Source organism: Enhydra lutris, unplaced genomic scaffold (genome assembly GCF_002288905.1).
Source record: "Enhydra lutris kenyoni isolate GAN:26980312 unplaced genomic scaffold, ASM228890v2 scaffoldscaffold21, whole genome shotgun sequence".
NCBI lineage: Eukaryota > Metazoa > Chordata > Mammalia > Carnivora > Mustelidae > Enhydra > Enhydra lutris.
In genome coordinates, this window is record NW_019154105.1 from 47,533,339 (window position 1) to 47,605,427 (window position 72,089).

Below are 72,089 nucleotides of genomic sequence, written 5' to 3' on the forward strand. Positions count from 1 at the left end.
AGAACCAAAGTTCCATTTCAAATTCCAAAGCACGTAGAAGGGTGTTTTATCTTCAGCCCCGTGACAATAAAAAAGCCAGGAACTCACCTGAAAAATGTGCCCGAGATGCAAGGTAGAAAGAAAAAGTTAAAAGTGAAGAAGTGAGGAGTTCCTGGGTGGCTCAGTCAATTAAGTGTCTACCTTCGGCTCAGGTCATGATCCCAGGTGCCTGAGATTGAACCATCATTGGGCTCCTTGCTCAGCAGGGAGCCTGCTTCTCCCTCTCCCTCTGCCTGCTACTCCCCCTGCTTGTGCTCAATCTCTTTCTCTCTTTCTGTCAAATAAATAAATAAAATCATTTTTTAAAGATTTTATTTATTTATTTGACAGAGCGAGATCACAAGCAGGCAGAGAGGCAGGTAGAGAGAGAGGAGGAAGCAGGCTCCCTGCTGAGCAGAGAGCCCGATGCGGGGCTCAATCCCAGGACCCTGAGATCATGACCTGAGCTGAAGGCAGCAGCTTAACCCACTGAGCCACCCAGGCGCCCCAAAATAAAATCATTTTTTAAAAAAGATGAAGTGATAGATAAAACTAGAAAGGATCACAGAGAGTCGGGCACAGAGAACAAGGCAAGATCAGAAAATTACGCAAGCTGAGGAGGCCATCCTGAAGGGACAGACCCCAGGTCTCCGGAGGAAGCTGTTTGGGGAAGGCCCAGGCCCAGACCCTCGCCCAAGGCACGTGCCATCTCTCCAGATTCCTCTGGGGGAGTCTGGTAGGTGGACTGCAGTGGTGTTGTGCTGGGCTGTAGCACAAAGAGAACCAGATTGGGGATTCGAGGGCCAGGCCAACACGTTTCCTAGATGACGGTGACACAGCATTCATTCTCAAATACTTACTGCGTGTCTGCTCTGTGCTGAGCCCTCGGAAGGGCACTAGGGTACAGGCAGGAACAAGGCAGCCCCAGACCTTGCATTAGCAGAATAACTGAAAAGATAGTTTTTAAATACACACACACAACTGTGGAGAGAGTCAGAAACAAGAGGGATCATGTGAAGAAAATGCTTATCACGGAGACTTGATGAGACCTTGGGTTTAAGGAAAACCTCCCTGAGGAAATACAATAAAAAAAGAAAAGGAGGAGCTTTTAGCCTGAACTAACTCATTTCATCCTTACAACCCTACAAAAACATATACTGTTCTTTCTTATTTAAGAATTTTTTTAATTTCTTTTAGGGAGAGAGAAAGAAAAAGTGCACACATGAGCCAGAGAAGGGACAGAGGGAGAGGGAGAGAATCTCAAGCAGATTCCCCAGATGAGTGCAGAGCCCAACATGGGGTTTTGGTCTCATGACCCTGAGATCATGACCTGAGCCAAAACCAAGAGTCAGATGCTTAACCAACTGAGCTCACCCAGGCGCCCCAGGAAGTCTAGAATTCTTAAGCCACAGGAGACCACATTTTACCTAATCCATCAATCACCAACATCAGGTAGAATAGAATAGATCAGGGGTGAGCACTTCAGAATCAGATGTGAGCTTAAACCCCAGTGTACCATCAACCCGCTATGTGAGTTTAAGCAACCTACTTAACCTCTCTGTGTCTCCATTTTAACATCTGTCAGTGGACAACGAAAACAATCCCTACCTGTTAGAGTTGATGTCAGGAACGGATAAATCAGATTATGTTTAAAACAGCGTCTGGTATACAGCAAGTGTTCAATGTTGCTATTATTACCTCGTTAAAGTGTTACGATGTTTACGTGAGAAAACGCATTCAGCGTTGTGCCTTATGCACACAGCAAATGCTCGGTAAGTAGCAGCTGTTTCATTGTCCTTCCCACCCGCCAGCGCGCAAAGTGGCATGAGAATACCGGGGAATCTAAAGCTGTTCTCAGAGAGCCTCGCATCCCGACTGGAGAAGAGCGCTGATAGCAAGACAGACTGGAGAAGAGTCCATGGAGGGGGCGGAATGTTATGCATTCATGGAGTCGTTCAACAGAGATTCATCCAACAGCTGCTACAGGGCTGGATATTGAGCATCTAACAAGCTAGAGAGCACCTAGTAAGCAACTGCTTCCCAGGAACCCAGCCAAGTGTCCCCGCCACCCCTGCTCTGGGGCTTCTAAGGAAACCCGGCACATCCCCGCCCCCATCTGGCCGCTAAAGGGGCTTCATCTGGCAGAGCAGGAGTCTCCAGGGCAGCAGGACCCACTCCAGGGCTCCCGTTCTGAAGGACTGGTACCTTTTGCCCTGGAGTTGTTAATGTTTGAAAAACACGCCTGTGCGCACCCTCCACAGTCTAATGGAGAAGATACGAGTTAACAGTGAGTTGTCAAACAGTGTGACAAGAGCCGACATAACAGTACTCAGAGAAATGAGGTGCACGGGGCAGACTCCACCTTGTGCACAGGACATTAAAGCCGGCTTTACCAAAAAGGTGATGGCTGAGACCAGGCATGACAGGGACCAGCAGAGAAAAAGCATCCCGGGCAACGGGGACATCAGCAGGAAGGGGCATCCTCGGAGAAAAATCAAGACCACAGGGCATTTGCTAGAGTTCTGGGCAAGGAGGCTGGAAAGGTGGACAGAGGCTAAGGAAGGGCTTAGCATTGGCTGGCCTGGGATGCAGTGAGGTCTCGCAGACAGACACAAAACTGGGAGTGCCGTTTGGTAACAGCCCCCTCAGAGTGGAGTGGGAAGTGGATCAGCAGGGCACGAGGATGGAAGCAGGGAAGCTGGTGCACAATGAGACGAGTCAAGGCTCCCACGCTACGGAGGGGATGGAGGAGATGAGAGCCAAAGGGAAATTACAGAAGGGGTAGAGATGGTGCACGGGGCAGTTAAATAGATGAGGATACATGAGGTGGGATGGTCAGGTTTCCACCCAATCACACAGTGGATGGTACTGCTCTCCCCATCCAGGACAGCCAGATTGGAAGGATGACAGCCAGTGGCATACTTAGAGGGCAAGATTATGCCGCCATACACCCCTCGTGAGATGTCTGCCAATGGGATTTTTAAATACATGAAAAAGGTGACATCATCCTCCTCTTACAATCCGATGGCAGCCCTTATCCCACTCCAAAAATGATTTAAGGCCCGATTCCTCTACCCACAGAACCAGCACTGCAGCTCTCTGACCCCGGCGCCTACCCCTAGCTCCCTGATCTTAGCCGCACTGGCCTCATTCTCGCTTTATCCAGACCAAGCTCATTCGTGCTCCCAGACCCTTGCCTTTGCTGTCCTCACCACGCTTTTCACCATTTGTCTTGTCATCCAGGGCTGCTGTGACCTGTCATCTCCCCAGAAACACTTTCCCCGACCACGCAAGCTGTTATTGTGTGCCCACCTGTACCCACCCTGCTCCTCTCTGCTTTATTCCTTTCTTCTCTCTCTCTCTCTCTCTCTCTTTTTAATAGTGTGAGATGATCTCAGGTATGTATGCTTGACTTGTCTCTCTTTAGTGTCTCCCATGAATGTAGGAACACTTTAAGGATAAGGGCACGGAGTGTGCCATTCACTATGCCATTAGGTATTCCTAATTCCCAGGGTGACACTGGCTTCTAAAAATATTCAGTAAACACCTCTGAATGAATGAAGGGGCCAGCCTGGATTATCTGCCTACCCAGGGAATTTGGTTTTAATTTTGGAGATAAATTTATTTAATTGAGTGGGAGGGTAGGGATGGGAAGGGGGAGAGGGAGAGAGAATTTCAACCAGACTCCCTGCTAAGCACAGAGCCCAATGTGGGGCTTCACCTCATGACTCTTGAGATCATGACCTGAGCCAAAAATCAAGAGTCGGATGTCTAGCTGACTGAGCCTCCCAGGCACCCTGGTTTTAATTTTGAAGGGATACTGAGGGAGAATAGGATATAGTGTATATGGGTCAAGATGATAAGAGACAGCGCACCCGATGGGACGACTGAAGAGAGTTCAGTAAAAGCGCTGTTTACAAAGGTAGGTCCAGGGATGGGGATGTTGTAGTCACAGTGCCCCCTGGGCAAGAACAGCCAGCAGCTGCTACTTCCCCAGGCACAAAGAGCATAGGGAGACAGTTACCAGAACCCCAGAGGCAGTTGGGAGCCTAGAGCTCTAGTGAGGAATGAATCCAGCCTGCAGGAATCGGGGAGGGAGGGACCCCAGGGAATAACCTCACTCTCCCAGCTCGCCTGTCCTCTCGGTGCATCTTCTGGATGATTCCAACCAGAATCTACAGGGAAGGGAGTCCAGGTGATGAGTGTCCTACGGCTCAGCCTCCCAGGCAGGGAGGGCGGCAGTGGGCAAAGTTACCCCACAGCCTGGTTTCATCCCCACCATCAAAACCACACAGCAGCAGAGAAGGAGTGATTTACCAAAGTGACACTTGACAAACAAAAGCAACCAGCTTCTGCTGTACGTACAGATTGACACAGAAGGGAGTCTCCTTTCCCCATAACCTCCCTCTGTCCCCTTTGGAGCCCTGCCTTCTCTTTCTTCCGGATGCCCCCACCCCAGCTTCTTGCTGCCTTTGGCTTGTCAGACATGGGAAACAGCGTGGTGGCTACAATCTGTAGAATCATCCGTTACATGTCGCTACTGCCTCGGGTTGTGGTGCAGAATAAACTGGAGGCATAAAAAGAACGGTATTCTGAAATTCTCACTGAGCTCAAAAGCAGCAGGAGCCGGTAGAACAAGAGATTTGAATTTCATACCCTCCATCACCTGGCCTGCAAGTTTTGAAAATGAAGAATTCTTAAAATGATGACCTTGGAAATAACAGGACTCAGGCTCAGAATCTTCTAAAGATTTGGGCTGCTCTGTGTTTTCCCCCAAAGATTTGGGTGTCTGGTTTTTTGTTTGTTTGTTTGTTTGTTTGTTTTCAGCACAGTTAAAACCTGCAGACGTGCGGGTGCACCTATTCCAAAGATCCATGCAAGTTTTTCACATATTTGTTTCTTGAGCATCTAATTCAGTGCTTTGCCTCAGGCTTCATATCACAAACGCAATCAAGTATTAGCTGACAAAATCTTTAAATATAGCCAGTGTTTAAAGTACTTTTTCTCAAGGTGATAGAATCTGGGGGTGGGGGGGAGAAAATTTCACATTCAACCTTCCTCTTATCAAAGGAGGCAAATGTCCTGCTAGAATGGACATCCTCTAGCTGAGGAAGGGCTGGTGCAGGAAAATCTTTTGGTTTCCAGGTCCCACGTTCCTGCGGGTGGCAGCACCAAACAAGGGTGGCCCCCAAAGTTCCAGGCACACAGAGATTGTTGCTTGCTGCTGGCTCTCCCCATCATCCGTTAAGACATTTCCCCACCCATGCGGAAGCTCCTACCTCCATTGCAGGATTTCTGTTTTCTGCAATTCGCATCATTAAAATCAAAAATCAGGACTGGGTTCTAGGAGGGGTTTTCAGCTCCACTTCTGTGCCTCTGATAAACTGAGCAATAACACCTTATAATCTGGTTTCTTTTTTGCCGAGTCACCCTCAGCCTTCAGGAATAGCACGGCATACAGATGACCAGAGAGATGTTTGTGAGACAGCCACGTGCTGGGTTTGGTGACAGCCCTGCTCATGGGCAAGAGGCAAAGATGAAGAGAAAGAGAGAAGGGATATGAGGGAGGCAAAGATGGAGAAGAGAGATGGAAATAAGATGAAGCTTTAAATGACTGGTCTGTGGTCACTCATCTAGTAAGCAGGAGAGACAGGACTTAGGTTCAAAACTGGTTTTATTTGGCTACAAATCCAAATTCCTTCCTTTACAGTCAGCTTGGAGAGATGTCACAGGGGGCTCCCCGAAACAGAAGAGCATTCTTGTAGGGAGAGTTGCCAGTTGATCTGTTTAAGCTATATTGATTTTCCCCAAAGCATTTTTAATAGCCCTTAGTGTGTGCCAGAAAATGAGCCAGGTGTTTGAGATCTAAGAATAAACAAGACATATTTCTCACTCTTGAGGAGTCCACAGTCTAGTAGGGGGATAAATGTGTAAACAAATAACTATACCCCAAAAAAAAATTAATAAGAGTGAGAACATAAGCAAGTATAAGATGTCAAAAGGTCAAAAACAGGGGAGTAGCAATTGATCTAGAGAATCTGACGAAGATACATAAATATAGGGATATTCAGTCTGGGTTTTGAGGGATGATTAGGAGTTCATACAGGAGAAAATGGCAAGAAAAGGTATTGCAGGCAAAAAAATAATTTTTCCAAGAGACAAATGTTCAACTATACATGGACATAATGAGATTGCAGATTTGACTCAATAAAAGTATAAATGCCCCAAAATAAAACACTGCCCCCGAAAGCAAGGAATTCTCCATTGCTAGAAAGGTCTGAGCAGAATGCCGATAATCCTTCATTGACAAGAGAACAGTCATGGTGAATTCTGGCTATATTCCTTGGAGGTCCCTAAGGTGTTCCTAACTCAAGCTCAGCTCACACGGGAGATGGACTGTGGATCAGTGTGAAGAGTAAGGCCTTGGAATCACATAGGAAGGGGCTGGAACCCTGGCTCTTCCTTGACTGTAAGCTGCTGTTTCATTTCCTAAATTCCACATATGAGTGAAATTATATGGTGTTTATCTTTTTCTGACTTATTTCACTTAGAATAATACCCTCTAGTTTCATCCATGTCATTGCAAATGGCAAGATCTCATTCTTTTTGAAGGCTGAGTAATATTTCATTGTATATCTATACCAGCTCTGCCTTATCCATTCATCTGTCCAAGGACATCTGGGGCTCTTTCCATATTTTGGCTATTATTATTGTGCGGCTACAAACATCGGGGTGCATGTGTCCATTTGAATCCGTATTTTTGTATCCTTTGGATAAATACCTAGCAATGCAATTGCTGGGTCATAGGGTGGTTCTATTTTTAATTTTTCGAGGAACCTCCATACCGTTCTCCAGAATGGCTGCACCAGTTTGCATTCCCTCCAACACTGTAAGAGGGTTTCCCTCTCACCACATCCTCACCAACAACTGTTCCTTCCTGAGTTGCTAGCTTTAGCCATCCCGACCAGCGTGAGGTGGTATCTCATTGTGTTTTTTATTTGTATTTCCTGGATGCCAAGTGCTATTGAGAATTTTTTCATGTGTCTGTTGGCCATCTGTATGTCTTCTTTGGAGAAATGTCTGTTCATGTCTTCTGCCCATTTCTTGACTGAACTTTTTGGGGTGTTGAGTTTGATAAGTTCTTTATAGATTATTTCATTAATGTATTATGTATCTTGATTCCTGAGCTTTTGAGCACCTCCTTAAATTTGGTGCTGAAGGCAAATGCCTCATTCCTGTCATCCTATCCCCTCCCCACACTCCTCCCTGTGTGCTGATCACCCACTTCAGCGGGGCCCCAACCTTTAACTTTCACGTGTTTCTTTCCAAGATGCCTTCACCTGAGCAGAGGGCCCATGAGACCCCCCCACAACCAAAGCAAATGACTCCTGGATTGGTTATATGTGCTTCCTTCAGTCTGTCTTCTTTCTTTTTTTTTTTCCTTTTCCTTTCTGCCCGCCCTATGACGAATTTTATAAAATAAAAGAATTTTTTTAAAAACTTCAGAATTGGACAGCTAAGAGCTCTCCATGAGAAAATCAGCCTGAATTGTGTCATTACCCTGAGGAACCAGAGAAGTGAATTAAAGCGAATACATAAAATTCACATCACCGCCAAGTGAGTAGTATTAATGCAATTTTTGCCAAGAGCTTGTGCTCAAAGGGCCTGTTTTCCAGGTGTAAAGTGCAGCAGCCTTCCACTAAGCCATGGCCAGGTATGTTTTGCAAAGTGTGGAAGCCTTAATCAGCCTCGGTGTTAGCAACTTTCTGAAGTCCTCGCCCTGCTGACTTTTCTCCCTTGGCAGCAACCCTAAACGATGCCGTTAAGTAATTCAACTTGAAGAACTCTTATGGAGATCAATTTTACTAATGCACACACAGCATAATAGAGGCTGGGCTACTGTAGAGACGGGAATCACTCTCTCTCTCCCTCTTTCTCTTTTTTTTTTTTAATTAGAGAACAAGAATGGGAATTACCAATCTGGTTGGAGCCAAGGCCTAGGCATGGCTTCCTGATGGATTAACATTTCCTGACTTGGCACTTTGCAGAAAGGTGACAACTTTTTATGTTACGTGCAAGCCATGCAGAGTGGATCTGCTATGCAGTTTAACCCAGGATATTTGTTGGGATTTCAATGCAGACATCAGAGTTCTTGAATCTGATGACATTTGTCACTCAGAATCAATAGCAAGGGCCTAGCTTTTGCATTTTGCATATATATAGAGAGAAAGACACATGCATATATATTCTTTCATGTTATTTCTTACTGCACAATCAAGTATTTTAGACTCCTCTACCGATTAACCCTTCTGTTATAAATTTTGATGTTCCTGTTGTAAACAATTACATGGTGAAGTCTGTAACTTAGCAGCTATCCAGCAAGATGGAGTTCTAGCTCAAAGACAAACCTTGGTCATATGTAAAGACTTATTCAAAATATGCAGCGTTAGTAGGAGTCAGGAAGCAACAGACGGCAAACCATATAGGAACAAAGAAAGCCTTTTTAAAAGGTTGGAGGCTAAGATATCTTGGAAACTGGCCAGGGAATGGGGCTTTGAATAAGGTACCATGAAGTTCACGCCTGTTAAATCCAGCAGTTGCTGATTGAGCAATCAAATAAGACACATATAAGACATACCCCAGAACCAGGATCCTCCATAAAAGCTGTTCTTATACAAAGCTTTGATTCCCCAGTAATGGGGCTCCCCATTTCTATGCCTCTGTGATTCAGATTTTTTTAACATATTTTTGGCTATAGATTAAGTACACATTCGGCTTGAGCCCATGGAAAAGTAGGCCATCAGAGAAGCATTAGATCACCCCAGCTCCTTCCTACCACTTAGAAGATTAGTAATCTAAAAAGACACACAAAACCTGCTTTAAAATGTCTTTTGCTTTCCAGCATCTAACTTGAAATAGGCTTCCAGGAAGAGAAGATAAGGGGATGGGAGGGAAGGAGAAAATTAACATCAGTGAGGGTCTGCTGTGTGTCAGACGCTATACCGGGCACTTCGCAAAACTGCTTGTTCAATCTAGGTCATAATGATTTGAAATCATCAAGCCTCTTGCCTTCTTTATTTTCAGAGCAGCCCATTCACTGCCAAGTACCTTATGTATCCAATTTTAATTACTCTTTTATTAGTTTGCATGCAAGGGATGGAATCTCAATTCAAGCCAGTTTGGGTAAAATCTGAGATTTATTAGCTCAACTCCAAAGAGAAACTGAGAAGCCAGAGGGTATGAAGGGCAGGGAGGCAGCCAGTTTTACAACAACCGGAGACCGGAGGTTGAATAGCTTCAGAATGACCTTCCTGAAACGTATCTCTATTTTTCTCCAGGTGGTGCACGCTTCTTCAGCACAACCTGCTTTTCTCCACATTGGTGGGGGAGGGGGACATGACCCTCCCTGAAGCACTGGACCTTGACATTATATAGCTTCTAGTTCAGAAGAGGGGCTAACCAATGTTTCTTAAGATCAAAAATCCCAGTGAGAAGCCAACTCATGGTGGACACTGCATGCCAGTAGCAGCCAGAGACGTGGAAGGTGAGCAGCCTCTGGGAGAGAGGGGACAACAGGCAGCAGTGCCTTTAAAGTTTTCTACACCCATCTAGAAAATATTTCCTTAGCAAATGCCTAGTTTAATTCCTAGCACATAGCAGGCCTTCAGTAAATAGTTATTGAATGTCACCGATATAAAAAGGGAAGTAAAAGACAGGGAAGTGAGTAGAATAGATGAAGGTGGCCATGACGGTGGGTCCAGAGTGTTATCTCTTCCCTGCAGGTGAGCTCCCCATCCAAAAGGGATTATTGGGAGCCCAAGGGAGAGTCACTCCTGTGTTGTTTAAAAGTAAGGACACTTTCACTGTAAAAATATATATAGGGTAAAATATATATACATATTTTATATATTTTTATAGAGAGAGAGAACATGTATTTTACATATATATAATATCTATTTTTCTATATATATTTTATAAATATATACACATGTGTGTATATTTTTTTTTCTTTTTTTTCCCCCCTTTAACAATGAAATGGAAATCCCTCCTCCTGAGAGAGACCCACTTTCAAAGCCCTTGATAAACCCACTCAGGGTCTCAGGGCAGCTGCGGCTGAGATTAGAGAAGCAGGTAGGGCTGCTCTGCATGAGATAAGAAAACTGACTGCTCCTGGGAGGGAGGGTAGGGAAGGGAGGAAGGAGGAGAGAAGACAGGAAGTGAGAGAGGGAAGTAGGAAAGGAGGGCGAGAAGAAGAACAAGAAAAAGAAGAAGAGGAGGAGGAGGAGGAGGAGGGAGAGGAAGAAGGAGGAGGAGAAGAAGAGGAGGAGGAGGAAAGAAGAGGAGAAGGAGAAGAAGGAGAGGAAGAGGGAGAAGAGGAGGGCAGGGAGGACCGAGAACAAGAGGGAGGGGAGGAGGGAAAAGGAGTGGGAAGGGGAGGGGAGATGGGAAGAGAGTTGGAAGGAGGGACCTGAAAGAGCAGAAAGAAAAGACTCCAAGTCAACGAGACACCCAAAGAAGCCTGGGAGGAGAACAGACCCGTGTTTATAGGGTGAAGTGCTCTGAGCTGGCTGTGTGAGCCCTCCCCATCATAAAACAATAGCCATACCCATTCACTCACGGGGTGGCCTTTTTGGAGAAGCCTGAGGAGGGCAGAGATTTTTTTTTTTTTTAAAGATTTTATTTATTTTATTTGACAGATAGAGATCACAAGTAGGCAGAGAGGCAGGCAGAGAGAGAGAGAGGAGGAAGCAGGCTCCCTGCCGAGCAGAGAGCCTGATGCGGGGCTCGATCCCAGGGTCCTGGGATCATGACCTGAGCCGAAGGCAGAGGCTTTAATACACTGAGCCACCCAGGCGGAGGGCAGAGATTTTGGTCAAAGTCAGAGAGGAAGGTTCTGACCAAGTGAGCAAAGGCGAAATACCAGGGTTAGGTTCCCACTGTGCGAACGTGAAAATGACCCCCGGGTCACGCCTGAGTCCATACCTGCTGGGAGCCAAGATGAAGACAGCTAGCCTACCCTCCCTGCTCCCTGGGGGAACAAGCCAAAGTTCTAACAACAATTCCATCTGCTAAATCTAGCCCTTGTGAACAGGTCCCTATTTCCTGTTACTCTGCTGGTTTTTCTGGCCGGAGGTCCTGTCCTCTGTTGTGCAAGGCCTCCCTCCTTCTTCCTTCTTACCCACCTCCCCTCCTCCCCTGGCAGGCTCCTCTCTACCTATTAGATGACACCTTTCATGTTCTGTTTTCTGGGGAGCCTCTCAAGGTGTGACCCTTGTCCCCTTTATGTGATCATGATTTCCCCAGCTGATTTCCCTGATCATGTTGAATTCAAATTGTATACTTGTCACTTCTCTGCCTGTCTTTCCCACTAGACTATACACTCAAGATAAAGCTGCGTCTGTTTCATTCACCCCTGCATCCCTAGCACCATGTGCAGTGCCCATCCCATAGCAGGTGCCCAAGAAATATTTGTTGAATATGTTGAATAAAGGATTGAATGAATAAGGCTCTGTAAAAACCACTCAAAGCCTATTCCTTACCAGTGTATGACTCCGGATGGGTCCTCGCTGTCTCCTCAGTCCCACGCCCTCCCTCGTTTCTCCATCAGAGGCAGGTAGAACCTCCCCTATGGTTCTGCCAGCAAAAATTAACTCTTAACGATGCACCCTCTTGGTGGACTCCAGGTAGCAGAACAGCTGCCCAAAGATTTCAAAGATCTCGACCTCAGGCAAGTGAGGCTAGGAGAAGAGGACTCCTGAGAAGAAACCCACCAATTTGCTGACTCCCACTGTCCACCTGGCCACTATTACCATGTCCCAGGAACACACACATGGACATCAATTGTGCCCCTCCCTAGGGCAGTTGAGTGACCACAGAGGCAGCAGCAGGGCCTTCTAGAAGACTCTCAGATATCCTGGCTCTCTAATTACATGGAATGGAATGCAGCACAGTCCTTATTCTCCATGAGTTTGAACTCCAGCTGAGGAGACCGGATACCACAAAATGGCCAGGATCAGCCCTACAAGACAACAGCAGAGAGAAGGCAGTGAGAGCTTGAAGCCCACAGAAGAGAAGATTCTTCAGAGGCAGGAGCAGGGACGATCCCCCTGAGGACCTAGAAGATAGGTAGCATCTGAGCAGGCTAATAGAATTAGGAAAGTGTTGAAGACATAAAGAACAGAGTGAGCAAAAGGCAGGAAGTGAGAAAGCCAGGGACTGTTTCTCGCAGAAAGGAGATCCTTGTTGCTGGAGAAGAGATTCATGAAGGAAGAAGAACAAAAGTCCTAGGAAGGGCTCAGATTGTGGAAGTTTGAGCTCCAGGTTAGGAAGTTTGAACTCTGGCTGGTGGGTAACAGGAACTCTCTGAAAGCTTTAAGGCAAGTTCCCCTCAAAGCAGAGATTGGGGACAAATACCCTGATAATATGATGGAATGTTCTAGAAGGGGGAAACTGAAGGCAGAGAAGCAAGGAAGCTGCAACATTTGGAGTGGGGGAGAAGGGCCTACCCTCTCCCCCAGATGACTGGGGACACGGAGACAAAGCGAAGCAAAGATGAAGTGAGGATGAAGAGGCCAGTCTTCGGGCTGGAGGATGAACGAAGGAACTGAGCTTTACCTGAAATATTTTCATTTCTCACAAGGAAATGTATTTATGCGGTTCTTGAGTGATTGGAAAGTAATGAAATTATGTGAAGGGAAGGAAAGAAGGAAGAAACAGAGAAAGAGAAAAAAAATAAAAATGAAAGAAATAAAAAAATCAAGGTAGAAAGGGTCAGAGGAAGAGAAGGAAAGAAGCAAATAAGAAAGAATAGAATTTAGTAGATTCAGAAGAATTTAAGAAATACTTATTGGGTGCCTACTAGGTGCTCTTATAGGCACTAAGATTTAAAAAAAAAAAAAAAAAAAAAAAAAAAGCCAGATTAAAAAAGTTCCTTTCCTCATGGAACTCATATTTAATGGAAAAGACAGAAAATAAACAAGTTATTAAATAATTATATTCCAAATAGTGATAATGAAAAAGAAAACTTAAGGACCCCTGGGTGGCTCACTTGGTTAAGCATCCGCCTTCCACTCAGGTCATGATCCCAGGGTCCTGGGATTGAGCCCCACATTGGGCTCCCTGCTCAGTGGGGAGTCTGCTTCTCCCTCTCCATCTGCCCCTCCCCCCTGCTCATGCATTCTCTTTCTCTCTCACAAATGGATAAATAAAATCTTTTTAAAAATAATTTAAAAGCAAGCAGAATAACACATTCCAGTTACTTCGCTGTAAACAACCAACCCCCAAATAGTGGCTTTAAATAATAATAATTTGGTTCTGCTCCTGACTCTCCAGTTCCAGCCGGGCACAATGGGGACAGCCTATATCTGTTCCACCCAGGGTCCCTGGGACAGCTCAGTGTCCCTGGGAGGCTGGAATCATCTGGAGGCTCCACCTGTGACCTATCTGAAGTTGATGCTGGCTGGCAGGTGGGACCCTCACTGGGGCAATTGGCTACAACAGGTTCGTGTGGCCTTACCTTATAACATGGGTTTCCTCACAATAGGATGAGGGAGTTCGGAGAGCAAGTGGTACAGAGAAAGAGAAAAAAGGAGCAAGAGAGGAAGAAAGAGGGTGGCAGAGAGATTCAGGCTGACACGTTAGAAAAGATTCAGCCTTTCTTAATCCAGCCTTGAGAGAGGTCAACCAGCATGTCTTCTACTGCATTCCATTCAGTGAAGTGAGCCACTAAGGGCTGCCCATATGGAGGGCGGGGAGTAGTCTTCACCTTCCTATGAGAGAAATGTCAGAGGATGTGGAAACATCACAGGGAGCAACGTGGGAGGACAGCATTTTATCCCTGATGATTAGTAGAAGGCACGCCAAAACCAGAGTCTTCCAGAGAAACAGAACCGAGATATTACATATTCATATCTACATTTATAGCATCTGCGCATACATGTCTACACACACATATATGTAAAGGGATATTTCTTTCAAGGATTGGCATGTGCCGTTGGGGGAGGTGGCAAGTCTGAAATCCACAGGGCAGCCCGGGGCTGGAAGCTCCAGCAGGAGTTAAAAAGCCTGGAAGCTGCTGGAAGATTCTGAGCAGGGTGGCTTGATCTGACTTGGGCCATGTGAAGACCGCACTAGCCGCTGCGGGAGTGAGGACACTGAAGAAGTGTTGCCCTGAGTGAGCAGCTCCCAGGATCAGAAAAGTCAGGTCTAGAAGGACAACCGTTCAGCGCCCTTGAATCCAAGCCGTGGGAAAGTCAGGGCCAGAGCTGGAGGCGCGCGGGGGTCTGCGCGCCCTTCTGGAAGGCGGGCTCAGCGGCACACACCTAGGCGGGGAGGTCTCTCTCTGAGATCCCAGTACAGTCCGGCGGCCAGCCCCTCGCGGAGAGGAGATCAGGTAGCCGCAGAAAGGAAAAGAAAACAGTTCGAAAAGAAAACGTCTTTGCTCTCTGCCTCGTGAAAAGGCCACGTCTGTGATGAGATGTGCCAGGCAGTCGGGGAGCCTGCGGAGAGGCGAGCGGCATGCATTACTTATAAGACTCCACTGAAATGTAAATTGGAGTGAGTTTATTGGCTCCCTTGGTCTTAAATGGAATCATAAAGTATTCATTGCGCCCAGCCAAGGCCTTTCAGATCAGGAGCTCCGCAAGAAATACGTGGCATGCTAAGGTTACATTAATAAAAAATAAATAAATCCGTGTCCAGGAAGCTCGGGCCTGTGCACTATGAAACTGTCCATTCTGTAGATATTGTTTAATGTGTTTGTAAAAAGCGGTCGGCTTTGCCGAGCACAGCAACAAAAATATCCTGCCACCCTCAGTACTTAACATCTCAGCGCAGCCTGAGCCGGGCGGGCGGGGAGGGGACCCGCGGGGCGCGAGAGAGGTGGGGCCTCTGAGCGGCGCTCAGAGTCGCTTCCCTAGGAGGAGCGGGGCTCAGAGTCGCTTCCCTAGGAGGAGCGGGGCTCAGAGTCGCTTCCCTAGGAGGAGCAGGGCTCGCGGGCTGCTGGGGCCAGTGAGAGTCAAAGTTTCCCCACCCACCGCCTACGCCTTCACCTTGCAGGGGCTCGCTGGGCTCAGGAGCCCAGCCCCGAGGAGCCGCTGATGTTTGCAGAACTGAATGCAGAACGACTTGGGGCGGCGTGATCTGATAAACACTCAAAGAAGCAAAAGTACTTTTTTTTTTTTTTTTGCTCCAGACCTCTCATACACCCCCAGCCTTCTCCTAGACATTTCTAGAAGGAGCGCACCCATCAGTGTGAGTCAGGGCTTTCCTAGACCTCGGGACAGCGGGCAGTGAGTCGGAGAGGCTGTCCTCTTGAGCTGTTGGGTTTGCTTTGGGTCGCCAAGTCAGTGCAGAGAACTCTGGGTTTTCCCTTGGCTGATCTGCAGTCCGTCCCAGCAGACATTCCCACCTTACCCTGGGCCTCTTGCTCACTTTTCATCCTGCGGAGCCACTTGAAAACAAAGTGGGGGCGGGGGTTGGGTTCGGTGCAGCAAGCACAGCCCCCTCTCAGGAAGGATCGCGAAGTTGTACTTAAACCCAGCACCGGGCAGCCCACCTCACCCACTAGCTGCCCAGCAGACTTAGCAGAGAGGCCTACACAAGGAGCGTGAGCAGCATCAAGAGACAGACCCATCCTCCCCCACTAGCCATCTCCTGGGGTTCTGCAGCCTTCTCTGTCTCCGTTCCTGCCTAGACTCCTGCCCTCTGAGAGAACTCCCTGCTGATCGAAGCATGGAGGAGACATCTGAAGTCTGAAGTTCTGCTTATGTTCTCTCTCGTGCTCTCGCTGACCCTCACACCCAGGCTTAGAGGTTGACTTGGGTCAACACGTTGGAGTCTTAACCCCTGGTACTTGTGAATGGGACCTAATCTGCAAGTAGAATCTCTGCAGATGTCATCTGCTTTAATCCAATGATCCATGTCCTTATAAGGACAGAAAGATTTGTTGCTGCGCGGACACATGGGGGAAGAGGCCATGTGAAGAGCGAAGCAGAGTTGTCATGATGCTGCCCCCAGCCAAAGAACGCCAGGATGGTGGGAGCTACCAGAAGCCAGAAGAGAAAAGAATGATTTTCCCATGGAGCCTTAGAGAAATCAAGGTCCTGCCCACATCTTGATGCCAGACTTCTAGCCTCCAGAACTAAGAGAAAATATATTTCTGTTTTTTTTTTTTTTAATTCACCTAGTTCATGGCAATTTCCACAGCAGCCCCTGGAAACGAATACACCTAAGGATACAAGGGGGTGGCTCAGGAATGAGAGAGAGAAATCCCATGGTACCGGCCCCTTTGCAAGAACAGAGATATTCACAGCTGGTCCCAAAGAGACTTCCAGACATGGAAGCACTGAAGTGAGCAAAATCCCACCTGGACAGGATGTGGCCAGGGCACACCTGTCCCTCTGAAATGTCTGGGCAGTGTCACCTATAACAAGGCATGTGCAAGAGCATCATCAAGGTAACAGAGAGAGTAAGACAAGAAGAGGGAGTCACTGTCCATGGAGGGAGCAGAACTATTAGATGCCTGGACAGCCATATTACATCGTGGTTGGCTCCAAGGGGAAGGATGGCTCACTGTCCCCAACCCGTCCCCCTCTGACCTACCAAAATCCTTGCTTATTTTTTCAATGCCTCACCTAAGAAGAAGGAGGTCATAAAGCACTCCCCATTGCTGGCCTGATTGTTTACAACTGGATCCTGGCAGCTGGAGTGGGACCCAGTAGAGAGTAGGAAAGCCTTAGATATTTGTTGATGGACTGAACAACCGAGACAGTGCATGCTTCAGTAGCAGCGGAGGGAAGAGAGGAGCCCACCTGGACCCCAGAGAGTGAACCTGAGGGGAGCCAGGGGGCGATGGGGAGCATGATTGAGGAAACTTCTGGAATTGGCCTTCTAGAAATGATGAGCTGAATGAGAACCTGTTAGGATAGCTCTGAAACGCCAGGAGGACTTGGTGACCTGGCCCCTGCCAGCCCTCCAGCGTCTTCTCACTCCCCTCTCTCCCCACATAGGACCAATCATCCCAAATCATTTCCAGTTGTCTCCACTTGCCTTGCTAATTCAGGACTCCAGACTTCTGCACATGATTTCCCTGAGCCTGAGACCCCTGCCCTTTCATCGCTCTCCAAGAACGCTGCTTGTCATCTCCTCTAGGAAGCTTTCCTGAACAGCCACCATCCGAGTGTCTTGCTTCACACCCTTTGTCATCTTGGGCCTATTCCCGACATCGCAACAAATAGCATAGCTGTGAGCCCCCTCTCCAGCCACTTTTATGTGCCCAGGGCCTGGCAGAAGATAAATCCCAGGTCAATGTCTAACTGAACAGGGGTAGGGATGGAATGGGTTGGGCAAGGAGAGAAGGATAAGGATTGGAATGTGCAGGACACAGAGGAACTATGAAATCAGGATGGATTTGGGCTCATCAGGGATTTTGTCTGGAGTGAGTCTGATTCTGAGTCATCTGTCAATGCCCTTTAGAACAGCGTGGGCAACTCTATTTAGGGAAGAAGCTGAAGAAATGTGAATATGAGTACTTTACTCCCAGGGACTCATGGTTCAGCTTCTGAGATTTGCTTTTCCCCCTAGACAGCCTCACTCTGGCCTGCTAAAGGGAATAGTCTTCTGGGCAATGAACATCAATCATTCCAGAAAATACATGCCTTCATGGAGCCGAGTCTCACATCGGCTCACTGGAATGGACCCAGCCCTGTCTCTTTCTGTCTCCTAAGCAGAAGAGTGAATGAATGAATGAACGAACGAGTGAATGGGGTTGACCATGCCAGCATCAGTAACACCTGGTCCTAACAATGAGCACAACTGGGCATCAAGAACACAGGTTGTGCTGTCTACCACTTCTGGCGTGCGTCCGTCAGCAAATGACTTCACCTCTAGGAGCCCCCGTTCCCTCAGCGGCAGGATAGTTGTTAGCAAGAACTGAAGAGAAATATATAAAGTTCCCAACACCTAACACATGCTTCACACCAGGAGTTTCCTTCTTCCTCCTGACATCCTTCCCTTCCTCCCTCCTTTATGCCTTCTTTATAATAACTAGTGTCTGAGGAACTCCCAGGAGATGTGAGGCCCTGCATGCTAGAGCCTTTCCCCCCTGTTGTCCCGTTTTGTCTCATCCTTACTGATTACATGTCCTTCTGTATTAATTCGCTAGGGCTGCTGCCATAACAAAGGGTCACAGACTGGCTGGCTTCAGTAGAAATGTATTTACTGTTAAAGTAAACTTTAACAGTATCACAATTAAAAACAGTTCTGCAGGGAGAGGTCGGAGATCAAGGTGGTGGCTGGGTCGGTTCCTTCTGAGGCTGTCAGGGAGGTCTCTCCCCCAGCTTCTGGTGGTTTGCTAGGATTCTCTGATGTTCCCTGTCTGGAAAAAGTGTCACCCTTTCACTGCCTGCGTCTTCACATGGCATTCTCCTGTCTGTGTCTGCTATGTGTTCAGACTTCCCCTTTTCATAAAGACAACAGTCATGCTGGATTAAAACCCAACCTAAGGACCCCATCTTTACTTGATCCCCTGCATAGACCCTATTTCCAAATAGGGTCACGTTCCCAGGTGCTGGGGGTTAGGACTTCAACCACCTCTTTTGGAGAAATGCTGTTTAACCCATTCTCCTCCCAAAGGTGGCCAGCAAGTGCAGAACCAGGACTCACACTCACATCCTCTTTCTGTCTTTCTCCCCCCAGTAGCCTTGGGTGTAACTCTTCATGCCAAAATCCCAGAGGGATGTGATGTGGACAAGTCAACCACAAGGAGACAGCTGGAGAAATTCTTATCGCCTGTTAGGTTGGAAGAAGGTCATAAATGTCTCCTAGTCCATACTATCATTTTACAAGTGAGAATACTGAGGTCCAAAGAGAGACAGTGACTTGCCCGTGGTCATGCCACTAGATAAAAAGAGACCAGATCTAGAACTTGGGTCCCGGATGCACCCACAGAGCCTCTCCTCGCCTCCCTAGAAAATCCTCCATTAATCGTGCAGCTGGGACTTGCTAGCAATCACATTAATGCTATCATCGGGGTTGAGAAAAAAGACGCTTCTTCAACATAAATTTTAGTAAAAGCTTCAAACACCCACTTGCACTAAAGCACTGAAGTAAGCAAAGTGTCCATCTTAAATCAGATGAAAAGACAGCTATTGTTACCATTATCATCATTATTATTAAATCTCAAGTCAAAATTGCCAGTAAATCCAAGGATGCGACTTTCCTCCCGTGTCCAGTTTCAAGAAAACCACCCTCAGAAATTGAATCACAGTTTCAGCTAAATACATATTTAATTCCTTATGTATTTTTTATATTTTGTTTTGTGCAGAACTGTTTACCTAGTTAATGATGAAGTGCAGCCTATTGTTACCGAATTGCTGGGTTTTTTTTTTTTTCCTTACTCAGTCTTCAAGTGCCCCCTAGTGACATGTTTTTATATTGAAGCTGAGAAGAGCGGAAAACAAGATTTTTTGAGAGCTGAAGAGATTTTTAGAAAGAAATGGGGACAAATTAGGGGTGGAGGGGATTGTTCCTTGGTTTCGAGGGGATTTGAACTTGATTCTTTTCAAATCTCTTTGTAAACCCTTCTCTTTATGCTCACTCACACGAGTGCCTTGCAGACTACTCCCCAAGGCGGGACAGTTTCACCCACAGGGAAATCCTGCCAGCCTGCTCGCAGCCAGGCCCCAGGAGCGGCCAGCGTGGCCAGGACCTGGGGCCACAGAGAAGGTAGGGTTCAGCCAGTGACTCACGAGGTGCCGGGAAACCTGCCAACACTAGGTTTGTGCATGAGCAACTGTACGGAGAATCTTTCCAGGAGCGGAAATCTGAGAGTCCTCCTTTGGTCATTTCAAGTCACGCAAATTGGTATGAAAACAGCATTTGATGGGGGACGCTGTAAATGCGTGGAGGAAGGAGGAGCTCTCTGTACCAAAACATGAGGTTTATTAATAAAATCATTTTCATTAATTAATTTGTTAATTTAATTATTGTATTAATTAATACCACAGCATCTGGTAAATCAAAGAAAACCCAAAGGAACTATAAATAGCAGGAGAGGCAAGTAAACCTCAGCCTCCCGCAGTTTGCCGCCCAGCAGCCCCTGCATCAGAATCCCCGCCTACGGAGCTTGTCTTCAGCGGCCATTTCCCATCTGCCTCCCGAGGGCCCCGACTGATTGATTTGGGATGGAGCAGGCATTAGTCTTCCTTCAAAAGTCACCCCGAAACAACCTAATGTGCAGCCGCCGTTGAGGAACGCTGACCGAGAGAGCTGTCCTTGCCCAGACTCCAGCTCCGACGAGGCCCCCTCTGCCTGGTGACAGGTTCCCTTGGGGTCCTCCAGGCAGGTGGACAGCAGATGCTGGCCATCCAGAAGGGATGAGAGTACAGGTGTCAAGGAGGCCCTGTCCCCGGGCCCCTGTGGTAAGTCAATAAATGGCTTCTGATTCTGGATTGGCTTCCCATGTAAGTGATTCACCAAGGGATTCAGACCTCCAGGTCGACTCGTATTATCGGGGTAATCTCATAATCTGAAATGGGCCACAAAGCAATAGTACAGAGTGGCCTGCGCCCCAGCCCAGAGCACGATGCTACTGAGGACGTCCACCCTCCACCACCACCAGAGGATTGCACTTGACGACCCGAGTTGTGGCCAAGGACAGCCGGAGGGGGGTAGAGGGGTGGGTTGCAATGCATCCTGAGGCCTGTATAAAATGCACATTCCCAGGCCTGCCCCAAGCTTCTGAGTCTGTCTCCAGGAGTGGGGCTCAGGAATCGGTATTTTATAAATGCTCCTCCGGGTTATTCAGGTGTGCCTTCAGGTAGGAAAGCCCCCAGCACATGAGGAGAAGTTCATGCTGCCCACTCAGACCGATCTGGGCTCCCGCCCCAGCTCTGCCATCGTTAGATGCGGCCCACGCATTAGCTGTCTGACCTCCTGAGCCTCCCGTTCTTCATCAGTCTTCCCTCCCACAGGTAGGGAGACACTCACCTTTCAGAGTGTTCGCAGGTGTCTGCCACAGAGCCCCGTGTTCACCAGGGCCCGATCAACATTAACTTGTGTTGTTAAAACTTCAGTACAGACCAGACTTCTAGGAGCTTAGCATCGGGCTCTCTGCTCACGTGGGCAAGCTACTTAACTTCCCTGGAGCTCAGTTATTTCACCTTACAATAGGGATAATAATCATAGCAATATAGTCATTTCTGAGGATTCAATGAGTCATTTAGGGATGCCTGGGTGGCTCAGTTGGTCAAGCAGCTGCCTTCAGCTCAGGCCACGTTCCCAGGCTCCTGGGATGGAGTTCCCGCATCCAGCTCCCTGCTCGGTGGGGGGCCTGCTGCTCCCCCTGCTTGTGCTCTCTGTATCTCTCTCGCAAATAAATAAATAAAATCTTTAATAAATAAATAAGTCAATCCAGGGAGAGCGCTTCTCCTGGAACTCTCCTAGCACATAATACGTGCTCAGTCAATACTGGCTCTTCAACTATGTCCAGCCTGGGTATCTTGGCTCATTTGATTAACCCCTTTTTTAAAACCTGAGGAGCACCCAGCCTCCTCTGCCAGCCAGCCACAAGAAGCCGTCACAATGCGGTGGAATCACCGGAGGCTTGGGAGTCCGCAGACCTGGGTTCAGATCCCAGTCCCTGGTGTGAGTAGTATGTGTCTTTACTTGTTTTCTTAGAATCTCTGAAGCCCAGTTTTCCCATCAGGGAAGTGGGCACGTACGTGCTCTGCAGGCTTCAGGGATCACACTTTGATTCGCATCTAAAGCAGTCTCGGAGCCCCTAAGCTGGGACTTTATGGGCTTCTCGCCTCTTCATGTTTCCAAGAGCTGTTTGGAGCTTTACAAGGGCTGCCTGTTGGCACTCCTGACTTCTGGGTCGGCATCTCTTCTGTTCACCTCTTGCTGTCCTGTTGGAACTTTCTTCAAACCACTTTCCTCTGTTCTTTCTGTGGCACTCCAAGCAGCGGAATCAACCCTTCCTACTTTTCCACCAGGCCCAGGTAACATACAGGCCATGATGTCTGGTGAGTCTTGACCGAAGGCCTGAACTAAACATCAAGAAGTCTCGGTATTAAGAAGGACGACTTCAAATGGGACTATCAAATGTTTTCACTCCCAAAGTCCACTGGCCTTCTTGGGGTCTCTGCTGAGATAGCAAATAAAGGGGATAGAGCTTCTGGAAGGACAAAGGGACAAGGAGGTTGCAGGGACAGGCTCCCCGAGAGCTCTAAGAGATGTGGCAGTGATCCAGCCGACAGCACACTTCGGCAGCTGATGCTGAGAACGTTGCCCAAGAACAAAGAGGGGCCTCCGACAGAGTGAAGGGACCCAAGAAGAACCACAGCAGAGGAAGGCTCAGTGTCAAAGGCCCAGGGGCCACATGGAATGTCCATCCTCACCACTCACAATGACTACTGTGTCTACAGGACCTATGCAGGAGAGGGCCGGTGACTCTGCCACCGACTGCCCAGCCAGTGTGACACCTAGCCTCACCCCAGGATGTCTGACATCCTCCACCTTCCCCCATGTGAATACATACACCCCTCCCAGTAGCCCAAGAAAACATGAACCCAAAGGCTGAAGGGCAGTAACATCTACCTGAGAGATGGGGGTGCAGGAAGCCTCCTCCCCTGCTTCAGAAGGAACCTGACACCTCTCTGAGTAATCTGTCTCAGGTCACTTAGTGTCTTAGTGACACCCCTCTTTCTAAGACCAGCTCTTTCTCCGTTGAACAGGCAGCAATGACACTATTCTCAGACAGCTTGGCACTCTGTCCCCTTCGCCCAGACTACAAGGGCTCCTGCCAGAGCCTGCGCACTGCTTGGAGGAGGTGCTGGACACCCCAGGAGGGCACAACCACACTGAAAAAAGGGGCTCACACCCCTATGATACGCTGATGGTGGATAAAGGACATGATGCCTTTGACCAAACCTACAGAATGGACAACACAGTGAACCCCAAAGTAGACTATGAACTTTAGTTATTAACAACATACCAATATCGGTTTATCAACAAATGTACCACTCTAATGTGAGATGTTAATCGTAGGGGAAATGTTAGGGGGTGTGGTAAGCCTATGAGAACTCTCTGTACTTTCTTTGCAATTTTTCTATAAACGTAACACTACTCTGAGAAATAAGTCTATTAATTAAAAAAAAAAAAAAAAGGCACTTGCCCTGAAATTCCCTTGGAATGAAAACAGTGGCTTTACCCATTAGAATAAGAATCAGTTAAAATGTCAGGCAGGCAAATACAATAATCCCTGCACAGAAGAATAAAAAGCTCCCCCAAGCAAACACACACACACACACACACACACACACACACACACACACACGTGTCCCTCCCCAAACCCTCCCAGGCCCTAGCATGACAGCCAACAGCCAGGCCACCAGCCCAGCCTGCAAAATCTCTAGCGCAGCGTCACCTGAGACCCCAACCTGGGGCCTCTCCTTCATCATAATGAGAGGTGCTATTTCCCCAAAACGCCCATACTCCAGTGTAAGTAAAGCAGCCGTGGAGATCACTGGAGGGGACTTTGGCATTACATCCCACCTGTTCCCGAGCTGGGAATTGTTTCCTCACGAAGGTGAATGCCTTCTCCTGAGCTGCTTCCCACCAGCCACATTCCCCACGCCTGCTTCCTGATAAATGTGACCAGAAGACCACAGCCAGAGATTGTGCACGCCCCATTGGGCGAGCCCCCGTGAAATCTATCCAGGGCTGATGAAAGCTATGTCTGCCCACCCCAACTTCGCCAATTTGTCTGCCTGGGGGAGAAAAATTACAGTGAAAACAATGGCCATTTTAAGACAGAGGTTGCTTTTTCATTATTGTGAAACATTGGTATAAAAGGAGATTCATCACCCTTTGCTTACTGCATTCCGCTCTGGTTGCTAAAAATAAGGAGTCCAGTGTTCCCATTTTCTAGAAGGTGGTTAGGCTTGTGTTGGTAAAGCTGCTCGGGAACCGAGTCCCATCCTAGGGTGTCTCCAGGAGCACCCCCAGGAGAAGTGTGGCTTTGGGGCCTCCCAAAAGCACCTTAACAAGGGCAAAGCAACCACAGATCCTGAAAATGAAGGAGGAATTAAGATACCGATGGTTTTTAAAAAAAATAAAAGCATTCCTCATGTCAAACTGTCCCTCTGGGTAGGACACCAAAAGGAATATTTCCAGGAGGTTGATTCTCCTCTTTTAACCTTCTGATGATTCCCTCACCTACTCCATTCCCTCTGCCTATCAGACAGTCTGGGAGGTTATAGGATTCTCCACTTCCTCTGCTGGAAGGCACGTCCTTACAAGAGAATTCAGCCTGGCGTGAATACGACTTTCTCTCCACATTCATGTTCAGGAGTACCGCCCCTAGCACAAAGCCCGGCCTCTAGGAGATACTCAGTGAAGATGTGTTGACTGAGCGAAGAAAGATGCATATCACGGCCCCATTCACAGAGAGGAGAAAGCAGCCCACTCCCACTCTGCAACTTTGGGGTGAAATCTGAAACTGGCCCTGTACATGGGGGGGTGGGGGGTGGGGGGAGAGACCAAAGAAAGAAGCAGGCCACCCCAGAGTGGTCAGTGGCAGGTGTAAGGAGCAAGGGAAGTTACCTATGAGCTTGTCTTGGGGGCTACAAGATGGGTGGATCTCCACACCAGCTTGCCTGCATTGGCCAATGCATTCATTCCTCTTTGATCTCCACTTATAATTTTAATCATTGGCTCAGAGGCATTTACAGACACTGTTCCAGGACTTGGACATGAAACCAGGGCGTGGGTAAGGAAGGTAAACCTGATATTTAATCAAAGAAAAAGAGGAGAGATACCTGAGCAGGGACTCCCTTGGTAGGCCGGACAGTGTTTTCCTCTGCCATAAATTCATCTAGAATCTCGAGCCATTTCTAAAGCGCTTTCTCTTTTGAAAAGAAAACGGCAAGGGGCGTGTGTTTTATGCCATGAGATCACTGCAGAAGGTTTGTGTTTCCTTCGCGTTCTCCGTATTAATCTTCACATTCGAGTTGACGAGGCTTTCGCTGACTCAGCGCCCTTTCCTTTAAGTGACCTGATTTTGTAGTTCCATTATTAATATTATGAAAATGGCTTTCCTCTACACTACTTTGTGCTATCAATGGAAAACCACAGTTCCAAAATGCATTAGCCGTTGCCGGCTCCGGCAGGATTATTTCCATCAATAATAAAAACGGGGTTAACCACTGGCCCATTTGAATAATCAGTCACGTGGTGCCCAGCGCCCGCCAGTGGCTCAGCCGCACCCGCACCCCCAGAGCTGGGGGATTTCATCTGGGTCCCCGCATTCTCCTGAACCCTGCAGATTTCCCCGCTCGCTATCACAGCCATATCTTGCCATTTACTTTGCAATTTTTCCTCTCCTTCTCTGACAGTGATGTAAGCCTGTGCCCGGCCCCCTAATCAGCAGGTCGGAGGTGGTAAATGGCATGTGTTAAAACCGATAAGCGGAAGGAGAGAAAGAAACGTTCATTAAGAAAAGTAACGAGCCCGGCAAGAATAAATGTCAGAACAGCAAAGACGCCTCTTATTTTTCACAATATTAAATTGCCTTTGGTATCTTAAGGCCTTAAGGTAGTATTTTACTGATATACATTTTGCAAAAGCAAAATGAAGGCATATGTGGATGGAGTGTGGGGCTAGTGTGAATTAGATGCTAATAAGGGGGCTTTTGACACGTTCCACCCTAAGTATCCTCCCTCACCTAAGCCTCCAAGGATTGTCAGGGATTTCCCACTGACAATATTGTTGGCAAACACCAGAAAATTATAGAGTTCTAGGCTTGAGGGGAGAAAAGGACAGCTGAAGAGATCTTTTCAAAATGCAAATCAGATCACTGTAGGCCACCTAAGAGCAGAAGGCAGCATGGATGTGCCTGGGGAACCCACCTGTCTCACCAGACCATTGCTCCATGCTCTGCCCCTCCCCTTGCTTCCACACATGGACTGTCCCAGCCCTGCTTGCCTCTTCTTTCCCTGGTGGGTGCCTCCTCTCTTAAATCTTGGTCTTCTTTCCTTTATAATATCCCCACCTCTGTAATGCTCTTCCTCCTGGTTTCAGATAATGTGACTTCCTCCAACAAGCCCTCCCTAACTCCCAAAAAGAGGTTGTTGTACCATTTTCTTAAGTACCTCACCCTAACTCTCAAAAAGAGGTTGTTGTAACATTTTCTTAAGCACCCCACCCGTCCCCTTTGTAACTCCTCTCCACATTTCTTATAATTGCTCACCGTCTATAATAGGTTGAATGGTGGTCCCTAAGAAGATATGACCATGTCCCAACCTCTGGAATCTATGAATGTGACCTTATTTGGAAGAAGGATCCTTGCAGATATAATTAACTTAAGGAACTTGAGATGAGGTTCTGGATCACCTAGGTGGACCCTAAACTCTATGACAAGTGTCCTTATAAGAGACATCCAGAGAAGAGACACAGGGAGAAGAAGAAAAAGCCATGGTAAAGTCAGAGGCAGAGATGTGAGTGACACAGCCATAAGTCAAGGAACATCTAGAGACTCCACAAGCTGTAAGAAGCAAAAAAGGATTTCCCGTAGAGCCTTTGGAGAGAGTACAACCTGCTGACACCTTGATTTCAAATGTAAAGCCTCCAGAATTGTGAAAGAATAAATTTCTGTTGTTTTAAGCCAGCAAGTTTATGGTAATTTGTTATGGCAGCCACAGGAACAGACTGTAAGCTCCAGGAGACCAGGCACTGCATCTGTATTACTCCACAGTCTTACCAGAGAGTAGACCACAGTGCCCAGCAAATGGCAAAGTTCAATATATGCTTATTGAATGAATGAACAAACGAGTGAATGAATGCATGAATGAATGGGTAAACAAATGAACAGACAAGTGGTGAGGTGCACAATAACGTAGGAAGAAATGTTATTTTTCAGCATAGGCCTTCAGCCTGTACCTAAGTAGTCTCCTGGAAATGGCCCTTTTGTTTGAATGTGATGCAAACTTACCAGAGCTTTAGGACAGTGTCTGGAGGACAGGAATATGACCAGGCTTCAGAGGGTTCAGGAAGAGGAACTGGGAAGTCATCAGCATCATTGCTCCACCTCTCATCTCAGGGACACACATGCAGCTGCTCCCACAGCTGCTTCATCCTTCTCTCGTGTGGTGTTTTCCCTGCTTCTGCCTGGACAAATCCAGGAGGCGAAAAGACATCCTTATCACAGGAGACAGGGAATTCAGAGCTGAGAAGGCTATAGAACAAATCTTGTTACTTTGACTAATGTACTACACCAGCCCAAATTCTATTTAGAATTCCTTACTAATTAAAGCTCCTAGACATAAGTTTTCTTGTCCTGTCAATTCCTCACATATTTATGTCTCTTTGTGTAAAACATATAAAAGATGCATGACTTGGTCATTTCTTTAGGTCTCAATTTTATTTTAAGGCCTCTATGTGCAAAAAATTAAACTGGGTTTTTCCCCTTTAATCTGTCTCATGTCAATCTAACTCTTAGAGTAGCTAGAAGAATCTCTAAGAGTAGGCTAAAAATTTTTCCTCCCCATAATCTAAGTCAATGGGCTCACTGGCCTGATGATAAGCCAAGCCTCCAGGGGAATGCCCATCTCACTATTAGCCAGGAAAAAAATCCAGGTAGGAAGTTAGCTCTCCCAAGTCCCGGTAGTGTTGTGGGGAAAGAAAAATAAATTTCCCTCCATCTTGCTAGATTCATGTCTGAGATCCCCTTGTAATAAAAGACAGATTGACAGGAGAACAACAAAACGAAGTTTAATAACATGTATACCTCCTGTATACATGGGGGGAAAAAAAAAAAAACAGAAAAAACTGAATAACTCTCCAAAAACGATCTAAACTACCACCTTAAATAATAACTCCAGCTAAAGACAAAAGATGTTGGGGGAATGGAGAGGCCAATTATGGGAGGTTACAGGGGAAAGCACAGTAAACAAGGGTGAGGTTGTTATGCAGATTTAAGTCCTTGCTTTCTCCATTGATAAGAGTCTCTAAAGATTTGTAATTACCTTTGTCTTCCTGATAAAAGCAGGAAACATTCTTACAAATGGAGGTTTCCCTTATACATGGAAAGATCTCTTACAAAAGGATAACTTAAACTCAGTTTTCAGAGTTTTTTTCTATGTCTGCTATTTCTTAAAAATAATCAGCCTAAAATAATCCATATGTCAAAGAGGCATGTTTGAGGTAGCAAATTCTGCTCTCCTTCAGTGCTCTTATTTGCCCCCTCTCCTCACCCACCAGTAAGTAAAACCAAGAGAGGGGGCAATTACAGAGAGTCAAGGCAGAGGTCCAGGGAAAGGCAAACAAACTCATCCAAACAAACCAGAATGTAGTAGTGAAAAAAATCACATAGTCATTCCCTCTGAAATCAGCCTGGGATATAGTAAGTGCTCAAGGAATAGCATTTCAACAATTGCTAATTGATGGTATAAAGTAAGACTCATTATTTACAAATGGTAATGTATCTTTTGACAGAACAAAAGCCAGTTAAAAGAATATTTCATGAGACTATTTTCTCATTACTTCTTTCATAGAACAGTTGTGTTCTTTTGTGTACAAAGACAAAGATGAACAAGCCCTTCAGGGGGAACAGGATGAGACTTCTAATCCTAATCCCCATACAGTTCTGGAATGCCCAGTGATTTAGCAAAACTGCTTGGGAAGTTTATGATCTCTTTGCCAACATCTCCAGTCTTCCAGTCCTAGTGGTAGTGGAGAAGAATGCCCAAGTCCTCCTCCTGGGACCCTGAATCTTGAGTCTTGGTGACTGCAATATTGTGATTTATAAGAGATATTTATTTGGCCTTTGTCTCATTCCTGGTACAGAGTACCTAGAACTGGCAACAGGAGTGCTGAGAACCATGAAGGTGTTTTTGTTATAATCATGAGGTGACTTTAGAAAGAACAGCAGTGGGGGCTGGTTGCCAGGAGAGCCAACCATGTGATTAGACGGTTGGAATTTTCAGTCCCACTCCTGACCTCCAGTAAGGAGACAGGATTGAAAGTTGAATCAGTTGCCAATAGCCAATGATTTCATCAATCGTGCATTGGTACTAAAGCTTCCATAAAAACACAAAAAGATGGAGTTCAAAAAGCTTCTGGGGAAGTGAACACATGGAAATTGGGGAGAGTAGCACGCCTGAGAAGGCACAGAAGCTCTACACCCTTCCCCCATATCTATCCTGTGCAGCTCTTCCATTGGCTATTCCTGAGTTACACCCTTTTATAATGATCTGATGACCTGGTAATCTGCTAAGCAAACTGTTTTCTAAATTCTGTAGCAAATTAATTGCTCTAGCAAATTAATTGAACCCTAGGAGGGGTCATTGGCACCTCCAATCTCCAGCTGATGGGTGAGAAGCAGGGGTGACAACCTGGACTTGAGACTGGCATCTGAATTTGGGGGGTAGTGGGAGAGGGGAGGCAGTCTTGTTGGACTGAGCCCTTAACCTATGGGATCTGGACAGCATCTCTGTCACAAAGAAACATGGCAGTAGCTGACACTGCTTGCTGACTTTGTATATCTCCTCATTCGGTTCTCCCTGAAAGCCAGTGAGTGGGGCTAGTGCTGCCCCCACTCTAGAGAAAGAAGATGGTGTCAGAAGAGCTTTATAGTTTGCAATCTCCTTGATTATATGTGGCCAAGTTTCTGTTTTTAGAGGGGGAAAATTTACTCTCTTGCCATTTCAGTGAGAAAATAGAAGATGCTTGGAAGTGCCATAAAAATTCTAGGCCATGTTCCAAGAGCCACAATCCAGGACCATGAAACAAACATCTTCCTTTCTGACCATGTACCAGGTCAGTCCATTTGTCCCATAACTCCAGTCTGATGGTAAATCTTCCAAGGACTCATTGCCCCGGGCATTCACTGGAATCACCCTGCCCTGATGTCAACTTTTGTTCTTCATAAATTGAGGTGTAGGGTCTTTATTCCCTAAATGCTCCTGGGCTCCTAATCCAGATAGGTCCCTACCCTCCAAGAACTCGAAGGCAGAGACAGCATTTACCAAATCCACAAAACAACAGCTATACCCTATTCCCAGGAAAATGGGAACTTCTTTGCCTTACAGGTTCTGTGATCCCTAGACAAGTTTTCTAGGTCTATTTTCTGCAAAATAAAAATAGCAATAGTATGACCTCATAGGACTTTGTGAATATAAACAAGATAACACATGTAAAGTATCATTCATCTACATTTGCATAAACAAGGGTTTTCAAAGGACTTTCTGCTAATTGAAGATCTGCTTCAAATTCTCTATCTCAGTCTACTCCTGTTGCAGCTGGAATCTTCTCTCAACTAAAGCCTGCTCTCCTCTACATATGCACCAATTCATGATCCAGCACTCTGACTACATAAAGAGCTGCTGGTAATATTTCAATGAATTTCCGTCTCAACGTTAATCTACATATTGATGTTCCTTTCATTTATCTCTGACTCCCCTCCACATTCACACACACACACACACACACACACACGACATAAAAAAATATTTAATGTAAACCCTGTTCTATTCTCATGATTACTGATACAGAGAAGTGCACTGGAGCAAACGTTCAAGCCCATTAAAATTAAATAATGCACTACTCATGTCTCTGTATTCCCAAGCACACAGGGCTCTCTGTCTGATAATAAAGGTTGCCCACACTTTTCGTAGTTCAAGTTCTGGGAAAAGTAATCACTTTGTAAGTGCCCAGCATCACCTGTGCATTCATTTATCTCCTAGAAAATAAGAGCTTAAGCAATCATCACTTAAACCTGATTATGATGGGAAAATGAAAGGAAACCAGGATTTAAATAGGCTGGTGAGCTTAAACATGATTCTGTCCAAAACACAAACATTAGCCAATGTGAAGTGACTGATGGAGTATTGCATCTGGAGCTCTTAAGAAAAGGGTTGACTTTGCAGTGTGACTGTATGGTCACCCAAATTTCTCTTCCTCCACACCTCTCCTCCTCAGTTAGCCAGTTTGGTACTTGACTTGCTTTCTGCCTGAGGTATAGATATGAGGCAGGCATCTTTCATTCTGCCCAGTTTCTCTTGGGTCCCTATGATGTAACTGGAGCTGTATCAACCACAGGAGACACAGAAATGAAGATGCCATGGTCCTGCCTCAAAAGGACTCATGGTGGAACATGCTGTTAACGTGGAAAGGGCTGTAATGGAGAGAGAGAGGGTATTGGGAGCCCCAGAGAAAAAGGAGTGCTGGTAACTTGGGATCTCTGGGAAAGTGTTACAGAGAACCTATTTCAGAAGAGCTTTTATCGCTGAGGTGTTCACCAAGAAAGAAGGGGCCCTATACATGGAGGAAAGAGTAGAAATTTAAAGGAGAGAAAGTGCTTAGGGTTTTCATGGAATGGCAAGACCAACTATAAGGTTAAAAGGAAAATGATTTGTTGAATTCTGTATCAAGAAGGTTTTTCCACAAGTAACAGAAAGGTAGACCACCTGTATCTTGAGCCATTAAGATAATTACTGTTTATTTAATAAAATAAACAAACTGTGGGCTCTCAATGGTTCCAGAGTTCATTCTGCAGCTCGGTTGTGTCCACATCTGACCATGTCCCTTCTCTACCATCCTTGGAGTGTTGGCCTTCTACTCTGCTTTTTGTCAGCTGGTGATGGTGGCTGCCAAAGATACAGGCATCATATTGCCATCTACAGTCTCAAGAAGGAAAAGAGTTAGGGGTCAATGGGATTCTTTATCAGAAAATAAAAGTTTTCCAGAACCATACACCTCCACCACCACCAGCTAACTTCCTCTTCCAGCTAACCCCTTAGAAAAATAGGTTATATAGCCAAAGTGATCATATGGCAAAAGGAAATGGGACCTCCATTCCTGGATTGGAGCAATCTTGATCCATCCCCGGAGGAAAGACACATGGTTGGGTCTGTAACTAAAAGTGCTGCAACTTCTTTTTATTAATATTTGAGACACGTAAAACAGCGTGAAGAATGGCGACTCTCACCAGCTCTAAAAATAATTCACTTTCAACATAGTGAAATTCCCCGTATAGGACCTCCTTGTTCCTTCTTTCAACCCAGGCGGAACCTCTGTCCTGATTTTAGAGGTTTATCCCTTTATTTGCATTTCTTTTTCCTCTCCACATCTACATCCCTATTCAATTTATAGAACTGTTGCATGTAGATACCATACTGCAAATATTCATTAGCAAATTGCTTTCTTTTGATCAATATTATATTTGCAGAATTAATCCATATTGATTCATGTATTTCTAGTTGATTTCTTTTCACTGCTATGTGGAATTCCATTACAGATACAACAATTCATTTCTCCTCCAAATGGAGTTTGGGATGTTTCCAATATTTTACCTACAAATGATACTTCTGTGATTGCTATTGTTCACAGTTCCTGATATACACGTGTGTGCATATAGAGATGCAAATGTGTATATACATATGGATGTATATATATGTATATATGAATTCATCTAGGAGATATATCTAGAAGTACAATTCTGAGTAATAGTGAGTCTGTATTTTCATCTTACTGGAAGGTACCAAATTTTTCTCCTAAGTGGTTGTGCCTATTTTTATTTCCAATCTCACTGGATTAAAAAATCCCATTATTCCACATCCTAAATAAAACGGATGGAGTGGCCCAATTTCTCAATCCTTTTCCAGGAATCTATTTGCCTGTGTCAGTACCATATTGTCTTTCCTAGAGCTTCACAGTCTGTCTTGGGAGCTGGTAGGGAGAGTCCCCAGCCTTGTATTTCCTCTTCCGAGTTGTCTATCAGTAAGTGGAGACACCCTTCCCATGTGGTTCCTTCCACCCGGTCCACGCAACACTGGCTGCCTGTTTTATTCTAACCAAAAAAGGCCGTCCTTCACCTTTTTGTTTGCACATTCAGCAAAGGGTGGGATGTTTGGTACTTCCTCAGGCTGAAAGATTTGCTATCCCTTCGAAGCCTCATCGGAAATCAGACACCTATTAGCAGAATTGCATTCCCAGGACAATTGCGTTGTTGTAATTAAACATCGCCTGACCACATTAGTGAGCACAAGGGTGTGAAAGGGAGGAACGGTTTTGTAACTGCTGCATGCCCCCCAATAAACATAAGCTGCATGAAGCCAAGGAAAACCACAGAGCAGGTGACTCCAGGCAACCTCAGATGTCAGGTGAACTGCCAGCCAGGATGGGGACTGGAGAGGAGGAGTTGTCACTTGGCTCCTGCTTCCTTGTCTCACGGGCAAACCCAAGCCCTGCCTGCCCACCCCATGCCCCCGCCCGTGCCATCCACTTCCTTCTTTTACTTGATAAGTCAAGAAAAACTTTCGACCCTCCCTCTTCCATGCCTCCCTTGGCTTTCCAAGCCCTCAGAATCTAATTTAATGTTCAGATTCTCAGATTCTAGCTTCCACTAATCTCTTCAATCCTCCTATGGAATTCCTAATTTCTGTTTATGTCTTACTATTGTTTTGCATGCATTCATAAGTACCTTCAAGAATGTTTTAGGGGAAGGGAAATCATCTCAAGACATGTGCCATTTATACATAAGGAGCTGAGCCTCAGGGAGATGGAGCAATGGGTCCAAGAATTTGTGGTGTACCCAAAGCTAGAATGCCGGACTTGTGACACTCAGGCCAATGTCCTCTCGCTTTTTCAGTCTCCTTCTTTGCTCAGGAGACTTCTGGCCCAAGGAACTTAATCTCCTGGGGCCAGTGTGGCTGAGGAGGACTTACACACTCCTTCTTGCCCAGTGTTGTCCAGGCAACCACAGGAAAAACACAACATGACTTCTAGGTACTTAGTCCCCGGCCGCTGTGTGTGTGTGTGTGTGTGTGTGTGTGTGTGTGTGTGTGTCCACGCATGCTCTGGGTATACCCACTTTAATAATTAAGTGTGCAGCTGAAACTCTGCAGGAATGGTGGACCCCCCTCATGCCAGTTCCTGTTTAATTCTTAAATCCTCAGTTCTCCACCTCAGGCACAGGGTTTTAAAAGCCACTCAGGAAAGGGGGAAAGATCTTGACACCAATTTAAAAGCTTGATTCACCCAGCAGGAACCATCATTTTGTTATCAACCCAGAAACCTTGCCAGTCCAAAATGCAGAAGAAAGAATTGCAGCAAATGGCAAGTGTGTTAGTCCTGGCAAGGAGAGACCACAGAGGAGCGTGCTCAGAGAGCTAGGAGCCCCAGGAGGACCCTGCCAGAGGGCATGGGGTTTGAGGCTGATTGGGACACAGTCACGCCCCCGGGTCCTCTGGTGGTCCCACCTCACTCACATGGGCTGCTGCTCAGGAGCTCCTCCTCCCAGGTGTGCCTAGCCCTGACCCAGTGGTTCTCACACGTGAGCAGGCATCAGACTCACCTGGAAGGCTCATTAAAGTAGACTGTGGGCCCCCACCCCAGAGTCTGGTTTAGACAGGCTTGGAATGGGGCCCAGAAATTTGCATTCCTCACATGGTCCCAAGAAAGAGATGCTGGTAGAACACAAACCACACAAGAGCAACATGGCCCCACTCAACTCCATTAAACATGGCAAGAATCTCAAATACCTGTGGGCACCAGTCGCAGTGGGCACAGGGAAAGAAAGGAGACACAGTCTATCCCTCCAGGAGCCCACGAGTCAAACACCTTTCCTGCCTCCCCCTGCCTTCCCTGCATCCTCCGCCAAGATGCTCCTTACGCTTTTAAGATACGGTTGTGGTGTCCACATCCAGTTAATCAAAAGTACCAGCCGGGAAGCTTGATGATGCACAGATACCCAGGCTCCTCCCAGAAAACACAGAACTAGTACCTCCATCACGGATTCAGGAATCTGTAGTATCAACAAACTCCCCTGATAATCCTTCCGGTCATGAAAGTTTAGACAGACCTGATTTAAGGCATGGCTTTTTCCCAAAGCCCAGAACTTCTACTACCCGGAAGCTCCCAGAGTGACCCATGAGTACTGCCTATTGTTACAATGTCTCCCCACGTTCTCTTATCTGTCATCTGGCACAAATTATCCTAAAATAAACTGGCTCCTTCTCATAAAGGATCCTGAAAAGACAGCCCTGGAATAACAAGGGGGAAGATGGAAAAGCTCTGACACTAGGACAGGAAAGTTTCAGGAGCACTGGATGGAAGGCATGAGATGCTGAGCTGTGCCCAAAGGTAATGTCATAGATTGCAAAATGGCCACAGTGCTTTGTAGCTCTTCCCCGAAGGAGTGGCATATCTTTACCCACCTCTTGAAGCTGAGCTGGTCTGTGACCTGTGGTGATCTGTAGACTGTAGTCAAAGAGACAGTGTGCAAGTTCTAATCCTAGGTCTCCACAGGCCTGACAGCTTCCCTTTTTGCTGTTCTTGGAACCCTGCTGTCACCCTGAGAAGGAGTCCAGCTAGCCTGCTGGCAGATGAGGGACCACAGGAAGAAGCCCCAGTCGAGAGCTACTCGAATCTTCCCTAAGCCAGCCAGCTGCAGCCTTTTTCAGGGCTGAAAAAGATGGGCCAGGGCAGAACTGTCCTGCTGAGCCCACTCCTCATTACCCACAGAATCATGAGCTACATTGGGGGGAAGGCGTGAGGCGAGGGCAGAGGATGGACTATTATTTGAAACCACTATGTTTAGGGGGGGTTGTTACATAACAAAAGTTAGCTGAGACAGGAAGGAGACCAGAAATGCCAGGAGAACCCTGAAAGTCAACCCACGCTTGGGACATTTTGCCTCAAGTCAGATCTAGGTATCGTGGCCCTACTGTGTGACAAGGCTCCCTCTGGCTTTTCCAACCCTTTTCCTGCCCCCACCCTCATCTTTTCACAGAGCTGAGAACAGGAAAGCTCTGATCCTTTCAACATCACAGCCCTGCTCCCTGTCCCATCACCCTGAACTTAATCCTAAGATTCAGTTGAGAAGGGAAACCGCTTGCCTCAGGTGCCACTGAGAAGGCAAGGCAGGTCCGTCCCCTACACACACACACATCTAAGGAGTGTCCCCCAACACCTCGTGATAACTGACCATAAAGAAGTGTCTGTGCAGTGGGCATTCACACTGAGCCAACTCTTAGCAGATGGGGCAGTTGAGGGAGCCAGTGGCAAGGTGATGGGGTATAGTAAGCCATGGCTGGACCAGGGCTCTGGGCACCAGGCCTCCAGTCCTGTCTCTTCCCACTGGGAATCTTGGGATAGGCCTTTCATCTCCCTGGACCCCTGGTCTACAGTGGTTGGACTGGATCACCAGTAGGTCACTAGGAATCTGTAGCACAGGGTACAAAGCTCAGGTACGAGAGGTGGGCTGCAGTTCTGGAGAGACCCCACCTTGTGGGTGGGTGACCCAGGCCACCGCACAGGGCTCCAGGCTCAGAAGAGTCCCACGTGTGCTCTAATGCTCAACTATTGCCATCTTGACATTCTTAGTAATTTTATCTTTTTTTTTAAAGATTTATTTATTTATTTTTAGAGAGAGCACAGTCATGAGGGGCAGAGGGAGAGTGAAAGAGAGAATCCCAAGCAGACTCCCCACTGACTGAGGAACCTGACTTGGGGCTCGATCCCACGACCCTGAGATCACGACCTGAGCTGAAATAGAGTCGGACACTCAACCAACTGAACCACCCAGGCGCCCTAATAATTTTATCTTTGAACTTGGGTTTTGTGAGTGAAGTCCAATGGGACAATGGTGCACGCATGTGAGCAGAGGAGATATACAGGACACCTCTGCTCCCTCTGTTCCTGGCTGCCATGTTCACATATAGTGTTCCTGGTTCCCCATGAGCACACAATGCCAGTGGACCCACGATGTGGGTCCCCAGATCCACAACTGGGTAGGGGGACACTGACAACCCCAAGGGGTCGTGCTTTCTGTTCAAACCAGAACCTGTTTCAACTATAGAAAGAAAGCAATGAGCTCTAAGCAACACAATCAAGGAATCTGGTATGGGTTCAGTTGTGCTCCCCCTGCCCCCAATTCACTCCCAGCACCTCAGACTGTGGCCTTATTTGGAAATAGGGTTGTCACAGTTGTAATTAGTTAAAATGAGGTCCTGCTGGAGTAGGATGGGCCCCTCATCCAATAGGACTGGTATCTTTATGAACAGGGGACATTTGGACACCAAGTGTACACACAGGAAACAGAATGTGGAAACTGCAGGCCGGCTGCCTCAAGCCACAGAAGGCCAAGAACCCAGGTGAAAGGCCTGGAAGATCTTGCCCCAGAGCCTTCATCAGAGCCCCAGTGGTCCTGCCAACACCATGATCTCAGACTTCTCCTTCCACAGCTGTAAGGCGATCCCTTTCCGCTGTTTCAGCCTCTGGGCAGGCAGTACTGTGTCCCGGTGCCCCCAGCAAGTCAATCCAGGGCCCCCCTCTGGCCCCCAACCTGCCTGCCTTTGCTGCTCAACAGTGCATGCAGAATGAGGACAGAGGAGGGAAGGAACAGAAAGATAGTGCAACTCATACTCCCTTTCCCTTTCTGTCTTACTGCGCTCAGCAAAAGCCAAAGAGACATGTCCGTAGGATGCGCACACCTTGGGAGGTGAAATTTAAAACAGTCTAGTTAGTTTTCATGCCACCTCCTGCAGTTCCACTGGGAGCAAAGTGTACACGTGTGTACGAGCTACAAAACAGGAGTGAGGTGATTCTGCGGATTGCATGAGTTAAATGCTTTTATATTTGCATTCAAAAGAGGCCTTGCACAATATAAAGATGAACAGGGGCACCTGGGCGGCTCAGTCCTTAAACGTCCGCCTTCAGGTCCTGGTATCAGGTCCCGGATGGGGCTCCCTGCTCAGCTCCCTCTCCCCTGCTTGTGTTCCCTCTAATTGCTGTGTGTCTCTCTGTCAAATAAATAAATAAAATCTTTAATATACATATAGATATTTATATAAAGATGAACAGTAAAATTCATATTAATAATTATATTTTTAATTTTTCTGTACTTAAAACATTAGAGAGCAAAGAGGAAATTCCATGACAAGTCAAAAAAGAGACAATGGAAGAAAGGAAAAAGCCTTGTACTATACTACCTTTAACAGCACTTTTTTCCTGCTCTTTCAAAAGGAAAGATCAGCATTTGCATTTTGCACTGGGCCTTGCAAATCATGTAGTTGGCCCAGTTCTAGAATCAGCCAAGAGCCGCAGGAAATGATATTTCTACTCATGTGCTCTGAACTTTTGGCTTTTTCCCAGCTCCAAAATCTGGATCTCCCTGATATTATTTCTTATTTATATGCATATACCAAACACAAATGTTACATAATCACAGTGCCCAGGTCTACAAAAATGTCACCTTCTTCATTACTCCAGAACTGATACAAACTTAGTTCTCAACAGTCCATTTACCACTGATGGAGGATAAAAATTTTGCCAATTCAAAAAAAAAAAAATTGCCAATTCAAGAAAACCCTGTGACTTTGCTTTTGAGCTCAGTTAATTCAGGATACTGTCACTGCTAACTCCCTTACCACCAGCTCCCCCCTCCCCCGCCCCAGAACCACAGTCTCCACACACACACACACACACACACACGCTTCCCCCAGGAGACATTAAAATCCAGGAAGCAATGCCAACTCCTTGACACATAAAATCTCCTATATTCTTCAGTCTTCTGTCCTTAAGCCCAGACAGACGGAGCTGAAATGTCCCAGTCCACATTGCTCCTTCTGCAACTTCTTCATACCCCCCAGGAAGGCCTTCCAGGTCCGGAAGCCGGCCTCAGCCTCTTCAGCTCTCCTGGAACTGCTGGAGACCCAGGGGTTCGACTTGAATCCTCTGGGTCTACACCAGGGAAGGATAGACTACCTCCCAGGAATCTGGGATGCTGCCTGTTTTTATAAATCAAGTTTTGTTGGAACATGTTCATGCCCTTTCATTTACATTTTGTCCATAGTTGTTTTCACTCCACAATGGCAGAGTTAGTAGCTGTGACAGACACTGTAGGGCCCACAAGCAAGAGTACTTATTATCCGACTCTTCACAGAAGGTTGCCAGCCTCTGGCCTAGACGAGTTGGCTGTTACCTCTACTTCCTGTGATCTCAGTACAGTCAATAGTCTCTTCCACAGGAAGTTTGCTTCCTCCTCAGGATGGACATCAACACGACTTTGCAGAAGCCCCCAAACTTACCCAGGGTGCCCATCCCCTCTAGGAAGGTGGGACATTTGTTCATGTCCCAAGATGGAGATCCATCACTGTCCTGACCCTGGTGACCTTCTCTCTGCTTGTCCTCCACATCCAACAGGCCATCAGACCCTTATCACCTCCTCAGACTGATTTGATATCATCATGCCCCAGCCTCGTACCTTAGTTATCTCCTGGTGAATAACAGATTACCCCAACACCTAGCAGCTCAGCAAACCAAACATTTATTATTTCAGTTTTGATGGGGCAGGAACCGGCTGTCACTAGCTGGGTGGCTCTGCCTCAAGGCCTTTCCTGAGATTCAGGCCACCAAGTGACGCCCGGTCTGCGGTCATCTCAAGGCTGGACATGGGCAGATCTGCTTCTAAGCTCCCCCACGTGATTGTGGCAGACCAGCTTCCCAACTCCAATGCATGGGCCTCTCCACAGGGCCACCTCATGGCATGGCAGCTGGCATCTCCAGAGCCCACAGTCCAAGACAGAGTGAGAGACGGCTCCCATGAGGAAAACCACTGTTTCTATTCTCTGTTCTCAGAGTGACGTGTCATCATTTCTGCCCCATTCTATTCTACTGTCTCTAATTTGCCATATTCCCATTTAAGGATGTGGTCTTAAAACCACCACGTCCCTCTAAGGCAAATTCTGTCCTCAAAATACCTTTTGTCAAAAACAAAAAACAAAAAGCAAAGCTTTTGCAGGAAAAAGCCTGGGCTCTTGAGACAAGAGTGTCTACTCTTTCAAATTCCATTCCGAAAATGGTTTGAAAACTGTTCAGAGATGCCTTCAATGCTCCCCTTCATCTGTCTCCTCCCTGGGAGGCCATGACTGCTCTGGGGCAAAAAACACAACAGAAACAAAAAAACAGAAGAAGTAGAAAGAAAAACCTTGGTTATTACCTTCTAATTTTATCCTACCATATGTACTCAACAAAGCATTTTGGATGTCTGAAATCCATCTGTTCGGGCAAAGGAATCAAGCAGACAAGATGAGCCAGAATAAATGAGGAGAGCCAGAGCCCTGTGCCCTCCACACGCCTCAGCTCTAAGCACAGGACCATCTGAGCAAACATTTGGACCCAATAAACGTATAAGGGAGCAAGTCTTTTGGGAACAACTCACTGGAAGACCCTGGCTGAAGAAAACCAGAGGGTCTGCTTGCCTGGAGCCCGTTCTTTGTACACGTGTGTCTTCTCATTCCGGCTATTTCAGGCTCCTCACCCAATCCCACATCAGCACAAGTCTCACAGGGGCCAACTGGAAGTCTCAACGTGGGTGAGGACCGAATAAAGAGGAGTAGTCTTCCAGCATCAGGAAGGTCAAAACATCCCTTCACTTTCCACCTTCTCAGAATAAGGGACAATATAAAAAACAGCGACAGTTTCCTGGGAACACATTACCACTCTGCTAAGCACGTCACATACATTATCTCACGGAATTATCATCTTCACAACAACCCTGCTGGAAAAATATTATCTTTTTTTTTTTTCAAATGAGATAACGGGCTCAGAGAAATTAATTCATGTCCCAAGGTCACACAGCTACCGAATGGGGAAGTCAGAATTCGACTCCTGAGCCCCTTCCCTTTCTAATATTACCTTCAAGGAATAAAGCTGTGCACCCGTCCTCTTAGAGCACCTGTAATCTAGAAAGAGCCAGGGGAACTATCATTTCCATATTAAAATAAACATGAAGAAGGAGAGGAAAAATGAATATGCATTGTTATGATCAAGTGAAGGCCATATTTTTGGTCTTGGAAGATCTCTGGGAAGATGGGTTTTCTCTTGGTGACAGTGGAAGAGTCCCCCGTTATAACCCCTGGAGAAGCCTGACATTCACCTGCCGCCTCCCCACAAATAAGCAAACAAGCTAAGAACAGCGAGATATTAGATAAAGCTTTTTGATTTTTTTGTTTTTAATACACTCTTGATTCCTTGTGGGACTCTCTCAACACCGCAACTACTGTGGAAATGAAGGTAGATGATTGGGTTTTTTCATCCCTGTCTTTCCCTCCCCCCCCACCTTTGAATTCTGATATAATCCTACTGAGATCCTTACAGGGCAATGAGATGTTTTGATTTGTTTGTTGATTTCCAAGGCAATCCCTGGGAAATACCACTGAAATTGTGTTCACATTCGCCTGAGTAAAATGTTTTTGCTTATTAGAAAGCAGCCTTTGCAACAGGAGCAAGGTGCGCACGAGATGTGGAGATCCGGGATGAAAGGAACCAAACAGGGAAGCTCTGAAAGCTACTGATCATTTCTGGAGATACGCTAATGTGTCAAATTTGAAAGAAAGCGAAGGGAGCAAAGCACAGCCATTTGGGAGAGTGCGACCCAATCATCCAGATGCCAGTCTCTGGAAATTTGCACACAGCCTGAACTCCTAGATGTCATATACAGGACAATGCGGGACAAACCCAGTACTTACAGTGCTCACCGTTCCTCCCAACAACCGGTTGGGGTGAGAATTGTTATTCCCATTTTACACACGAGCAAACTGAGGCAAGGAACCTCCCTAAGTCTCGGAGCTAAAAGGTAGTCAGGCAGGGCTTGCAGGTGGCTGGGCACATCTGGGTGCTAAGAGGCTGCTCCACTCAAGGAAGGCAGAAGCCCGGCACCTGCTCCCATACCTATCTTTACGCATCTCTCCCTGCGTTTGGCTGGTGCTGGAGAGTAGCCCCTACAATTCGTCAGAAAACATTCCAAAAAAATGTAGCAAAGTGAAGATCCCAACTGGGAGTCTGGCGCTGAGAGTCAGCAGCCACATTCTCTTATTATCAGGCATCACGGTCTGGTTTCTGATGTAATTGGAAATCTCACCAGAGGTTTGCACACCCTTGGAAGGCCTAGGAAGGCAAAGTTTCAGAAACCCAGGAGGCGCCAAGGCTGTGGTGAAGCTACGGGCAGCCCCATGGAGGGTGATTTCTAAGAGCTCGCCCAGAAGCTGCTGCAGACCTCATGCCCGCGTCTGTCCATGCTTCCAGCCGCAGTTACCCTGAAGGATGGTAATTTCACCTTCTCGTCTGCCTTCCAAATCTTACTCCCATGCCTCTAGCTGAAGAGAAGCCAGAACTGTATGAGAACAGGAACTGTGGGACATGTAAATTTGTTCCTGCTTCTTCCCGCGGTGCAGAAGAGAATGCACCAAGACACAGCAGAGAGGCTGAGCTGACCACAGCCAGTCCAGCCAAAATGCTGAACAGTCGGTGCATGGCCAAATTTCTAAGCCCAATTTATATACCTATGACTATTAAAAAGAATTGTTTAAATTAATGTCATCATTGTACTATTCATCTATTGCTGCATAACAAACCACCCAAGACTTAGCAGTTTAAAACAATAACCACTTATGTGGCTCATAATTCTCTGGGTCAACAATGTGGGGTACACACATGTCTGATCTCTTGCATATGTCTGTGGTCGACTTCCTTCCAAGTCAGGTGGCGATGCTGGGGAGCGGGAGGTTGGCTGATTGTTGGCTGGGGAGTGGGGCACCTGGAGCCATGTCTTTCCCTCCAGCAGATTAGCCCAGGCGTGCTCCTACAGAGGCTGGCTGGGTTCCCAGAGGGTGAGGAGAAGCTGCAAACTTTTTGATGCCCAGGCTCAGAACTGGTACAAGGTCATCCCAGCCACTTTCTGTTGGCCAAGGCAAGTCACAAGGCCTGTCCAGATTTAATGTGTCAAGAAAGAGACCCATCTGTGAGGAGAGGAGCAAATGAATTCACATTCCAGTGGGGGACAGGGGTCCACCCACAGAGCACAATGTGTAATTCCTACAAATATCACAAGACATCAAGTAATTTGGGGAAGGAGGGATGCAAATAAAATTTAAACGTGTTCTTGCAATCCCCTTGTAGGACTTTAATATACTCAAGCGAATTGTCCATCTCCAGACAGAGCGTAACATGCGGTGTTCCCCCACAAAGCCCTTCAGGGTTCGTGCAACACGCTGGGCAGGTGCTCTGGGAATCATCCTTGGGAAACACCACTCGGCCTCATTGTGATTTCCCGGCCAGGATCAAGGGAGATGGGTGCTTTCATCATGTAAGGCACGAAATGCCACCAATGGGGTATTCATCATGGTGGGGGAGAGTGCCCTGTGTTGGAGGGGGGCTGACAGGGGAAACGAAGTGCTCCACAGCCCCTCCACCTTTGGCTTCCCACCCGGAGGGGCCACCGCAGGTAACCCAGCAGCCTCCCTAAGGCCATTCGGGCTTTGGAGCTCTCGGATTGCTTGATAATTACCATGCCTGGCGCTTCCCAGTGCCTTTCCTCAGAGGAGCACCAAGTAATTTACAATCGCTTATTAATTAATCCTCAGCCCCCACATGAGATGAGGCCAGGTTATTACGCGTCTTTGACAGATGTGTGAAGTAGACGAAGGGGGACAAAGTGACATTAAGCTTCTGCCCAAGGTCACCACGTTGTCAAACTCACTGGACACATTCCCAGCTCCTCTGCTCTCCCGGTCCAGCGTGCCTACCTCTCCCACAGCCCTTTGGGGGCTCCTCTGGCCGGGGCTCTGGCCATTTCAGAAAGGGCTGAGTTTTTCAGATCAAATGCAAGGATCTTGCTGTTCTGTTGCACGTCATGGGGGTTTCCGTTCTTACTGTCCTATTTTCGGTCTGGATGTTGAGGGGCACTGTTTTAGCATCTGCGATGTAGGTGTCCCAGAACGGTGGTTCTAAGTGCATGACTTCTGCACTCAATTCAGACACGGGGCTGACTCTGGGAGGGCATGTGCTCCCCCAGCCCAAAGAGGATGCCAGATCGGCTCCCGCAGTGTGAACGGTGCCAGGGCTGGGGCAGAGGGAGTAGAGCGGCCGCTGCCTCTCCCAGCACTTGTATTTTCCCAGCAATATCCAATTAGGAGATCAATGCTGATTCGCTTTTCTAGACAGAAGGCACTTACAGCAACACTCAGTAAACCGGAGTCCACTTTCCTTAGCAGCCGAGCAAATTCTCGGAAAAACTTACAAACGACCAAAGAGTCTTTGCAATTCCTTTCAGGCATTCTTTCTAGTTTATTGTCTAAAGGGTGTCTTCCCTAAGTATGTATGTTTGCACATATCCAGCTCACCACAGCAGAGTGGGTTTGGCTTTGTATGGGGAAGCCACAACCTAATAAATCAAAAGAAGAGCTACATTGAACATTAAAAACTCCCCGGAAACTGTAAAATAAATATCCCAGTGATGAGGCAGCAAGAGTCAAGGCCAGCCTTTGAAGCCAGACCACCCAGCTGCGGGCGCTGCTGGGGAGGGAGAAGAGACACTTTGGAAGACATAAAGAACTAGAGCCACTAAGGGGTGCTGAAGTGTGGTCACTTCCAAGGTCACTGTAGTGGAAGAAAGCTTTGTCTTGTTTGGAACTTTAAGAAATACTCTTTGGGTATCATACAGTGAACGTCATACTAACTGATAGAATTCTTCTCCCTTCCCTCCCTTCCTTCATTCCTTCCTTCGTTCCTTCCTTCCTTCCCTCCCTTTCTCTCTACCCCTTCCTCCCTTCCTCTCTTCCTTCCCTCCTTTCCTTCCTTCCTTCCTTTTCTCCTTTCCTTCTTTCTTTCTTTCTTACCTTCCTTCCTTCCTTCCATCCTTCCTTCTGTCTTTCATCAAATGTTTATTAATCACTTACTTCATGGAAGTCCCCATTCTGAGGCTCTGGAGGGAGGTACCCAGAGCAGGAAGCCTCCAACAGAACATCCAACGAATTAATTTTCCTGGACCCTCTCCTCTCCCTTCAGGCCTGTGCGCCATGTTGGCTCTGCCTGGTATGGTATTAGTCCTCCTGCTGACAGATAAAGCTGCAAAGCAGAACTCTGTCCTAGGGAACAATCTATTAAGACTTCCCCGTAGACTCAGATACCCCAGGTCTCCAAGAAAAGAGGCCATGGTGGCGAAGTTGCCTTTTGCGGGACAGAAGTGGCCTCACCCACGTATCCAGATCATGGCACGCTGGGGGAGTGCCTCGGCCGCCTGGGAGAGAGTGTGGAATCGTGCTTGGGGAGTGCAGGCTACTGGCTCCAACCAAGTGGTTCCTGGGGAAGCACACCAGCATACCTTCATACCTTCTCCCACCGTGGGCTACAGTACTTCCTTTTTTGTTCCAGGGTGCCCCCTGGGATTGATCTTGCATGTCTGTGTGTGATAAGTGAATATATTCCCGTACATGGGTTTTAACTAACTGCTCATTACTGAGTGGAATTTATCATCCTCCACCCATCCTTCTCCCTCCCATCTGTCCCCACCTACTAAATCCTCTTCATTACATTCCAAAGCCCTATTTGGCTGGTTCACATCTCCTCTCTACTCCCGCGTGGCCCCGACTGAGAAATTTCACTTCTTGAGTGCCAGAGCTGGCATCTGTTATCTGTGTTACAGGGTTATCATGAGAAAGAAATGAAATGACCTCCATAACACACGCAGCACAGTGTCCACTGTCAGTACATGTTAACTCTTTTTGTTTGTTTGTTTTTGTTTTGTTTTCTTTTTATTATTTTTTTATAAACATATAATGTATTATTAGCCCCAGGGATACAAGTCTGTGAATCGCCAGGTTTACACACTTCACAACACTCATCATAGCACATACCCTCCCCAATATCTATAACCTAACCATCTTCTCCCTCCCCCCTCCCCCCGGCCACCCTCAGTTTGTTTTGTGATATTAAGACTCTCTTTTGGTTTGTCTCCCTCCCGATCCCATCTTGTTTCATTTATTCTTTTCCTATCCCCTTAACCCCCCCTCATTGCGTCTCCATTTCCTCATATCAGGGAGATCATATGATAGTTGTCTTTCTCCGACTGACTTATTTCACTAAGCATAATACCCTCTAGTTCCATCCACGTCATCGCAAATGGCAAGATTTCATTTCTTTTGATGGCTACATAGTATTCCATTGTGTGTGTGTGTGTGTGTGTGTGTGTGTGTGTGTGTGTGTATACCACATCTTCTTTATCCATTCATCTGTTGATGGACATCTAGGTTCTTTTCATAGTTTGGCTATTGTGAACATTGCTGCTATAAATATTCGGGTGAACATGCCCCTTCGGATCACTACATTACGTGTTAACTCTTTTATCCCCTGTCCGACGTTCTCCCCCGTGTTCCCATCTTGCTCAGACAAATACATCTGATGCAGGTGATAGGCTGCTTCGTCTAAAAATTAGGGACAACAAGCCCTTTAAATTGACAATGAACAATTTTTTAAAAACAGAGAAGGAGACTCTATATTGACTGACAAAGGTAACAAAGATAGAAATAAGAGGCACAGCCTTGGGGGACCAGGGAAGTGGGCGATAAGACAGGAATCATAATTTATTTTCATATGCACACTCACCAGGGAGTCAGAGACCAGTGGTTTGTTATCAAGTCCTATCATTTCAAATATTTACAAAGCATTTATCAAATCAGCACAACCGTATTTTAGAGGGCAGTCTTTCAGAGGTTTACCACACAAGAAGCTCACTCCATGTTTAAAAAGATCAGAGGATGATAAATGGCAATGAAACGAGCCCCTACCAAAGGGGATAGAAATACGATAAGAAAGTACCTCAGAGAGAGTAAACATGTAATGTTGGTGAAGGATTTGCCTGCTTTGGGTAGATTGCTGAGTGACTGCCAACATCAGTCTACATGTTAAGTTAATAAAACCCATGCCACGTAAAGTGCCAAGTTTGGCAGAACGCTGAGAAATTGCAACTGGCAGATAACAGGTTAACACGTACACCGGGGACAGCCCCATTTCTCCTGACCTATTTGGAAATAATGGATAAAAGAGAAGATTCTACAAGAAGCAAACAGAAATTCTAGCTCTTTACCAAAATAGTCTATTACCAGGTCTGTGTCACCACCACGCACCTCATCCACAGACGTGCCACGGGAAGGACGAGCCGGGCAACTAAATCATCCATCACCCCCTCACTGTGACCGGCTGGAGCAAAACCAGAAACAAGTTTTCAAACATCCCCCTGCTGTGAGTCCTGCTCAGCAGAATATTTCCATAATGTCATGCTCTTGGAGAAAGACAATGCCCCTTCAACCGCATTTTATTGTGAGTCAAGTACACTTTGGGCAAATCAAAGATCATTATTCGCAGTCTCCCCTCCCTCACCAATGTGGTATGGCTTAATTAAAGACAGTCCTGACTCTGGGGATGGAAAGCATGTTAGAATTCTGAGCCAGCCCCCGCCTAGCACGTTTCCTCACCAAGCTGGAGTCAGTAGGGAAGGGGGGATGGTGGGGGGCAAGACCAGCCAGAAGGTCATCACGCCAGAGGAAGGTGACTCCTCTCCAGTGTAAGAAAGAGAGGTGGAATGAACAGGAAGCAGCAGCTGTCCATCTGCAGAGCTCTGCTCATATTTGACCAGGGAGACAGAGCTAAACAGACTGAAGATGTACTCCCATGAGCAACACGCATGGGAACACTGTGAACCACAATGAGGGCACCCACAGTGGTAAGGCGACAGAAAGGGCTTCACACACACACACACACACACACACACACACCAGAAATATTTTCTTTAAAGAATTATCCACAGGAGATGCCTGGGTGGCTCAGTGGGTTAAGTGTCTGCCTTAGGCTCAGGTCATGATCCCAGGGTCCTGGGATGGAGCCCCGCATGGGGCTCCCTGCTCAGTGGGGAGCCTGCTTCTCCCTCTGCCTGTTGCTCCCTCTGCTTGTGCGCTCTCTCCATCTGAGTCTTAAATAAATAAAAAAAATCTAAAAAAAAAAAAAAGAATTGTCCACAAATGAAAAACCATGATTTTTCTCAGCAAGTTCAGACCTCTCCTGCCTTCTGCACTGAAGGCATCATGAGATACGCCTGAGTCAACCTTGTCCCGTCGTTAAGCAGCGGCCAGGTTGGTGGACCTTCACAGTTCCCAAAACGACAGGCGGTGGCATGGTCGCAGCCCTCCTTAGCACGCCCGGGCTCGACATCCCCAGACAGGGTCCCCCACCGCCCCCCTTGCCATCCACCACTGATCACGATGGAGTAAGACACACAGCCGCAGCAGCTACGCGGTGGGGAGACTGTTTCAGGTTTTATTCAGGAACAAGGATGGCTTTACTGTTGTTGCTCCTGGAGGAATACAAACTGGCCTGATTTCTGGTGTGTAAAAGGCCAGCATGAGGGCCTGAGAGAATGTGGAGAGAGAAGAAGAGCTCTTCTGAAGAATGACGTGTAAATCGTGGAAACGCACCAATTGGGAAATTGGGTGATTTCAGGGGGCTCTCTCTTAGAAATATTTCTACAAGCCTTTGAATTGAGCCCCAAATCTGGAGTTGCTACCAGGCGGGGCTCTCAAAAACTTACCAGATGTTAAAAACTTCACCTGGCAGAGAAACTACACTTTACATGCTGTCAAGGCAGAGAGAGTCTCATCTCCACACGGCCCTGCGGTTTCCACCAAGAGAAACCCCCGTGTTCTTTGTACCTTTCACATTCCCTACAGGAGGATCTCCTCCTTGGTTGTGGGATCAGTGAGAGGCTGGCAACCTGGAAATTCTTATTTCGTCCACCCCGGACTCCCCTGGCATGATGTAGGTCCCTGGGCAGTGACGGAGCACAGTCCTGGGGACTGGGCGGGTGTAGAAAAGGATGGAATCAGTCACCTGGGGCTCCCAGTCTCGTTCTGTAAGGATGAGACAGGCAACGACAGGGACCGACACTGTGGCCTGAGGTCATCCTTTCTGAAGAAGGCAGCAAGTTAGCCGAGCCTCAGAGCGAAGGGTATGCAAGAGCTCTTTCAGGTGTCCAGGCCCCTGTTGACCCCACCTCTCTACCTGGAATGCCGCTCTTCACATCATCCACTCAGAAAACACCTGTTCTTCCTTCAAGACTCTCTGAGTCAGGAGTCCGGGTGCCTGCCCGCTGGAGCCGCCCCTTGGCTCAGCCCTGTGCTTCCTGCTCCTTCAAGCTGTTCAGCCTCTGCCGAAGCTATCAAGTACACCGTGAGCATTTTGACAGGAGAGCTGGGTGTCGCACAGGACTTCCAGACCCGAGGCGAGACGAGTCAGTCCCAAGGTGGCAATGCAGACCTCCCGCTTCCTATAACAAGGTCCCCTTAGCCGAAGGCTATCGCGTTGAAAATACATGCTGTCCATAAAAGGCGACTTGTCTTGAAAGTTTTCCTGAAACTAGAAAGATTGTTAGATTTTGAGACGCTCCGGAGAAGGTGGCTATTTATTCTCCCTCATTCAGATTTCATTTACCTGGGGATTAGAGCCGCTGAAAACCAGGACATAGAGATAGCCAGGCCCCAACCTGTCTGGGGGAATCTTTGCAACTACCTCAGAGTGGGAGGATTGAGGATCTGGAGGCATGTAGAGAGGGAAGATTCTGGAGTGCGGACAGAGGTGAGTCTGGGAAGGCAAGGGATGTGTAGTCCTCACGTCAGGACCTCCTGACCCACACAGAAGGAACAGGTGGAGAGGAGGCAGGGAGGGTGTTTAGGAGGACATGGAATGGCATTGATCAGGACTGATCCCTGGTCAGGCAGGGGTAAGAGCTGCACGAGAGGTGGTTGGGCTGATGCTCTGATTTTACAGGGTAACACCCACCTCCTGTGAACGAACAGGAGAGACGCCTGAGAGCAAAGGCTAATGATGACATTTTTCTAGACATCTTACTTGGTGCAGCAAAGCTGGACCCAAAGGCCAGACTCCAAGCAGGATGTGGAAAAGGGGCGTGCCGGTAGCAGAACAATGGTAAAAACCATTGTAAAATCCATCACTTTGATCTAAGATTGAAGGCATTTGGTTCAAGGGTGGGAAAAAGTCTGGACCATAGAAGTCAGGCTGTCTCTTTCATCAGAGCTGGGCTGGGTCACGGAGGATGCTCCCTTCTGCGGTTTGGATAAGCCTAGAAAGGCAGACGTGTTCCGCGGCACTGCCTAGAGGGCTGTGTCGGGGACCCCAGGTCCTCGCGGTCACCTCCAGATCTCTCCAGGCAGGAATCCTCTCACCTGTCTGCCTGCACTTTTCCTCCCGGCCCCAGCTCTCCTCTTGGCTTGGTGAGAGGAGACATGTATGGTCAGCTCTGTCCCTTACAGGAGCCACTACTGAGGCAATGCCACCCCTGACATTCCAGCCCCAAGGCGCTCAGACAGGGACTGGAGGAGCAATCTGTCAAGGAAATTGTACCCTTGAACCCTGGGCAACAGGGGTCCTCATGGAGTTGCTCCAAACCTAACATTTTAGGACCTAATCAAGGTGATAACAAGGAAGCTTCCATCCTACTTACCTTGGTCCAAGATGCCGACCAAGATTGTAGGAGAGGGAAATGCAGAGTCCCTGTCTCAGACTCAGCTGTCAAGTGGATTAACCAGGACTAAAAAGATAGCACTTTCAAAACCCGAAGCACCCAAACCAAGGAATTAAGTCAATGAAATATTAGTGGGTTGTGCCTGAAGGTAAAACTGAATGCTTCATACTGGTCTGCCACATACCAAAGCAAATTACACAAAATAACTCAAAATGAAATATTTAATTAGCTGCTTGGAAATGGATTTGTTCTCCAACCATTAATCTAATTAGCACACACAACTTCTCCTTCACAGCACTTGCCTTGTTTATGTATGAGGCCAGCACACAGCTCACATTTGTCTACTTATGTGTATCTCTAAGAGCATCCCCTTATAGTACAGGCCATTTTCTGCTTCCTTGCCTCCCACATTTGTGGGTAACACTCATTATCCACAAAACAAAATAAAGAAATTGCTCCAAATGGGAAACATTTGCTGTTTCAAAGTGTACAGGGAGAGGGCTATTTTTCTGGCACGCACTGCAGATGTGGCCGTTGAATGTGTGTGCACACGCAAACTCGAAATGAACAGCCCTCATAATCGTGACAATTATCCATTGCAATATGTTCTGTTTCAAATAATTAAGTCAGGAAGCTCTGGGAAGGGGGAAGGAAAAAAAAAAGGATGTTCGTTTTGTTCTTTTAAACTAATGCAGCTTCTGGACTCTACCTGCTTCCTGATAAATTTCACATTGTTGAAAAAATACTGTAATAAATTTAGAAACAGGAATTATTCCCACTGAAAAATTATATAACTAACATTTTGATGGCTGCGAGAATGAGGTGCGGTAACACCGGTACAATACTGCCCTCTTGAGGAAATTATGAGAAGCTGCAGCCCTTTTATTTTTCTGATTGATTTTTTTTTTTTTCCAGGCCTGTAAAATAAACAAAATAAAGGGGTTTGCTGGTCTATCTGGCAATGACAGGAAAAGAAGATTCGGCTTGCTAAATAATGAGATCCCTACTATTCTTACATGGGGGAGGAAAAATGTTTGTCCTTCATAAGTTCTTCCAACTGGTCTAAGAATTAAATTGACATGAGACAGAGTAACAGGAGAAAATCAAATTTAATATTGCATGCACCAGAACCCTACACACAGGAGACCTTCAATGACAGAAAGGTAAAATGACAGATATATGCCATGGGATCGGGGTCTGGGGCTTCAAAGTGGAAGAGAATAATTCACGGGACAATAAGATGAGAAGATGCTTCATAATTACGTATTTGTCCTGCCATATAGATAGGTAGCTCAAATACAATTTATCTCCGCTAATTACTTTCATTCTGGAAAAGACACCCAATTGAGACTCTTCTAGGTAGGTAGTTAAGGGAGGGGCACAGCTTCTCTTTGACACTGTGGGGTCTTTTTTTTTTTTTAAGATTTTATTTATTATTTGACAGAGAGAGAGATCACAAGTAGGCAGAGAGGCAGGCAGAGAGAGAGGGGGAAGCAGGCTCCCTGCTGAGCAGACAGCCTGATGTGGGGCTTGATCTCAGGACCCTGAGATCATGACCTAAGCCAAAGGCAGAGGCTTAACCCACTGAGCCACCCAGGCGCCCCGACACTGTGGGGTCTTAATCACCTTCAGCTCATGCATCGTCACTTGCCAAGGTGGCACATTTTGGGAACATGTACTCTGAACCCCTTCCATCCTGCCTTTGAAGCTTGAAAGAGGTTTCGCGATCCAGAAACTACGGTGGTGGATTGCTCCATTTATCAATGATCTGGTCCCAAGTAGAGGTCAGTTCAGATAAAGAGCTGTCTCATTTCAGGAGGGGATCTTGCAGATAGGCTCCCAAAGTTATGTCTATGTCATGATGGCAACGAGGTCATTAATAAGCGGCATTTTTAGGGAAACTAATGAAAAACAAAGGTCAATAGTTGGAACAAATTCTAAACCCAGTGTCTAAGTTCTGGATACTGCTGACAAGAAGATTTCTAGACACGAGGCTTGAAGTGCCTTCAGACAGAGTGAGGGTAGACAGTAGTGAGTCATGGTTTGCCATGTGAGTATCTGGTGAACCTTCAGAGGGGCCGAGACAGCAATAGGCACAAAGACTGTGTAAAGAGACGGACTATCGGGGCGACTTCTCTGAAGTTTCTATCAAGTTGTCCAGATTTAGCTTACACAGCTTCAGGGAAAAGGACAGCCTTGTTCTCAGTGATTCCCAATCAGAAATATGGGAGAAAATGAGAAACATTAGCTTGGAGAGTCATGTAGTCAAGGTATTTGAAGCAACCAGAATTCAGGATCCAGTCCTGGTTGTAGGTAGATGACAAATTCTCAAGGAAAGTTCATAAGAACTAGAACCCACAAAAGTGTGACTAAAACATAATTTTTCTCTCCAAAATCTACTCTCATCTCCACCAAAGATAGCCAAGGGAAGACTAATTTGTTTGTAAAATAAGCTGTGTTTCAACAAACTTGGCCTGATTATAGAAGTGCCACAAGAAGAGTGATTAAACCCTACAGGCTCCTTTGAATCCGATTTGTTACCATTTCTCATAAGGAATTTGAGATTGAACTTTTAAAGGCCTTTTGGGGCCAGGAAAGCCGAGCCAAGGAGTTGCCATCAGATTTCACCAGCAATAACCTATATTTTGGGTGAATTCCTCTTCTGAAGGACCCAAAATATCCTGAGATTCCTGCCCCTTCCGTACGTAGGCTGCTGGGAACCCAGTACCAGGCTGCTTTTCTAAGGAGATCTATTGGCTCCATAGAGTTGACCTTAGTTCTTTAAAGCTCCCTGGTCTTGGGGCACTGGGGCCTCAGTCAGTTAAGCATCTGCCTTCAGCTCAGGCCATGATCTTGGGATCCTGGGATCGAGTCCTGCAAGGGGCTCCCTGCTCAGTGGGGAGTCTGCTTCTCCTCTCTCTGTGCTCTGTCTGCTTCTCTTCCTCTTTTCTCAAATACATAAATCAAATATTTAAAAACAGATAAAGTTCTCTGGTCTTTTTTGAGTAAAGTTCTCTGGTCTGCCAGACTCTGGACTGGCAGAGTCTACGTGTCTCTCAAATAAGAAATATGACATTCCAGTCAAAGCCTTGGTAATATAAACAATGTTTCTAATTATGCCTTGTTACAAGAAAAACAGATTCTTATTGAACTATTGAACTTACTGAAATAACTATACCTCCATGAAAATAAGAATACTCACTGAGAGTTTTTGAATTCCGGAGGGATCAGGTAGGAGAAAAAGATAAATGTCTCATATTTGCTTAAAAGGTATATTTCACCAATTGTCTAAGTCATAGACAACTGAAGAGAAGTTTTCTTAAATCTAGAACATTAGACATTAGAGAACCAGCAATGTTTCATATAAGAGTCATAAAAATAATAATTACCCTCCTCAATTCATTCAGTCCCGTGTTCTTAATTCTTGTTCTGTTTAAATCCAGTTTTCTTACTAATTCAGAAATACTTACCCAGTTCAGTTTTGTGATCTTAAGGTTAACAGAAAGCTGTGTTTGTCAAGAGTCCTTTCCATGAAACTCTCTGAAGATGAAGAATGTCTGCAACGACACTTGTGTAAAAGCACCTCAGTTAAAACAATAATTGTACATGACAAAGACTTTTTAAGAAATGTCCACCATTAGGGACACCTGGGTGGTTCAGTCGGTTAAGTGTCTGCCTTCCGCTCAGGTCATGATCCTGGAGTCCCAGGATCAAACCCCACACGAGTGGGAAGTCTGCTTCTCCCTCTGCCTCTTACCCTATTTTCCTGCGCTCTCTCTCACTCTCTCTCAAATAAATAAATAAATAAATAAATATCTTTTTTTAAATGTCAATTGTTAGAGATCTGATGAGAAGTCATTATAATGGAATTGGCTGGGAAATTTTGTTATGTCTGTGACACACACTTTTTAATAATTTGAATTACAAGTGATAGACAAAATACCAGGACATATCAGAAGTTCAAGAATTTTATACAATTTCTAGAACACTTATACTTACACAAATACAACATAAAGAAGGCTTAGTATTATTTCTTACTTGACAATGTTCCCCATGTAATTTAACATCTCAAATAAACCTAATTAGCTTAACAAAATCTTTGGAGCCTTTCAGGCACCTTTCTGGAAAAATCTCAATTGTTTCTTATAGGTCAAAAGACTTTATTTAGAATTAGATTTGGGAAAATTTGTCAAAAAATTTTTCTTTTTAAAAATTTTAAAGCACTTGGTCAAATAGGATCATAAGTCCTGGTTAATATTTAGTTATCTATTTAACCAAAGTGACCTTAAAAGATTTTAAAAGCAAATAAGCTTACAGAGTTGTTAGCAAAATTTAGCTCTTTTAATATTGAGAGGATTCAGTTTTCTTAAGTAAACAAAAATCTGATAAACACAGGAAATTATTCTAGCAAAACACAGAATCTTTGTTTTTTAGGTGGATAACTTTAAAAGGCAAAAAGTCTTTTACATTCGTATCAAGAGAAGACCAATAGTTCTAGAAAACCTTGTCTTTTTAACAGGTGAAAGAAAATTAACTCCTGGGGGCACCTGGGTGGCTCAGTAGGTTAAGCATCTGCTTTTGGCTCCAGTCATTATCCCAGGGTCCTGGGATCCAGCCCTGTATCAGGCTCCTTGCTCACTGGGGAGCCTGCTTCTCCCTCTGCCTGCTGCTCCCCCTGCTTGTGCTCTGTCTCTCTCTCTGACAAATAAATAAAATCTTAAAAAGAAAGAAAATTAATTCCTGGTTTTACATAAGAACACAACTGATATTAAAGCTTATTTTTAAAACCCTTGTAACAGACTCATTCATTCTTTCCCAGTTTGATCACACATCAAATTCCTTTCCCAAGACTCCTTTTTCATAAGCCTTCTACAACCCTGGTTCATCCCTGCTTCTCTTTGTCATTTTGAAACCATCAACTTTAAGACAAAATTACTTTTGTTTCCCTAAACAAAAATGTATCTCCATTCCTTACCTCCTTTTGTAAACAAACAAACAAACAAAAAACCGCAACTTACTTTTCCACCCTACAGGGTTGTTTCCCTTGTTATTTCTAGTAGCTTTAATAACAAACATTAATTAGAATTCTTAGCTTCTGGGGCGCCTGGATGGTTCAGTGGGTTAAAGCCTCTGCCTTCAGCTTGGGTCATGGCCTGGGGGGGGGGGGGGTTGTGGGATGGAGCCCCGCATTGGGCTCTCTGCTCAGTGGGGAGCCTGCTTCCCCTTCTCTCTCTCTGCCTGCCTTTCTGTCTACTGTGATCTCTCTCTGTCAAATAAATAAATAAAATCTTAAAAAAAAAATAAAAGAGTTCTTAACTTCTGAAAATCTTTATTTCTAGTGGAAACCAACAAGTAAGTAATTGTGAACTGTTACACCAACATTCTTTAGACTGGCAAATTTTTGAATACATTTCATAATTTCTAGAAATGTGTGCTTTCTCACAGTACTTTCAATAAAGCTCAAAACATATTTACCAATAGACCCAAATTTATCTTCATCTTCTCCATAAAAGAAGACAAAATTTGGCAAACTTAGACGCCCTTAGCAATTAATGTTTCAATATTTTTTCTTATTTGGGAATCACCTAGACATACAAAGAATTTTAATCATTTAGGATAGAAGTTACCAAAGAGATTTGAGGAATTATTAAGTAGACATACCATCCATAAAACATAAATATACTGCCCAAAAGTTCACTTACAAATGTTTATCTTATATATCCTAAGTTCATTTGTTTTTAATAATTATGCTTGGATTAGTCACAAAAATTTAATAACAGCTAGCCATCATCTTTAGGTTCTCTTTCTTGCTGGCAAAGTCTGTAACAGAGATAACAGGAGCTTATTTGACTTTTAGTAAGCCTAGGTAGAATCAAGGTATTAGATTTAATGCTGATAACTCTAAAGACATGACTATTTTAATTAAACCAACAAACTTCAATTAGCTTTTATTTATCAAAGATTAATCCTAGATTACATGAACCTGAAAATTGTTTCGGTTAGTTTTCATATTTCTGAGAGTTTTCGAATAGCCAATCCTTATAAGTACTTGCTTTTTCCAACCAACTAAATAGAAGTCTTTACAAATTAATTTTGGCAATACCATCTGGAGGTAGAAAAATATCACACATCTACAACATATATATATAGACATCCATGAGCAGATGCAGAGGTCTTACAGTTCCTAATATTTGTAGAGAAGATTTTTCTTTTGTCCAAATTCCAAATACTTCCTCTCTCCTGTTTTTCTCCTTCTGATAAGAAACATCTCCCTATGGTTTGCATTTCAAATAATGGCTCTTAGGTCCCAGAGAAGATGGGGATAGAAAATCTTTACCACAAAGTCACAGAGAAAGTATGCAGTTTCTCTGAGAAGAACTGTTTCTAAGGACAATACTAGTAAGCCTTTTAAGATAAAAAGGGGAGGTTTGGGGATTGACATTGAATTTTTTCAGGACCATATTTCTAGTTCTCCAAAGATTTGTAAAATAAAGACAGTTATTTTTAATCCCTCAAGGAATTGGGGATGTGTTTCTTTCCCTCTGGGTACATAGTTTTATTCTAACTTGGAATAAGTCTTTTAAAATTTCTGTTATGCTCAGAGTGCATGGTTAGCTCAGTTGGTTAAGTGTCTGACTCTCGATTTCGACTCAGGTCATAATCTCAGGGTCATTGGATCAAGCCCTGTGTCAGGCTCCACTCAGCATGGAGTCTGCTTGAGATTCTCTCTCCCTGTCCCTTTGCTCCCCCAACTCATGCTCTAATAAGTAAGTAAAATCTTCTTTAAAAATTAAGTATTTCTATTATGCTCTAAATATTAGCTTCCAATATGGCCAATTTTTGATTATAGACCTACTCAAAAAAATTTTTTTTCTTTTAAATTTCCTCTCCATTTTCAGCCAGGACAAACATTAAATATTTCTGGCAATATTAAATACCCCCCTTTTTAATAGGGGTCCTCACTGAGGGTACAAAGGATACTACCTTTCCAAGATCCAGTCACTCCCAAAGATAGATCGAAGAAAGAATGAAGAGCCTGCATGTACCAGGTAGGCAAAGTGAGACTAGCAGGAAGGCCATATCTATCCCAGGACAGAACAGATCAGTAACCAATGGGTCTGGATTTGGAAAGGAAAGGGCAACACGAAATTTTATTTTCCTTTTCTATCAGTCCCTGAACAATAATTTTCAACTCATCATTTGGGGGAGGGCGTAGAAGAAATTCTGGTCATCCGTTTCCTCTATGACGTGGGTGGATGGTGTCTGATTTATGAATGGCCAGTAATCTAATTCTTCTCTACATTTGGTAGAATCTTCTGAAAAGTTATGCTGCTGTCCATGGGACATGAATTCCTTTAGAGAGGGTCTAGGATATGTCTGCAAGGGACATTGCATAGGAAGGCTTGTAGCTGGCAGAGCCTGATTACAGAGCCCAGGAAGGCGAGCTCCACTACCTGTCCCAGGTTTCTCTGCAAAATTCACTTTCTGACTTTCAGTATTTATAGGGGAAACCCGTATACCCTGTGCTTAAGATATTAGGCTAGAGTGTTCTCTGTAAATCTTATAGGAAAAACTGGAAGCTAAAATAGGCAAATGGGGCCAGATTTGAGAAGAGGAATTTCCTTTGGATTTAATTTTTATTCTAATTTCTGTTTTTTTCATCTTATGGGCATCCCTCAGGCTAGTCATTATATTTTTTTGTGTCCTCTTTTTAATTTGGTCTCTCCATAGGTACAAATAAATCATTTAGGATGATAATTCTCTAAATTATTTTCTTCTCAAATATAGCCGATTCAAAGGATTGCGCCTGTGGTCATTGACAAGTAAGATCTCTCAACAGTGATTCAAACCAGTAGGCCCTTTTATGGCTTAATCAAAAACACAAGAGACATCCCATAACAGACTGCAAAATACAGAGCCCTCCCTAAATCCAGATAGTTCACTTTCAAGGACAGTCTAAGAAAACCAAGGCCTTCATTGTACAGATGGTAAGGATGGTGAAGTATAGCTTCCCACGACAATAAGAAATGTCACCAGTCATCTCTGCAGGAATGGGAGTTTTCCAGCACTAACAAAGCAAGGAAGGTTGAAACAACAAGAGCCCCTTATGGACTGGAACCCCTCATGACAAACTCCCCAGAGGATAGGCATGGTCAAAGACAATGCTGCTTGGAACTCCAGGGTAATCTGGCCACCAAGCTATCCCTCTGTAAGTACACCTTTTGGATGGTAGAGAACACAGAGAATATTTTCACTGATCACAAAACCAAGCTCTCAGGTCACAGAACGAGATGAAAGAAAAACTCCTTTGGTTTTCTAATACGTATGTAAGAGCTTTGGCTGAGCCTTGAGTGTCTCAGAGCCAAGCTAATATCTCTCAACCTGTGTCCACTGATTTTGCAAAACTTCAAAAAGGAAAAGAGGGACTTTCACTATCTGCTGCCACTGTAATCTGCAGATAGGGATTCTAGAGTCTGACATGGTAAGAGCTCTTACCTCTGGCCAGCTCTTCTCAGAGGTCCCAGGATTGTTCTACTGCAGCAGCTTTGCGGTGAGCAGTACGCATCCAAGTGAGGTCTCCTGGCTGGTTTGCCAAACTGTTGGGGAGGAGAAGTTTTTATTTACCCTTCAAAGGTTCTTCTGTCTGGCCTAAGAATTAAGTTGGCATGAGACAGATGAGCAGAAGAAAATCAAATATATTTTGTATGTACAGGAACCCCACAGACATGAGAGTTTCAAAGCAGAAAGGTAAACTGATGTCTATATGCCATCCTGAGCTAAAGAATGGGATGGGGTTCTGGAGCTTCAACGTGGATGAGGATAATTCATGGGACAATAAGAAAAGGTGCATCATAATTACATATTTGCCTTGCAATATAGACAGGCCACTCAAATAAAATTCATCTCTGCTAATAACGCTAACTCTGGAAAGGACCCCAGTTTAGATTCTTCTAGGTAGATAAAGGAGGGGGGAAAGTTTCTTTTAGTTCACCAGGCCTCAGTTGCCTTCAGTTCAAAATAGTCCATATGCCAAAATGACACACCTTGGGAAGACTTGCTCTGAACTTCACATCCATGCCTTAAATCAGAGCTCTCCAAACTTTTTACTTCTTCAAACCCTGGGATATTGGGGAGGTTGAGGAGGGTTGTGGGACTGCTGACCAGGAAGAACAGTGATGGGCTCAGAGGGCTGCCTGAAGGAGTGAGCAGGCCCAGGCGCAGTCATGCCTGGTCTTCCTTTTTTGTTCTTGTTAGTTTAAGGAAAGCTAAAAATCTGCATTTGTTTGTGAGACCTCCAGATACTTTATTTGGGAAATTTTAGAAAATTATCTCTGCAGTCTGAATAAAACATGTCTGAGGGCCAACTCTGGCTCAAAGGGCAGCCAGTGTGTGGCACTTGGAATGGAAGGAAAAATACTGTTGGTGACTACTGACCCAATGAGGAAGGAAGAGAGAGCCTGCAGGGTTGTTACAAGCTTGGAAATGTATCAAGTGAGGTTTTGCACCATACCTGGAAACGCCAGTCAGGTGGGAAGCCAGGATTCTAACGTAACACTAGCTTTAGCTTTCCAGCTCTGTAATTCATAGACTTCTGTGATATAGAACTTAATGACATATTCACAGTCTTCATGTACAAATGCAATTAGTTACTTTCCCACCTCCTCAGGCAGATAAAAGTGTCCGTAATCCTGACTCATGAGTGCGTTAGGCCACTCCTTTGCCCTAGCCTGGGTTATAGCTGAGAAATCCCTAGGAACTGTGAACAAGGGAATGGAAGACACGATGGGAAAAAAAGGAAGGAGCAGAAAGCTTAGGGGAAAAGTGCCAAAGGCAGAAACTGCCAAAGAAAACAGGAGCTTTTGTTCTGGTATTGTTATATAACTGTAATAAGCAAATAACTGTAATAAGCAAGTTAAAAATAAGCCATATGGCCACAATGTCACATCACAGAAGAGAAAACAAGCAAACCGGAAAACCCCAAAGTGATGGTGAGCTCTGCATGTGTCTCTATTGAGCAAACACAGGTTTGCAGGTAGTGAGCACAATACTGGTGGGTTGGGACACTGCTGTGATTTGCACTCTTCAGCTGAGTTGGACCGAGGTACTGACTGCTGTGCCTCCCCTCTTGATGAAATCATTGCAGACCTACACTATCCCAGAACAAACAGAACCATGACGTATGTTCCAAAATGTATTTAGATGATTTCACATACTTTTGATAAACAGAGAAGTAAAGGATGGACATCTCAAATGTGTGTACAAGAGACCAGAAGCTTAAGTGATGAGTGAAGGTGAAGGGGTGCACCCCTCTCCAACTTTTTTTTCTACTGATCTGTTTTTGTCTTTTTGTTCCACCAACTTGTGAAAACAAGACATTAAAACCAATTGTAATTGTGGATTTTTTTAGTTCTTAGTTGTGTGAGTTTTTGTTTCATGTACTGCAGGTGTGTATAGATATGTTATTTTTTTACTTTATTCAAAAAAATTAGAATTCTTTTGAATAAAAATAATATTACAAATAAAATTACTTTTTTTGGTAAGTCTACACCCAACATGGGACTTGAACTCATGACCCTGAAACCAGGAGTCACATGCTCCTATGACTGAGCCAGCCAGCTGCCCTGTGTTTCATGTACTTTAAAGCTCTATTATTATGTGCATTCATACATAATTGGGGTTTCTGAAGCTTCTTGGTGAATTAACTCATCATTATGAAATGTCCCTATTTATATGTAATAACCTTCATCTTAAAGTCTACTTTGTGTGAAATTGATAGAGGCACAGAGGCTTTCTTATGCTTACTATTTCATTGTATATCATTTTCCTTCCTTTCGTTCAAAATACATGTATACTTATATTTACATGCACTTAAATTGCATCATTTATAAATAGCTTATTGTTGGGCTGTACATTTTTATCCAGATGATCTCTGCCTCTTAAATGAAGAGATTAGTCAATTCACATTAAGTAATTAATATGATTGTGTTTAATTCTGTTATCTTAGTATTTGTTCTCTACTTTCCCCATCTTTCTTGTTTTCATTATTCCTCCATTTCTCTTTATTTTATTATATAATTATATAATATTTTATATATATAATATATATTATATATTATATATTATATATTATTTGAATTAATCAAACTCCATGTATAATATTTATCACTTCCATTGAGGTTTTAGCTATATCTTATTCCTTGTAATGGTTGCTCTAGGGATTACAATATTCATCCTTACTTATCACATACCACATAGAGTTAATAACCAGCCATTTCACATGACATGTAAGGTGTTTTCAGAAGTATAATTCCATTCTTGTGCTCTGTGCTACTAGTGTCATGTATTTTATTTCACATGTTATCAATTCCAAAACATAATGTTACCTTTCCTTTAAAGCATTGTGTGCTTTTTAAAGAAAGTAGTTTATATTTTCCCATTTATTAACCATTTCTAGTGTTTTCATTTCTTTCTGTATGTTGAGTTTCCACCCATATCATCATTTGTTAGGCTAAAAAAAACTCCTTTAGCATTTCTTGTAGCGGTCTGCTTGCCATAAATTTTCTGGTTTTATTTATCTGAAAATCTCTTTATTTCATCCTAATTTTTGAAAGATACTCATGCTAGATAGAGAATTCTTGATTGACAGGTTTTTTTGCCCCTTCTTCCAAAATGTTAAAGCTGTTGCTCCATTGTCTTCTGGCCTTCATTGTTTTCTGTGAGAATTATCTGTCAAATATATGACTACTCCTCTGTAAATACTGGGTCTTTTCCCCCCGGCTGTCTTTAAGATTTTCTCTTTATCTTTGGTTTTTAGAAGGATAACAATGATGTGTCTAAGTGTAGTTTTCTTTGTACTTGCTTAGGATTACTGAGCTCTTAGATGAGTAATTATTTTTCTACCAAGCTTGGGAAATTGTCAGATATTATTTCCTCAAGTATTTTTCTACTCTACTCCTTCTCTTTCTTGGACTCTTCACAGACAGTCTAACAATCTCCCATAGGTCACTGAGGGGTCTGTTTCTTGTTTTTGTCTTTTTATCTTTTTTTCCTCAAAGAAAATCTATTGCTCTCTCTTCAAGCTCCTTATAACCTATTCTTTGAGTCTCCACTTTACTGTTAAACTCATCCAGTAAACTTTTCATTTCTAATAGTGTAACTTTGTTCTAGAATTTCCATTTGATTCCTTTTTATAGTGCCCATTTCTTCCCTGAGGTCTCCCATCTGTGGACTTATTGTGTACATCTTTTCCTTTTAGTTTCTGAACATATATACAATGGCAGTTTTAAGGCCCTATCTACTAAGTACAATGCCTGGATCCTATCAAAGTCTGCTTCTATTGACTAGTTATTGTTTCCTTGACCAGAGGTGAAGGAAACTTCTCATGTGTCTGGCAATGTTTCATTGTATGCTAAACATCATGAGTGATATAAGGAGTCTGGATTATGTTGTTTTCTTTAAAAAAAAAAAAAAGAGCTTAGTTTTGTTCTGCAAATCAGCTAATTATTGGCAAATCTCCTTACTCTGGCTTGCTTTTTTTTCTCATTAGAGGGGGTTCTATTTCAAATTTATTCTTCATTACAGGATGAGGCCTTTATTATGGGGGGGGCGTGTCTGTAAAAGATCAGGTAATAAATATTTTAGCCTCGTGAGCAATTTATGGTCTCTATCTCCTTTTTCTTCTTTTCTTTTCTTCCTCTTTCTCCTCTTCTTCTATTTTATTCTCCTCCTGCTGCTGCTTATTAACAACCTTTTTAAAAATGTAAAAAACAAAACATTCTTAGCTCATGGGCTACACAAAAACAGGCCCAGGCCAGATTTGGCCATAACTTCCCAACCCCTGATCTAGGGTACATTTCCTACTCCCAGATGTGGCCTTTATGAGATCTCAACTGAATGCCCAGTGTTCACTGAACACATTCCATTCTGGACTGGCCATCATTCAATGTCTCGTAACACTGCACAACTGCTGGCCCATCAGTAGACACACTTTCCTAAGCCTTAATGAAGCCTCACCCTGTGTATGTACAACCCAGCTCTCACCCAAGAACCCATAAGAAGCCCCTATACACCATTACACCACACTGTAGTCCAAAAAGTGGCCCAGGAAGAGAGCTGGCTGGCTGTGTGGTTCACTTGATATGTTCCCCTTCTCTCAAAGAACAGTCTGACATTATTTGTTTTTTAATGCCTGAAACTAACTTCCTCATATATATTGACTTGCATGACATTATTTATGGAAGATAAGTTACTCCATCAGGGTCAGAATGGAAGTTCTGATAAGTTGCAATTTAAACAGATTGAATTCCCTTTTCAATAATTCTGAGACATACAAGAGAAGATGTCCAGGGGCAGATGATGAGAGTGGGCAAGATTTGCCAAAATACAATTTGTTAATTTAGGACACTTGATACCAAACCAAAAGAGAGGACATTTCTCAGAGAAAACATACAATGGATAAAAGGGCAAAGGATTGAGTCAAGGGGAAAAAATAAAAGTAAGAGTTACCTGAGAGCTAAAAAGGAAAGATCTGTCAAGTGAAAGGAGAAGCTCAGCCTTACAGAAGCTAATTTTTGCCTTCAAGAATGTACACTTCAGGAATGTCCCAGAGTCAATGTCCTCACTGCCTAGAATATGTCCTTATCCTCAGTTGGGAAACATTGATCCAAATCTTATAAAACAGTTATTCACAACCTCACCTTTACGGATGATTTTTCTCTCCTCCATTCTCATACTGTTGATGCCTATTAAATAAATAAATAAATAAATAAATAAAGCCACCACCACACAATCTTGTCAACTTCTGACTTTCCTGTCATGCTCCCTGAAGACTTTGTTATAAGCTACAGGCTAAAAGTAGGTGTTTAACAAAGACACACATTCTCAGAGCCTCAAGGACAAGTTACTCTCACCTCTTGATAATGGATTCATAGGTACAGTCTTAAAATTTTTTCAGTGTTCCAAAACTGTTTATGCACCACACCCAGTGCTCCATGCAATACATGCCCTCCTTAATACCCACCACTAGACTCACCCATCCCCTCACCCTCCTCCCCTCCAAAACCCTCAGTTTGTTTCTCAGAGTCCACAGTCTCTCATGGTTTGTCTCCCCCTCCAATTTCCCCCAACTCCCTTCTCCTCTCCATCTCCCAGTGTCCTCCATGTTATTCCTTATGCACCACAAGTAAGTGAAACCATATGATAATCAACTCTTTCTGCTTGACTCATTTCACTCAGCATAATCTCTTCCAGTCCCATCCAGGTTGATACAAACTTGGGTATTCATCCTTTCTGATTCATCCTTTCTGAAACTCCATTGAATATATGGACCATATCTTCTTTATCCATTCGTCTGTTGAAGGGTGTCTTGATTCTTTCCACAGTTTGATGACTATGGCCATTGCTGCTATGAACATTGGAATAGATACAGACTTCTAAGCGGACACTGCTTGGACAACTGCCAAATATGGCAGGGGCCAGACTCTTGATTTCCAGGACTCTAAGTCCAGAAGCATCGACTTTGTAAAAGCAGACTGCAGGTACTCACTCCAGGCAAAACAGGTAGACATAAATTCCTTGGGTTTGATTTTCTAGCCATAGAACATGAGTGCAAATAAGAGCAATAAAAATTTCTCTGGAATAATAGAACCAATTGAAAATACGATACTGGATTCCATGGCATCAAACAGAAGGTGATTTTCCTGGCCACAGTGGTTGTTTAATACCACAGGGCACTGGATTTGTTGACCATACTTCAAGGAAATTTATGTCTATATTAACACCTCTTGCTGCACCAATGTTAATGAGTTAATGAATCAGAACAAAATAAAATGAGACTAGCTTTAGTGACCCAGAATAACCCTCAGGGGTTATTTATGATCACAAGGAATGGTTGTTAGAAAAAGTGTCCAAAACCTGGAAGTGAGCAAAGAGATTTCTGCCTGTCATTTCAGTGTTGTGTTGAACAGTGTATAGCAGGCCTGTCCAGACTTATTCTGATTTTCTAGGACTGTGCACCTTTATTTACTATTTAGGATCTTTTTTAACTCTGTAAGGATAGATGCTAACTCATAAAACATGGAAAGACATGTACGTTATTTTTGTTCAATGTGAAAGAAAATGAAAGAGATATAAACGAAAATATTATAACCCAGAAGTTGTAGTTTATTTTATATGTAATTTAGCAGTCTCCTTTTAGCATGCTTTTCATTACTTTATATACCTAGTCTTTTCAATTTTCTTTGAACTAGCTTTACCATTCTCCTGAATCCTTCATTAATTCGTTTAATAAATCTTTGACATAGATCCATTTTAAAAATTAGGTATATAATCATTGACTACCTTCCTAGATGCTTGGGTAAGATACATGTGAAAGCTAGAAAGAGTTATGGGGTTTTTTTTTCCTCTTAAGATAACAAAGATTTGAGCCCTGTTTCACAATTTTTAAAAATGCCATGGCAAGAGAGATAGTAGATACAGTAAAGAGGAGGCAATGAGTCAATCCCAAGAAAGGGAGGTAAGCACAAAACTCAGAAACAGGAATGGCTGGATGACTCTTAGATAGAAAAATAACAAATGTCCCCTCTGATGGGGGAGAAAGAGGAAGGGAGAGTTGTATACATACATAATCTTATAGGCTCGGGGACAAGCCGTTGAAGATGTTCATACCAACTAAGCCGTGGGTTACCTGAGGGCTTGGTGGCATGGTGGGTGGGGTGAAGGCAGTGTCAGGACTTGAGAGATCACAGGTAGAAGTGGGAAAGGGGGCCTTTTTGCAACAACCTGGAAGTCAGAGCTGAAAAGGGAGTGAGGCAGCTCTGCTAATCTCTATGTGGGACTTCTGGTGGGGAAATCAGGGACGTGTGGGAGCATGTCCCATTCAATTGCCGAGATGTGTTGTGACATTCTGGGAGGAGAACACAGGAAGAAAGCCAGGATGTGGTTGATGACCATAGAGAAAAGGCATGGTACCAGAGATAAGGCTCTGTGACAAGGAAACAGCACAAGAGAGACACAGGGAGAGGGCAGGGATGGAGTCCCCAAGTGGACAGCCCCTAATGATGACAAGATTTCACAGTGTCTGCAGCACCGCTTTCTGACATTCAGGTAATTAGGGGGCTCATTTCTACCTCTCAAAAGATTTTGGGCTGGGGCTCAGGGACAGGCTGGTAAGTGTGACTTCCTGAAGGAAGATAAATGTGACACTAGGCTCTCCCACACTAGGAGAGTAAGTCCTTTCTCATAGGGACAGCCTTGACCTTCCCCAGATGCGCCATGTGCCTGGGAGCTGGAGATCACAAGGAAGGGGACAGGGGCAGAGACACCGAGAGGTGCCCTCCACACACATCATCTAATTCTCACAACAGGATGGAGGCATTTGCATCCCAACTTCACCACCAAACAGGCTCTGGGGATAAGTTATTTACCTGATATCAAAGAGAGGAAACATCAGGGCTCACACTCAGAGCTATCAAGACTCCGAAGTCCATTTTCTAAAGTACAGCAGCTTATAGTCTCCCAGAGTAAAGAAGTAAGAAAACAGGACTCAGGAGCTAGAGAGATGAGGGAAAAGGCACTTAATTTCTCCAGATGGACATTCAGGCACTTTGTTTTTTTCCAAAGAGGGAGGAAAGCCCCTGGCACCCCTACAGAGTTGTCCTTTCACAGGCAGCAAAACCACACATACTGATGTCCATATGAAGAAATTAAGATACAAATATTAGAATCCATAAAACAAACCTCAGAAGTACAGCAAAGAACCCAGAGCCTTTGTACCTGCTGCACCCGACTGCTCTGTTTCAGATGCGGGTTTTGGGGTGCTTGTCCGACTCCATCCCTCCCCTCGTCTATGTCATTACTGGGATGCCAGCTTGCTTGCGGTGATCTCCCCTGAACACTCACCTGAACACGGCAACCCACCCCCTCAACCACCACGGCCCAGACATTCCTCATTACCTCCCTCCAATGTGCTACACATTTCATCTGTTGGCTGTACCCCTCACTAGAGCATAAGCCCCAGGGAGGGTCTTTTTGCCTGTTTTGTTTCCCGCTGTATTCCCAGCACCCAGAATGGCTTCCAGCACATGGTAGAAACTCAAAATATTTTAATATTTCTCTCAGGGTCAGGCAAGTAATCAGTGACACCCCCTGCCTCCACACACACCTCCACCTGGAGAAGAGTTAGACATGAGAATTCGCCATATCCCTGCCCTGCTCAAAATCCACTTCATCCTTCTTTCTTATCAGTGGAACCCCAACTGTGTTTGAGGGCAGCAGCACGTATGCATATATAAATGCAGAATCACTCATTTCCCAGTTTCTCTGGCTGAGGATGTCCAAATGGCATAGCTTTGGCCAAGGAGTTAAAAAAGGTAATTGCTGGGGAGGCTTCCTGAAAAGCTCTTCACAAGGTGGGTAGTGTCAACGGGCACCCCCAGGTTGCCATTGCCCTTCTTCCTGCCTGGCACGTGAAGGTGACACCAGAGGCAACATGGTCATCTTGGGCCATGAAGTGACTCCAAGAGTGCACAGGGAGTGGAGGAGCCCAGTCTCTGAGCCAGTGGGCTACCCCGGGACATCCGGTTGTATGAGGAAAACTAAACCCCTCATTTTATGAGCCACTGTTGGTTAGTTGGGTTTTCTGTCACTTGGAACTGAATGCAATCCTCTTCAGACTTCTGAGATTAAAATTGTGCTTCCCACTTTCCCGTCCTTCAAATCGAGGCCCTGTGATCCACTTGTGGGAAAAGGAAATGGGCTTGGCAGCCAACCACATGGAAGATGGTGGCTGGTTTAGCAGCCCCGTCGGTCACGGCAGGACAAATAGTATGGAGTACAAGAAAATGAAAAGGTTTTTTTCCTGTGCAGGCCTGGAAATGTTGGGTTCTCTCGAGTTTCTCTAATTGGGGGTGGGGGGGTTGGGGGGGTGAGGAAGTCTCAGAGAAAGTGGAAAGAGAGAATGGGATATTTCCCAAATGTGGAGGAGATGAGAGAAGTCCCTTGGTTTATAGGCGAGGAATAAAATGAAAGATATAGTAAGTGTTCCCTGATACAATCGGAATCGTCTCAGAGAGATTTTCAAAAAATATAGACTCTGAGTCTCTAGCTTCGTACTAAACAAAACAGAAACTCCCAACACCGGTCCCTTAAATATCTCAGGTTTGAGAAAGCTCCAGTTCTGCTGACTTACACCCTGGCTGACAATCCCTGCTTCAGTGGTCTCACATTACAAAATCCGTTGCACATTTAATTATGCCCCCCCAATTCATATGTTGAAGGTCTGACTCCTAATATCATTATATTTGGAGACAGAACCGACAAGGAAGTAAATAAGCAAAAGTTAGGTCATAAGGGCAGCATCCTAATCCGATAGGACAGGCATGTTTTCTGGGTGTGTGTGGGTATGTATGTGCACGTGTGCCGCATGTGAAGATACAGCAAGGAGGCAGCTGTCCTCAGACTAAGAAGGGGACCCTTATCAGAACACACCTTTCTGGCACCTTGATCTTGGACTTCGAGGCTCCAAAACTGAGAAAATAAGCAGCTGCTGTTTCAGCCCTTGTAGCTGGCTCCTGTAGAGCCTCTACCTGAAGGAGGTGACCACTATGCTAACTTCACTTCCCACTGCTCCCCATGTTCTGTCAAGAGTCCTTCCTCGTCTCCTGAAATACTCTATTCACTCTCACCCTTAAACTTGTCTCCCTCCATTTGGAAACCAGATTGCTAAATATTTACTGAGGATCTAATTTAACAGCAGGTGCTCAGAGGGAATTTAAGGCTGTATCAACCAGTGTGTTTACCCTTCAAACTATCTGGAAGCACCTGAGATAAAATAAATACAAGAGATGGATTTTCCCCCAGGCTTAACCCTTTCAATGACTTCCCACTAATCTCAGGAGGAAGTCCAAAATCTTAAATACAGCCTGCAAGGCCCTGCAGGATCTTGCCCCTCTTTTTTTTTATTAATTTTTAAATTAACATATGCTGTATTATTTGTTCTCTTGCTCCCTTGCTACAGTCCAGCCATACTAACCTTTCTGCTTCCAGAACACACCCAATTCTTTCCCTCCTGAAGTCCTTCTACACATGCTGGTACCGCCACCACCACCACTCAGAAATGTGTTCTCCTCCTTGTCTGTTTCCTACAGAATCTGCAGGGGAAAGTGCAAATGTCATTTCCTCAGTGCTGCCCTTCCTGGCCCTCATTAAATAATTACATAGCCCCATGACCTGTTCCTTCATAGCACTAATAACAAACATAGTAATGTAAACATTTATGGGTTTGTTCAACAAGGTAAGGACTATGTTTATCTTACTTATTGCCGTACGCCCAGCACTCAGCACATGATGGACACTCACTCTACAATTACTGAAAGAGTAAGACCTAACGATACCAGAAATCACATTAATTACCAGCTAGGCAGCACAGCCATTACATGCTGGCCTCAGAAGAGGGGCCGAGCTCCATATAGGACAGGCTAACTACACAAAGCACACACCTAAGCAGAGCCTGGAAGGAAAAGCATCTGTTTCTCCTATTAGGCTTCTTCAGACCTCACTCATCATTCAGGGCCCAGCTGGATAAATATATTTTGCAAAGAGAGCGTACTAGTTACTCCGTGCCATTTCTGATCTCTTCCTTCCTTGGAATCTCCATAGAAGACAATGAAAATACAGCACACGTTGCTGAGTCATGTTGGGAAATGGTCTGGAACTGTTTTTCTCATCACTAAATGTATGAATACCCTCAGCAGTCTGAAGCTTGAAAGCAGCAATAATGTTCGTCATTTATTCATTCAGCGGGTATAGAATGTATTTAGCACCTACAGGGCCAGTCTTTGGGAATTCAAAGCTGGAGAAAGCCAACTCCCTGCACTTAAGCAGTTTGGTTTATTGGGCAAACCAGTTAGGAGGTGGTGGCGATATGATGTGACAAGTGCCATAATAAAGCTCTGGACCTTCACAGAAGTGGGATATCATCCACACTGAGGACATGTAGGGGAGACTTCCCGGAGATGCCCGAGCTGAATTAAAGGCTCAGAGTTAACGGCCCAAGGAGAGGACATTTAGGCAAAAGCACCAGCCGCTGCATGGTCAGGGAGGTGGGCAGGGAAGCTGTAAGAACTTCTGCTTAACTGGTTAGGTTATGTCCATGATGGCGAGCCCTGAGGCTGGCAGAATTAGCAGGGTCCAGAACATCAAGGTCTTTCACTAGTTTCTGTTAAGTTTGTATTTTCTCCTACAGGCAATGGAAAGGCATGGAAAGATTTTAATCAGAGAAAATCCATCGTGTGGCTTAGCTCACCAACAGGAAGATGAAAGAGGGTGAGGCTGGTTCAGTTAGCTTGTGGAAGTTAATAAAATTAGAAATGAAGAAGGCAAGGCCCCAGGGGAGTAGACAGGGGCATTAGCAGAGATATTCAGGGATTAAATGAAAAAGATTTGGTGATTTGACAATACAGGCATCCTTTCCCTCCCTATGTCCCCTCCTTTCCCAAGGTCCTACGCTCAGTTCTATTTCCAGGTTCATTTTCTGAATTTTAAAGTTCAAATGTAACCTCTGGTTGCACCCAGGCTTATTTTATCCTTTCCAATCCAATCTCCCTTTCTTGTAATTTATCATTCTACTTTTTGGTTACAGATATACATCTTGAGAGTTAATAGAAAGCCTTTTCAAGGAGAATCAAACTTGAACAGCTGGTATTTCAAAAACAAAACAAAACAAGCCACATTCTTTCCCTAGAAACCTCTTCCAGTTCCTAAGGGGTGGTGCCCTTTGATCTCCACAGAATCTGGCGTGACCTCATCTCAGGGACCAGAGGTCTTAAGGGTATTTCAGCAGATAACATTCTCACACGTGGGGAATCGTGCTCACATGGAAATTTTAGAACCACGATGCTTCAGTTAAAGAAGGTGTACTTTAAAAATAAACACACGATAATCTTAACAAAACTACAACACTAGGACGGCTGCTATGTCACACAACTACTTGAAAGCAAAATGTGAAAGCTTTAGGACAGCAAAGGAAACCATGAGCAAAACGGAAAGGCAACCTACTAAGTGGGAGAAGATATTTGCAAATCATATATCCCATAAGAGGTTAATATCCAACCTATGTCAGGAACTTACACAATATTAAACAAATAACCCGATTTAAAAATAGGCTGAAGAGGCATTTTACCTAAAGAAGACACACAGAGGGCCAACAGTTATACAAAAAGATGCTTCACTAAATCATCAGAGAAATGCAAATTAAAACTGCAAAGAGCTATCACCTCATACCTGTCAGACTAAGTATTATCAGAAAGACAAGGCATAACATGTGTTGGCAGGGATGTGGAAAAAGGGGAACCCCCATAACACTGTTAATGGGAATGGAAATTGGTGAAAATTCCTCCAAAAATTTAAAATTAGATCGTTCAATCCAGGAATTCCACTTCTGGGTATTTCCAAAGAAAACAACCCGTAATTCAAAAAGATATATGCACTCCTATGGTCACTGCAGCATTATTTACAACAGTCAAGATATGGAAGCAACCCCAGTGTCCATCGAAAGATGAATAAAGCTGTGGTAAACATATATATACAGTGAAATATTACTCAGCCATAAAAAAAAAAAAAAAAAGAATGAAATCTCTCCATTTGCAGCATGGATGAACCTACAGGGTATTATGTTAAGTGAAATAAGCCAGAAAGACAAGTA